The following is a 72089-nucleotide window of genomic DNA, read 5'->3' on the forward strand; positions in this document are numbered from 1 at the left end:
TTATGGCTCAGACATGTTGGAACTCAGTGATCTATGAGAATTGCCTGGATAGTGAAATGGAAAATGATTGCTTCTGATGAGAGTTTTGCTGTGAAGCGTGGAGTTATCTGATAGGTCCCGACAATTTGATAAACATCCATTTCCTTATCGTATTATGTGTGTTATGCAATGCACAGAAACATATTCTGAGTCTGCATGAACCTCTCTACTTCTCGTTTCACATGTGGCCAGGATGGTATTGTAGTGCAGGCTTGAAGGTATTCACTAGGGCTCAGATGTACAAAGGATGAAGTTGGTAAAAGTGTCACAAATTCTGCACAAACTATTACCGAATCTTTCCTTTTTTGCAATCCGACTTATGTATTAGTAGGTCGGTTCACAAAAAATCCTATTCTTAGTTGGTCTCAATTCGATCTACCTCGTGAATTTTAACAAGGTAGGTCGAAAATTGTGACCTACTATGAATCGTTGCCATCACAGAGATGGTAGTCTGCTGAGGTCAGCAGACTACCATGTCTATGATTTTTTTTTAAACAAAGCATTCATTTTGTTTAAAAATGCAGCCTGTTTTCCTTCAAGGAAAACAGATTGTGTTTTGAAAAAACATGAAAAGTTGGGTCTACCCTGTGTTTTGATAGGTGTTTGGAAGGGTGCCCATGTCTTTTCAAATGTGGGGACTTTGTCATGGAATATAGACGTCAATTTCTCCATATCATATATTGACCAAAGATTTGCCCACGACTTATTGATCGTGGGCCCTCCATGAGGCTTCCTGGCATGTGCCATAGTTAATCTAGAGACCAGCAACAAGTCGGTTATCAGTTTCTTTATCAAATTTGTAAGTGTATATTCAGTGTCCTCCCATTATCCCAAAAAGATGAGAGGATTAGATTTCAGAGTTATCACAAAAATGGTTTTGATCTTAAAAAGCACTTGTGTCCAACAATTCTGTTTTGACATACAGCACCATCACATATGGGCTTTATCACCCTTTTCAGTGCCACATTTCGAGCATCCTGGGGGGGAACAAAACATGGTGTATAACCCAGTCAGGGACAAATATCACCTTAGCAAGATTGTATGACTGTACTCTTTATGTTGACAGCATTTAAAGGAAGAGGCAGCCCTAGATCATGCATTTAACTATGTTTCTTCTTCAATCTCTGTGTTTACATCTAATTTCCAAGTTAGTCATATAGAATGGGTTTGTGATTTTCTGTACGGTAGTGAGGTTTTTGTATAAGATAGATATGCCTTTCTGTGGTGTTTCTGCTTCAAGGTACGGTAGTGAGGTTTTTGTATAAGATAGATATGCCTTTATGTGGTGTTTCTGCTTCAATGATTCTATAGGTGTTACATCTCTGATTCCTGCTTTCTTTTGTTTTTTGTGCCCTGCCTTATGGACCATTTGCGTATATTTATATGTGCCATCGTTTTTAATATTCTATTTTTGAAAGCAGAAAGGTAAGGAATAGATCGCTCCTTTTTCGAATAAATCGCACCGTGTAGCTTTGGTATTTGAGAACCATTTTCTAAAGGCTGCGCCCTCGAAACCTAGCAGGATATCTGAGTTATTGAGTATCGTGTCCTAGGCAAGGAGTAAGTGGTAACTCCACTCGTGTAACACCATACCGGTGGTACAATGCTATTCTAGAAGAACTAAGCAGATCAGCCTCGCTACAAAGCTTAATAGGTAACCAAGGCTAAACACACAATGGGTTGAAACTAAAGGAGTTCTCTACTTTAACCCAATTTTTGTTTGCATCTGGATTGGTAAATTCAATAAATAGTTTCATTTGGTGCCTTGTATATATCTTTTAACTGCAGGGAAGGCAAATCCTCCATCATATTTCACCCCAACACAAAGGTGCCGATCACGATCCGTTAAAAAAATTCCCCGTACGACTCATATCCGGTCTTTTTACCGTACGAATCGTACAAGTGCCGTACAAACTGCCAATCACGATTCGCATGGTAAAAAGTCCATACGAATCGCATTGGGAATTATTCCCCACACGTCCTCGGGTCGGAAAATGTGTCCGACACGTCCTCGGACGATTTACCGTACAAATGTGAAAAGTGAAGTCCGACCGAGGAATCACGATCCATCCCGTGCGTCCGATGTTACAACCGTATGGAAAAAACACCGTCCGCACTGAACTCCCATAGCAACCATGGAGACATGTGCCCGCATACGCGCACAACACTCCCCCCAGCCCCCTAACGCTCGAGACGTACCCCCCGTGTATGTACACCCCCACCCGTGTATGTACCCCCGTGTATGTGTCGTACCCCCCGTGTATGTACACCCGTGTACGTGTCGTACCCCCCGTGTATGTACACCCCTGTACGTGTCATACCCCCGTGTATGTACACCCCTGTACGTGTCGTACCCCCGTGTATGTACACCCCTGTACGTGTCCTACCCCCCCTGTATGTACACCCGTGTACGTGTCGTACCCCCCGTGTATGTACCCCCGTGTACGTGTCGTACCCCCGTGTATGTACACCCCTGTACGTGTCGTACCCCCATCCGTGTATGTACAACCCTGTACGTGTCGTACCCCCGTGTATGTACACCCCTGTACGTGTCGCACCCCCGTGTATGTACACCCCTGTACGTGTCGTACCCCCCGTGTATGTACACCCGTGTACGTGTCCTACACCCCCGTGTATGTACACCCCTGTACGTGTCGTACCCCCGTGTATGTACACCCCGTACGTGTCGTACCCCCGTGTATGTACACCCCTGTACGTGTCCTACCCCCATGTATGTACACCCCTGTACGTGTCGTACCCCCGTGTATGTACACCCCTGTACGTGTCGTACCCCCGTGTATGTACACCCGTGTACGTGTCGTACCCCCCGTGTATGTACACCCCTGTACGTGTCGTACCCCTCCGTGTATGTACACCCCTGTACGTGTCGTACCCCTCCGTGTATGTACACCCCTGTACGTGTCCTACCCCCGTGTACGTGTCGTACCCCCGTGTATGTACACCCCTGTACGTGTCGTACCCCCGTGTATGTACACCCGTGTACGCGTCGTACCCCCGTGTATGTACACCCCTGTACGTGTCGTACCCCCGTGTATGTACACCCCTGTACGTGTCCTACCCCCCGTGTACGTGTTCTACCCCCCTTGTATGTACACCCCTGTATGTGTCGTACCCCCGTGTATGTACACCCTTGTACGTGTCGTACCCCCGTGTATGTACACCCCTGTACGTGTCGTACCCCCACCCGTGTATGTACACCCCTGTACGTGTCGTACCCCCCGTGTATGTACACCCCTGTACGTGTCGTACCCCCCGTGTATGTACACCCCTGTATGTGTCCTACCCCCCGTGTACGTGTCCTACCCCCGTGTATGTACACCCCTGTACGTGTCGTACCCCCCGTGTATGTACACCCCTGTACGTGTTGTACCCCCACCCGTGTATGTACACCCCTGTACGTGTCATACCCCCGTGTATGTACACCCCTGTACGTGTCGTACCCCCGTGTATGTACACCCGTGTACGTGTCGTACCCCCGTGTATGTACACCCCTGTACGTGTCGTACCCCCGTGTATGTACACCCCTGTACGTGTCCTACCCCCGTGTACGTGTCCTACCCCCGTGTATGTACACCCCTGTACGTGTCGTACCCCCCGTGTATGTACACCCCTGTACGTGTCCTACCCCCGTGTATGTACACCCGTGTACGTGTCCTACCCCCCCGTGTATGTACACCCCTGTATGTGTCGTACCCCCCGTGTATGTACACCCCTGTACGTGTCGTACCCCTCCGTGTATGTACACCCCTGTACGTGTCGTACCCCCGTGTATGTACACCCCTGTACGTGTCGTACCCCCACCCGTGTATGTGCACCCGTGTACATTAGAGTCGTACACCCACCCGTGTATGTACACCCGTGTACGTCAGAGTCGTACCCCCACCACAACCTCCTAAGTACGGAGCGCACCCCAGGCCCCAACATCACAACCGCATGTACGAGTCGTACCAAGCCACACACAAGGACAGCACTGTACAACAAAATGGCCCATGTACACCCCGTACACACGCTAAAAACGCACGTACACAACCAGGACAAACCAAAACAACACAAGAATACACCATTCGAATGGCACAAAGCCACTAAACATGTCCAACAACCACTAAAACAACACATTCACTGACCTGCAACTGCCAAAAACAAACAGAGGCCCCAAACACCACCACTCCTTATAACACACCCACCCAAACTTCAAACACAGCCACACCCACCAATGGACCAATAAAAATGGCCCACACACACAAACCATGAGCCTTTGCAACAGACTCACTGCTGACAGACCCCACAGACAACCTACAGCACCAAACTAGAAGCTTAACTACACCTTACACTTGCACACCTTCACACAACCACCTTCACAAACACCCCCTCATCACATTCACACACACACCTGCACAACCACACCCACACACCCACAACCATCCACACCCACCCCCCCCACCATCCACACCCACACCCCTCACCATGCCCACTAACAAGAATCCAAAGTTCAGTAACCGAGAGTTGGAGGTCCTTGTTGATGAAATCCTCAGAGTCGAGCCACAGCTCTTTGGAACATTGGTCAGACAGACCAGCATTTCAGAAAAAACAGCCATGTGGCAGACCATCGTCGATGCTGTGAATGCTGTTGCGGACACCAGAAGGAACAAGCAGGAATGCCAAGCCAGGTGGTACGATCTGCGGAGGAGGGTCCGAGCCAAGATGACGGATGAACACAACCAGGCCAACGTCACTGGAGGAGGGCCGTCCCGCAGACCCGTACACTACCATCCCTGGGAGGAGAGGGTGATGGCCATACTGCCGGTGGAGGCAGTCGCAGGATTAGGAGGACTCCGAGACCCGGGTGAGTACATAAACAACGCACCTCACATGGGGGGAACGTCATCCACAACCAAACTCACAAACAGGCACGCAACCACTCCAAGCTATCGCATGACTCAACCACACTCCATGAACACGCACATGCCACTGGCGCCACCATGCCCCATGCACCCAGCTGTCAAGTCACAGGCCACAGAAGACACCAACACATGACACGGTAACCCAGATGGCGGGAGGGTGGGCCCAAAAAATCACATAGTGCAACTCAGAAGCAGACAACAATGCCCTCTGCCCATATGGCCTAGGTCACAGCCAGACAAACAGTGTGTCCCCACACAGGAAAGACTCGCCAGCAAATGGCGGACGCCTTGCATTAACACATGGGGGTGAAGGCACTGTTTTGCACATGACAGCAGCTAATGAACAGCCAACATTGTGAAAGAGTGGCAGCACACACCACCACAGCAGCAGCGCAGAGACACACACTACACCCAATGGGTGCCTGGAGATCAGAAACAAACTCACATCAACCAGCCAAGGGCCATTCAAAGATCTGCTAACAGTGTGTGCCCAGGAAGCTGGGCTGAGGTGACAGAGGGTGACACACAGAGGGAGGGAGAGGGGGACAGAGAGGGAGGGAGAGGGGGACAGAGAGGGAGGGAGACACAGGGAGACGGACAGAGGGAGGACGCTGACACACAGAGGGAGGGAGAGGGGGACAGAGAGGGAGGGAGAGGGGGACAGAGAGGGAGGGAGACACAGGGAGACGGACAGAGGGAGGAGGCTGACACACAGAGGGAGGGAGAGGGGGACAGAGAGGGAGGGAGACACAGGGAGAGCAAATCAGCCATGTGGTGTGTGGGAATGTCTGCTCGTCAGCAGGTGGACTGCGTGCATGTAGACAAGGGTGGCCAGTGCCAGCACCCCCCCTCTCCTCCATGGCAAAACACAGGGCCATGTCACAACCTGTGCACAAGCACAACGACAGCTACCTGCATTATATAAGTGTGTGTAACTACTTCATGTGCCCACGTACAGTGCAACACGGAAGGCGCCAATGCACGGCTCGCCACACCTGCCCACTCCACTGCTGACTGCAGTCACACTTGACGCAGCAAGTAAGACTGTGCCACACATAGTTAAAGGCGCCAAAGCTGTGCCCAAGGGACACACCCATGCACAAGTGCACTGTGAGTGGAATGCAAGACAGATCCAAATTCCCAGAGGAAATGTTCCAACTTTGAAACTGATGAAACATGGATGTTGCATGGACCAAAATTAACATTGTCTCTCTCACACACAGGTCAACCTCGTGGTTCACCCCCCAACACTGGGGGGGAAGACTCACAGGGCCCGGCTCTGCGGGAGGCCGATCCCACCGGCAGCGACGACTCTCACCACTCTGTGGACGACCCCGACCAACCTGGCCCCTCTGGTGTTCAACCACCTGCAGCACCTGCGTCAGGTACAACGGGGCCAACCACCACCCCCACTCCTGCCACATCCCAGGAGACACCCAGGATCCCTGCCCCACCACCACAAAGCAGCCAGGCTGGCCAGGAGGGACACGGTGTCCCGGGCACCCAGGAGGAGGCAGGCGACAACGCCAATGCCACCCCTCAGGGGTCCCGGAGACCCGATGTGCCCACAAGGGCAGGCCAGGTGCTAGTGGGCTGGGGTGGTGGGAGTGGAGAACGGCGGAGGCGCAAGCCTGACCAGTTGGCTGGGGATCCGGTATATTCCCATGTCCGAAACATCCTGGACACATACCGGCAGGACACCACGGGCCTGGCCCAGGTTGTGTCCGTCCTCGAGGGGATCAAGACCCAGCAGGCCCAGCAACATGCGGAGCTACATGCCTGTCTACTGCAACACCAACGGAGGATGGAGGACGGACAGGCTGAGCTTGTGACGGTGTACACGGGAATTCACGATACACTCCGTCGGATGGCCGACAACATGGGCAACCCTCCCTGTGCCAGAAGGCGTAGAACATCACCACCCACAGGGAGGGATCAGGAGGAGGAGGAGGAAACATCCGATGGAGCATCCCAAACATCGTCACGGCCTGCTTCTGAGGGTCCCCGCAGGAGGGCGGGTCGTCCACGGAAAAGACCGTGAGGGTCGGCGCTACAGCACCATCTCCCAGGACACCTGGCCTGGCACCTGGCCCACTGGAGCAACAGCAGCACAGCATCAAAAGACATTCTCTGCCACATGGCCTTGCTGGTCACTGTCTGACCAATGTTGACAAAGACTGTGGCATGGACTCTGAGGATTTCAAATGGCAAGGACACCAACTCCCCTACTGAACTTTGGATTCCAAACACCCGGAAAGCCCCTCATGTCATACCCCCCCCCCCCACTAAAATAAAAAGTCACACCATGAAGAGAAGATGCCTGCTGGTTGCATTATTACCTTACATGTGTCTTGTAAAGTCTAAACATGCCTGAGTTCTCTTTTGACTTCAACCATCTACACCCTGGGGCCTGAGTCTGGCACAGGACACACGGGTCACAGTGTATTAGGCAAGACAGACATGGAGCACCATACACACCCGTGATGGGCCCAACCAGCTGAGGGGGTGGCCGCACAACCGTGCTGACAGACATATTGAGTACAGGAACAGTCATGCGCAGAGGTCAGGGATCATGTCCAGTGTCCTGGGGGCACCCAGGTATGTGTAGACAGGTGGCAGAACCATGTCCTGCAAGCTTGAGTCCGGTGGATGCAGATAATGGGGGCCTGGCCAACGTTGGATGCATGGGGATGGCACATGTCACAATACCCACACAGTCATGGACATCATGCACAATACACAGTCTCATCCCACACACACACAGCTTGCATCTTGCTACTCGACACATAGACACATAGCCACTATCAGGGAAAACCATGCCAGACATGCTGGATGCACCGTGGCAACACACCAGCATTGACTGAGAAGAGGCACCTTGGAGGCATAGGGACACCTTTATTAGTCATGTTTTCGGGATTGCAGAGGCAACTTGAAGTACCCATGAACACTTCATGTGGAGTAACATGTGGGTCCAACACTGGCACCCCCCTTCTGCAGCACAAATGCGTGATAGCCATGGAACTGGCACACAAGTGTCGGCTAACAGCTAAACACCCACAGCTGCTCACGGAGAGCCTGCCATACACCATTGATGCGCTGATGTGGAAGTCCCACAGCATGTCAAGCCAATTCAAACCGTATGTGTCCGAGGGCAGTGTTACACACATTGATGCCATCATCACAATCCACTATCCCATCACTGATGACTGTCAACAAGTCTGACCATCTATTCAGGTGTACCCAGCTGCATGTCATGTGTACCATGGTGATGCAACATGGCTGCAGAGGAACCAAACATCGACAGGGGCAGTGTGCATACATCATGAACAACTGCCACACCCAATACACCCCTGATGCATCCCTTACCCTAAGGAGACTTCCAAACGTGTCCGTGCCTGTAACGCTGAGTCAGCACACGATGACGTGTCCATGAGGAATAGCAGTGCCACAACAATGCAAGCAGCAGACGGCATACGCAAGTACCTGGGGAATAGAGACATACAAGGAGTCAGCCACAAAAAGCACAGCCACTTGCATGTGCATTTACTCGACACATGTATGGATGACAACATGCTAGGTCACAATTATGACTGGGGAAATACAACCATCACTGGCACCATCACTCCAGTGACACACCCACACACACCTCTGACTCACGTGCCATACATGCAGGTGGAGACACACATCACAACACATGCCACACGGGGACCAATGCGTGCACACTCAGACACTGGTACTCACCACTAAGCAAAGAAGTCGCGTATGAGCCGAGTCCGGATGTCCTCTTGCGGCTCCACATCCTCCACATCACTTGCCCCATTGCCAAGCCCTTCGTCCTCCACGGGTGGATGGTCCTCATCATCTTCATCCAGGATGAGTGGCACAGCTTTCTCAACTGCCATGTTGTGCAGCATGCAGCAGACCATGAAGATTTTGCAGACCTTCGCCGGGGCATATGGGAGTGCGCCGCCGGTCTTGTGTAGGCACCTGAATCGGCTCTTCAGCAGGCCAAACGTCCTCTCTATCACTCGCCTTGTCCGGCCATGGGCGGTGTTGTAGCGGAGCTGGGCCGGCGTGATGGGGTTGCGGAGAGGTGTGATCAGCCATGGCATGTTGGGATAGCCAGCGTCCCCTACATGGGAAGCACATGGACATCGTTAGAACAGGAGAAGCGGTCGTGCTGGAAGTCTACGCAAAATACAGGACAGACAGACTGTACCCACCAACAACACATGCTCGTTCGTTGCGCAGCTGCGTCATCATTTCAGGCACCCTGCTACGCCTCATGATGTAGGCATCGTGTGCTGATCCTGGAAAACGAGCACAGACATGTGAAATCACCATGTTGGACAGACACACCACAAGGGCATTGATGGAGTGGTAGTGCTTGCGATTCCGGTACGCTACCTCCTGTGCCTGTGGTGGTACCAAAGCAACATGTGTCCCATCTATGGACCCAATGACATGGGGCATCCCTCCCAGGGCACAGAATCCACGCTTGACCCCAGTCAACATTTCAGGGGTAGGAAAATGTATGAAGTCATCCAGGTGAAACAACATGGCCTCTAAGAAATCATGCAGCACACGGCAGAACATGCTCTGGGACATGCCACCAACATGAGCTATGGTATTTTGAAAGGTACCCGTGGCTAGAAAATGTAGGGCTGCCATTACCTTCAGCTTGGGTGTCAGTGCCGTAGGATACCTGTGCAGCGGTTGCAGGTGTGGTGCCAGACTCGCCGTCAAATCCAGAATCAACCGTTGGGGGAAGCGGTAGCACCGGATACAATCATTCTCCCGCATGGCAGCCAAGTCCGGAATTGGACGGGGAAGAAGCGGCGCTCTGCAGTAATTTGGAAGTGACAAGGAAGAGTGAGTGCACCACAACAACAAATAATTTGTCCTGAGCACATGTTAATCTGTCTATACACATATGCGACATACGGAGTCAGGTATGTGCCACATGCCCTGGACACGTATGGCTGGCAGGTGACACTCCTACCAAGACCCAGCTACACACGGAGATTGAGAACCTCCACATGCCATGCCATGGGATTAGCTGTGTCCCAGTGCAAGTGAACAGCCAGACGCAAGACAGGAGTGACATACACCCACACATCAGCAGAAGTAGGATGTCGATTGCAGAGACTGGTAGCGGAACACTAGAGCCACAGGTCACATGACATTACACTAGGACAGCCCACACACCTTGCCATGAAGGTGCACATGTCATGACTCACCACACATTCATAGAGAGGATGCAGACATGTCCTTGTTACGCTACTCCATGTCCCATGCATACATACGCACCTCACATCCGATACCACATGTGGCACGGTGTGCGGAACAGTGTGCAATGTCAATCTACACACAGACACATGTTGGTTGCTGCAACAGCTGCAGCTTTTGAGGGTGCTCCAACATCAACCTAATGGGAAACCCCCACACATACATGACATAGTCACATCGTGCACCGTGGGTAGTGACAAGTCAGGTGTGGTAACCCCTGTACCGGGCATCAGGGGACACTTCCGTGTGTTGGTGTCCGTGCCATGCCAGTGTCGGTCATCCCAAGTGTGCAGTACGACATGTACACATGTCAAAGGAGTCAAGGGCATGCCTGGCACACATTGCACCGTGACACATTACATCTGTACACATCTCATCATACATCTGGTGCCTTCTCGACTCAGGAGTAATGTGCCACATCACAGCCTGTCACACCTGTGCCCCAAACATGCCCAGACAATGCCTTGATGTCCATCCATGGACAAGTATGTCCGCCCTATTCCTTCCTGTGTGCTGCCTGTCACCACTGTGATGTGTGAAAACCGCCGTACTGCTGCTAAGAGTGCCTGTGTACGTTCCCATATCACTATGGAAGTGCTGCCGTATGTGTACCCATAGTGATGGTGAGCGTACAGGCATGTGTACGGTCAGTAAGTACGCATACGCGAGAACACCCATAGTGGTACGGACCGTACACACGCCTGTACGTTCACTATCACCATGGGTGTCCTCGCGTATGCGTACTCGTACTGGTACGGCCCGTACACACCCCTGTACGTTCACTATCACTATGGGTGTCCTCGCGTATGCGTACTCGTAGTGATAGTGAACGTACAGGCGTGTGTACGGTCCGTACCACTATGGGTGTTCGCGCGTATGCGTACTCGTAGTGAACGTACAGGCGTGTGTACGGTCCGTACCACTATGGGTATTCTCGCGTATGCGTACTCGTAGTGATAGTGAACGTACAGGCGTGTGTACGGTCCGTACCACTATGGGTGTTCTCGCGTATGCGTACTCGTAGTGATAGTGAACGTACAGGCGTGTGTACGGTCCGTACCACTATGGGTGTTCTCGCGTATGCGTACTCGTAGTGATAGTGAACGTACAGGCGTGTGTACGGTCCGTACCACTATGGGTGTTCTCGCGTATGCGTACTCGTAGTGATAGTGAGCGTACAGGCGTGTGTAGGGGCCGTACCAGTACGAGTACGCATACGCGAGGACACCCATGGTGATAGTGAACGTACGCACGCGTGTACGGGCCGTTGCTATGCATTTGGGGTGCCCTAGGGGCCCGGAACGCACCATACCTGTGGGTGAAGCTCAATTTTACTTAGGGGACACATGAGGGACAAGTATTAAGGCCTACATGCATGCTGGTTGTCATGGAGACCAATTTTTAAGTTTGAATTTGTTCTGGAAGGTGCACAGCAGAAGTCAGTTGGAATGAATCTACTTTGTTGCAATGTGTTTGTGGGGTTGACATCATGCTTAAGAAAAAAACACAATAAGAACCCACTGACTGTGCTAGGTTTGAAGGGATTGGAGGAAACATAGGATGCAAATGTGAGTGACCAATCACTCTGTACTCCTGTGCATGAAACAGGCCAGCAAGGCAGATATAAGGCAGCCAGGTCCCATGAGGGAGCACTTGCCTGCACATATTTCGATTCTACCACACTGCTGCTGCTCCTGATTCCCTGGAACCATGTCAAGGTCTGTGGAGAGGTCACAGCCATTCACCCTGGAGGAGAACCTGGCATTGCTGGATGTGATCCTCCCACAGTACCCCCTGCTGTATGGGCGACCAGGGTATCAGGTGAGTGCAGAGCCACTAGCACAGACTGTGTCCCTTTTTTTGTGACTGTGACTTCTGCCATTGTGTCCAGGTGTGACACACATGCTATGTACTGTAGGGAGGGTGCCAGGGGGGGGGAAATGCCTGATGTCTCCCAGCAGTGCCCAGAGACAGGAGGGGTGTGTGCAGAGGCCTCCCAGCAGTGCCCAGCGACAGGAGGGGTGGGTGCCTATCACTCCCAGCAGTGCCCAGAGTCAGGAGGGGTGTGTGCAGAGTCCTCCCAGCAGTGCCCAGAGACAGGAGGGATGTGTGCAGAGTCCTCCCAGCAGTGGCCAGAGACAGGAGGGGTGTGTGCAGAGTCCTCCCAGCAGTGCCCAGAGACAGGAGGGGTGGGTGCCTATCACTCCCAGCAGTGCCCAGAGTCAGGAGGGGTGTGTGCAGAGTCCTCCCAGCAGTGCCCAGAGACAGGAGGGGTGGGTGCCTATCACTCCCCGCAGTGCCCAGAGACAGGAGGGGTGTGTGCAGAGTCCTCCCAGCAGTGCCCAGAGACAGGAGGGGCGGGTGCCTATCACTCCCAGCAGTGCCCAGAGACAGGAGGGGTGTGTGCAGAGTCCTCCCAGCAGTGCCCAGAGACAGGAGGGGTGGGTGTGATGCACAGTGTGAGCCTTGATAATTGATTGTGTCTTTGCCCTCATTCCACCTCTGTACTTTCACTGGCACGTACTGCTTTTGCCCTTCCCCAGAGGAGTATGTCCCTATGGCAAAGGTGCAATGCGTTGGCTGCATGACATGCCTTGTTGTAACCAGCTAATTTGTTCCCATATGTGTCTCTGTGACATGTTGCATGTGTATTGATGTAATGTCACTTGTTCATCCTCACAGGTAGGCGCTTCTGCCAAGGAGCAGATCTGGCTGACCGCCGTCAGTGCCGTGAGGAGTGCGGATGGTCGGAGGCGGAGCCTGTCCCAGGTGAGGAAACGCTGGCAGGATATCCGGTGCTGGACGCGGAGGATCGCACGGGTCCTGCTGGGGGACTCACCTGAGAGCCATAAGAACCGCGGGCGCCGCCGTCTCTCCCACATCCACAAGCGTGTGCTGGCGGTGGTATTTCCAGACTTGGACAGGCGCTTACAGGAGATGCAGCAGCAGGAAGGGGGTAGGTACATGTGTGTTTGTTGTGTTTCACCAGCATTTGTAACTGCACTGTTCCATGGATGCACTGCCAGGGTTTAATGGTGCTGTGCAGATCCTGTTACCCACAGTATTGCAGTGCTCTCCTGCCTCCCTTCCCCTCCTTGCAATGTGTTCCCTGGTCTGTGTGAAGTCACTCCGTCACAAGGTTATGTAGCCTGGCACCTTCTCCACGTGTACAATGCCTGCAGCATCATGTGTGGGGGTGGTGTGTAACATGTTTTGGGACCTTGCCTGTGCCCTGTCCAGTTCTGGTCTTGTGGGTTCTATGTCAGTTGGCACTAATGCTGAGTCCAGACATGGGAGTTAGTCTCTCAAGTGTGAGGCCTTACAGCACGCATGTCCTATGTGGTGGCCTGTGACATGATGTGCATGAGTGTGCGGCACGCATAGTGCGGGGATGGTAGCGTGTGTTGCCGTCATTCCCATTCAGGAGCATGGAGTTGTGTGGCCACTACTGTCCCCAGGGGCATATTTTCCTAGGTATCGTGTGTAATCTGAATATGTTGACAATCTCTGTGTCTACAGCATAGGTTGTGCTCTGTGCCATTGTCCCCTGGCCAAATGTATATTGACGTGAAATGTAGTACAAGTGTCCACTGTACAGACTGACCTGATTTTCCTTGTTCATACTCACGGTGGACATTGCCTGTGTGTCTTGTTACAATCATCTGATGATGCCCATTTGTACATGATTATTTGGACAGGCGCACCTTGGGTATTTTGTGTGCAACCTTGATTTGTTGCATCCCATGTGTATTTCACCCAGACTAAGGGATGTAAGTCAGCATTCCGTCCATCATTTGTTTGTTGTAACGCTTTTCGCCCTAAGTGGGATGGGTATTCCCAGACGTGGGACCCGTGCTCACTACGCCACTGGAGTCAAGCTATCCTGGCTGATGACGGCTGATAGCCAGAAACCGGTCCTAGGATGCTTGATTCCGGTCCAGGGAAGACATGGCTTGGCAGTTCGGGCTGGACTGTTCCCATGAGGCACAGGGTCAAGACTGATTTGCATATGGCCATGTCTAAACTGGGGTGGCGTAGTGGGCAAAAGAACGATGGATTTAACCCAGATCTCTTGACTGGGGGAGAATGTCTGCATTGTCAGCATTCCGTCCATCATTTGTTTGTTGTAGTGCTTCCTGTGTCTCCAAATAATAGTCTCATGTAGGGGGTGGGTGGTGCGGCCATGGCCTTCATGTCACAACCTGATATCTCCTTGCTAGGACTGGCCAGTGTGTGATGTTTGTCTGGACATGCACTCAAGGTGCAGTGTGCCAGTCATGGTGGGCATGTTTTCAGTTTAACCTATGCTGCATGTGCCTCTTGCTCCTGGATATGGTCCCTGCTCATCCCTATTTGCTGCCACGCTGTGTGGTGCAGATGCAGTGCTGGATTGTCCCCAGGGCCGTGCTCCTCAGTCAAAATTCCATTCCATCTCATTTGCTATTGTGTCATGCTCTCCATAGCTTTTCGGTGGCATGGTGGGTCGAACAACTGTGTCTTGCATGCCCTACATATGTACCTTGTTTTGTAGATGTAACTCTTCTTTTGTTTCAGGCTATGCACTGTGACCTATGTAGATTGGACTCATGTGACATATGTATACAGTTGTATGATTAATTTCTGTCTCTTCACCCTGCCCAAAGCATCGTCGGGGGACACGGAGGGAGACATGGGCACAGACGGAGCAGAGGGACCGAGCACCAGTGCCAGCGGTGACATCGGGGCTGGCACATCAAGTGGGACTGAGGCGGAGGAGAGTGAAGCCGGGGACCTGTCGACTGGCACAACAGAGTATGAAGCGGACGGGTCCGAGGATGATCTCTCCGAGTGGGCGGCGGCTGCACCAGCAGCTGACAGTGGCACTACATCTCGCCCCGCCCCCTCCATTGCCATCAGCCGCCTCCCACTTGCTCGTGTCCCTTCCCAACGTGCCCGGTCACCACATGTCTCCTTCCTGCCAGGCACCGCACCCCCTGCCCCTGTCTCCACTGCTGCCGCCAATGCCGAGTCTGTGGACATCCAGCAACAGTTGCAGGTTGGTCAGGCTGCGATCCTTAATGTCCTCCATGGCCACAGCCAGGTCCTCAACAACATGGAGGCATACTTGGAGGGCATTCATTCATCGCAGGCTGACCAACGCAGCTTGCTGAGGTCGATAGACTCGACACTGACTGCAGCAGTGGGTCTCCTGCAGCGCTACGTCCCACCCCCTACCCCTGCCCCATCCACACTTCCCACTCCCATGCCTGTCCCACGTACACCCAGACGTCAGCATGCGCCCACCACAACACACACAGGCACCACACCAGCAGGGAAGGTCCACCGCACACCTCCTGACACGCACACACAGGGTGAAGTAGGCACACCCACTGGGTCGGGGGGCAAACGTGTGACACGCAGCCAGAGTGGGAGTCCGCATTCCACCCAATCCACTCCCTCCAAATCCCCTCCCCTCAGCTCTCCTGGCCACATCTCCCCCAAAGACTCCTTCATGGCCTCTCTGTCCCTGAGCCCCACAGTGACGCCACCACCCAAGCGGTCAAGGAAGTCCTCGGTCAGGGTGGTTCATTCCCCCCCCTGTCTACACCCTCCCCCAGTGGCGCTGCGACCCATCCCTCTGACCCCCCCCCCCTCCTTGGGGCCTGTGGTTCCTTCGGGTGCAGGGGATTCCCTGGAGGACCTTGCTAAGGTTGCAGCGAGATCCTGGCCTCCGCCTTTGGCCCTGCCCCACCCCCTGTGGTGGAGTCCTCCATCCCTGCACCCACGACGCCTACCCTTCACCCTCCTGTCCCTGCGGTGCCTGTTTCTTCCCCCCCACATGATGCCTTCACCCCTGTGGAAGACGACGGAATGTAACTGTGCAGGCAAGCTAGGGGACACGCATCCCACTGTGTCCCCCATCCAGCTGCGACTTCTGGACTGCCCTATGGGCTTTGTAAATATTGAACTTTCTACGAACATACAATTTTTGATCATGCTGATTAAAGCCATTTTTGTTTCCTTTGAACACTACTGCTTTTCTGATATTGCTGTTGGTGGGGCTGCTACATGATTTGTGTTGGTTGTGTGGGAAATGTAGTAGTGTGCTGGTCATAGGTGGGACCCTGGGATCTGTGTGCCATCACACGGTGTTAGCTAGGTTTCTGTGTTCATGTAAGCAGTTGCTGCATGGTGAAATTGTCCAAAGGTGTATTCCTTCCTCTGTGTACCCTGCCATCTTCCCTGCAGGGTGTTCCCAATATTTAGCGCAGAGCTGTGTGTACATTAGCTGGGTGTGTGACGGACTCCTTCTACTTTGCACATGCATGCTGAGCGATGTCTCCACCTGCATCATTCGTGGCATTCTTGGTAGTCATTGTACTTGTGTATGTGGACTATTGACATGACTTCATGTGTACATGTATTCTTTTCTGCGCTATGCATGCGTATACTCCAAGCCTCGCACACATGTGGTACATGTACTGCAGGGTCTTTGTGCACCTGACTGAAATTTGTGGGCATGGTATCTGTGGCTACTCCACCCTTTACGTTTCATGGGCACTGCTGTGAGTGTTAGGCACACACCCCTCCTGTCTCTGGGTACTGCTGGGAGGCCTCTGCACACACCCCTCCTGTCTCTGGCCACTGCTGTGAGTGTTAGGCACGCACCGCTCCTGTCTCTGGGCACTGCTGGGAGGACTCTGCACACACCCCTCCTGTCTCTGGGCACTGCTGGGAGTGATAGGCACCCACCCCTCCTGTCTCTGGGCACTGCTGGGAGGACTCTGCACACACCCCTCCTGTCTCTGGGCACTGCTGGGAGTGATAGGCACCCACCCTTCCTGTCTCTGGGCACTGCTGGGAGTGATAGGCACCCACCCCTCCTGTCTCTGGGCACTGCTGGGAGTGATAGGCACCCACCCCTCCTGACTCTGGGCACTGCTGGGAGGACTCTGCACACACCCCTCCTGTCTCTGGGCACTGCTGGGAGGCCTCTGCACACACCCCTCCTGTCTCTGGGCACTGCTGGGAGGACTCTGCACACACCCCTCCTGTCTCTGGGCACTGCTGGGAGTGATAGGCACCCACCCCTCCTGTCTCTGGGCACTGCTGGGAGTGATAGGCCCCCACCCCTCCTGTCTCTGGGCACTGCTGGGAGTGATAGGCACCCACCCCTCCTGACTCTGGGCACTGCTGGGAGGCCTCTGCACACACCCCTCCTGTCTCTGGGCACTGCTGGGAGTGATAGGCACCCACCCCTCCTGCGTCTGGGCACTGCTGGGAGGACTCTGCACACACCCCTCCTGTCTCTGGGCACTGCTGGGAGGACTCTGCACACACCCCTCCTGTCTCTGGGCACTGCTGGGAGTGATAGGCACCCACCCCTCCTGACTCTGGGCCCTGCTGGGAGCGATTGGCACACACCCCTCCTATTTAACAATATGTACGCTTAGTCCATACACGTGTGTGGGTTCGCTCCATGGGGGTACGGGTCGTACTTACACTGTTGGGGTGGGGGGTACGCTCCATACGTCCGCGGGTGAGGGTACGGGTCGTACTTACACTGTTGGGGTGGGGGGTACGCTCCATACGTCCGTGGGTGAGGGTACGGGTCGTACTTACACTGTTGGGGTGGGGGGTACGCTCCATACGTCCACGGGTGAGGGTACGGGTCGTACTTACACTGTTGGGGTGGGGGGTACGCTCCATATGTCCGCGGGTGAGGGTACGGGTCGTACTTACACTGTTGGGGTGGAGGTACGCTCCATACGTACGCGGGTGGGGGTACGTGTCGTACTTACACTGTTGGGGTGGGGGGTGCGCTCCTTGCATACGTGGGTGGGGGTACGTGTCGTACTTACACTGTTGGGGTCGGGGGTACGCTCCTTGCATACGCGGGTGGGGGTACGTGTCGTACTTACACTGTTGGCATGGGGGGTGCGCTCCTTGCATACGCGGGTGGGGGTACGTGTCGTACTTACACTGTTGGGGTTGGGGGTACGCTCCATGCATACGCAGTGGGGGTACGGTCCGTACATATCCGTCCCCACGCTATGTGATTCTTGTGCGACCCGTACCCAGGCCTTTGCCACGTGAGTACGAGCCGTCCCGCCATTGTTGGGGTGACGTAGGTGTGGGCGTGGTACGACTCGTACCCATGCTCTTAACGCGTGGGTACGGGACGTACCTGTCTGGTTGTGTTGCCGGTTCGCGTCGTCAAGAACTTCCGTTGTGGCGGTCGCTGGCTTAGCTGGACACGCCCCCACCCCCTCGTAGTGACCAGGGCCTGAGGGTCAGGTATGTCCAGGGCATGTGTGCTGTGTGACTTTGGTGGGGGTTTTGTGGCCTGCCCTGGTCCTGCCACCCCCCCCCCTATCCCTCCTCCCTTTGTTGTTCTGAGCTTCTGCGGCGTCTGCGTCGGAACCTGTAGAGGAGGTCGACTGCTATGAGGGCCGGGATGACACGTAGGTTCGGGTCCATGTCTGTCCGTCGCGTACGGGTACTCCTTGTTCGCATCGTCCTGTCTGTCCGTCGCGTACCGGTACTCCTTGTTCGCGTCGTCCTGATTTCCCGGCAGTTTTTGGCAGCCGGAAAATATTGTCCGTGTGGGATGATGTCGGTGCGAATCGTAATTCCTGGTTCGTGAATGGCAGGCTGCGTGCGTCCCGACGTCACGTCGGCGCTTTCCCAGATCGCATTCGTACATTTATTTTCGTCGGTCGGGGTTTTGTACGATTCGTACGGAAATGGTGTTTCCGTGCGAATCGTAATTCCATGTTTGTATATTTTGACGACCGGGTACGCGTCGGATGGAGAATATGCTCCGTCCGACGGTTCGTACCCGGTTTTTACAGGATCGTGATCGGCACCAAAGTATTTTTGGCGATACAAGAGACTTTACCTTTCCAGGTGCGGCTAATAATTAATTCTAAATATCTTTCATGGTTTTCTTTGGAAAAATGAACGGGAGATTGCAAGGAATACAGCAACCTCAGAATATAGTTCATTTTAAATATGGTTGTATGACTGACCCATGATATCTCTAACTTGCCTCAACAGAACAAGTCCGTGAACAATTTGTCTAATAGTGGGGGGTATTGGTTTTGTACAAATTGGTTGATTTAAATGGTATCTTGATTCTTAAGTAGTCAATACAGTCGAAGGAGAGGGAGAGGGATAAACCTTGGGCTTGTATTAAGTCCATTAGTTGCTTCTACTTTTTGGAACGCCTAGGCTGGAGGCTATAGTGTAATTAGACTTGAATCCAGTAACCCTGGAGAAATTGTCAGGCTCCTGTATTAATGCTGGTAATGAGACCTCTGGGGTTGTCAAAACCCAAAAATGTCTTCCATGTAGAATGCCATTTTATGTGTCAGGGACCGAACTTGTACCCCTTAAATAACAGGATTGCTAGTTATTTACTGGACTAATGAGCAAAGATAAATGGGGATAGAGGACACCTTGGTCTTGTTCCTTTCGATAACTAGAAGGGACATTTTAACATTGTTTATTTTCGAAGTCGTAGTTGGAAGAACAGAATTTGTAATTACATGTGTTTTCAATTTAGTTCCGTAATCTGCAGTAATTTTGTGCAAAAAAGTTCCAGTTCGTTCTATTAAACGCCTTATTCGCATCAACTGCGAGATGGAGTATCTGAGAGTTGTGAGGTGTTACTATTTCGCTAAAGTTTAAAGCCAGGCTGACATTGTCCATAGGTTGTTGAATTTTAATAAAACAGGACTGGAGATGAAGGAGAACAGGAGGGGGAATGACAATCCCCAACAAATAGGGGATTTAGTGATTCGTCAAATAAATTGCTACATCTTTAAAGTATTTTTTCCTGCTGATAGTATGAAAGGAAACGAGCAGCAAAATAGTAATTTTCTCCTTTTTCCTGGTTGCAGCAAATATCTTTTATTTTCATCAAAAAAATGGATTCAAGACAGGACTTCTGATTTGATATGCTTTTTATCTCTAGAATTCCAAACACACTCAATGAGCCCTTTCTAAAATTATCTGTGAAAAACCTTTAGACATGGATTGCTACTTCAGCTTCTGGGATTTGAGTATTAAATCTTCTAAATCACAGATTGTTACATTATATGTGAATTTTGCCGTTGTCAATTTTGTCCATCATTGCTTGTTGTGACTTTTCTAATCTGGCCACCCTTTCAAACCGGGTGTCTTGTTCGCGGGCTTGCTCTGCTGCAGCAGTTTCAAGGTTATCCACTTTACTCTTCCTTTTCTGCAAGTGGTGGTCTAAGTCTGACAGTGTTTCCGCAAAGTCTGTGCGTTTTGCAGCCTTTTCCATTTTAAACTTCTACAAGAGTAATTACAAATCACACCTAGTCACTGGCCCGACATGTCTTTCTGGGTATTTGTAATTACCTCCATGGACACCGGTGTTTGTTGGGGTACTGTAAATCGATTTTTTGCCCCAGAAAGACTTCTTCCTTCCGTTGTTGTTGATTTTGTGGTTATGTTTTTGGCAGCAGGCATTGTGGCTTGTATTTTTATTTCTCTGATTCGGTGCCACTAACATAGGTGTTGGAGCAGATCTATTGAATAAAAGTCTAATGTTCTTTGTGTGTTTAAGTCAGCATAACAATGCTAAGAAAACATATCTTTTAGTCCTTTCTCATTTTCCATTGGCAGTTTAAAACAACATGGCTTTTAAAAATGCAATGGAACGTTTTCTGTGCGCTAACCTTTCTCTCTACAATGCCTCTCTTGTCATAAAATAGTCGAAATGAGGTCTATTTTGGAGTGCTGTGCTGAAAGTAAATGTAATTTCTTTTGTAGCTTCCTATGAAGCTGTGTTCTTAATGTATTCACTTTGCAACAAGTCAAGGACATTTCTTGTTCCTGTGGATGGCTCTGAAGGGTCACTGTATTTACTACGAGCAAAGATGTAATGTTGTTCTCTTGTTTTTAGGTTAAGGCTTAGTATCAATTATGTATCTAGAAGGCATCTCTCGCAGTGTTGCAGTTAATGTATCATGTGTTTGTTAAAATGTATTGGTTGTTCTCATTATTTCTTCATTTCACATCATGACAAAAGTGTGCCTTCACTGTTTGCAATCCTATAAAAAGTGCCTTTTCTGGGATGTGGGACAGACCTTTCTTTGCTTTCATATCGAGCAGTCTTTATGTCAGACTATTATTGGATTCTAGATGATGTATTCTAGAGGTAGACCTTAAGTTGAAACCTCTTGCTTGTTATGAGCTATATTGATGCTGATGTCACATGCTTAACTACCTTTTTGCTCTCTGTAATGATTTTCAATCTTGTCTTGTGTAGGTTTCCTTTATTTGTTTTGTGCTTTCGTATTTGAGATTCACAGTTCAATCGGCCCTTTGATAATTCATCAACTCAAAGCGTGGACAAAGCGTGGACATAGGTGATAAGGTAGTCTGTTTGTTGTAAACAGGGAGGTTTAACTGGAGAGTTTCAAACAAAACTGGAGATATTTTTTTAAAGAGGGGATTCAAGACAGCTTCAGAGTCAGACTTTTTCCAAAATGGGATTCCAAGCTTTGTGGTATTGGCATACACCTTTGATTTTTGAGTACTGAATAGCTCTGCAATTTCCTTAATGGGTCAGTGCACTCTCCCCGATCCATCCCCTCCTGCAAAGCATGTTCATTAGCAAGCTTTTCCAGGGGAGCTTCAGTCAGTGTGGACTTTACCCTTCTCATCAACATCCGCTCACACTGACTTGACTCTCCAGCTCACAGAGCACTGAACCTCGATCCTCCTCCTCGGGGTACCCCATGGCTGGTCTTCAACTTCCACTTTGCTGCCCACTGCAGGGTCTCCAAGCAATGGGGAGGGCCCTGACTCCTCACTCTTCTCTCTGCTTCTCTAGTACTTGGTCGACACCCTTTCTGGGCTCGCGACCACTCCTGCCATCAGCAATCAGGGCTTTTCAGTGCACGATGGGACCTGCAGACCGGTCACAAGTTGCTCCTTCACTTCTGAGATGGTTGATATACAAGGAGACAATGGCCACCATGTGTCCCTCTTGCCCTCCAATGTGTGCTTTCTCGCTCATTGATCTTCAGTGCTCTGCTTCTAATCTGATGGCATCACCACCCATTTGATGGTTTCCACAGCACTTTCAGCCGGAGTACTTCTGTTTCCAAAACCTGGTTCCTCTCAAATGTCCATTGCATGAGGCCGGGTGCCGGAGCTCAGCTGGACACATAGTACCCCAACCTGGTCACCCCCTCTTGGCTGGTGAGATTGACCAATCTTTTTGTAGGTTTGGTGGATATTAATTGCTACATTTGTTCAGAAATAAATTCTCTAATAGACTAACACAGAAATTGCAGCAAAATCAATGAACATGAGCAAGTAAAAGATCCAAGCAAACAATGGAAAACGTATGTTGCTAGCACCTAAAACTTCTTCATAGTTAAAGATCACATTGGCTTTCTGCAGTCAAAAATGGAAATATGAAGCAACGCACCTTTAAAACATGCTCCTGAATATTGCACTTTACACAGGGATGTGAGTAGGCAACCAAACACATTTGAAGTTTTGATACAACAGTGTATCAGCTAACAAAACATTTATCATTTTGAAATACAATATTGCCCTGTACAACATTGTAAATGGGCCATCAAGTGGCTTTTACATTTGGATCGAGTTTGTGAGTTGCACACAACATGAATGAACAAGGGAACACTTTTAGACCTGAGCAGAATGTGTCCTGTGTAGAAAGATAAATGATAAATGAAAAACGTTTATACTTGCTCTTCTGTCGTTGGTTGACATGCAAGCACAGCAACAGGTTTAGATTTAGACAAACACATCCCGTGCTCATAAACATGAATAGAAAGAAGCTTCAATTTGGCCAAAATGACTCATTTAGTATAGCAAATCGAGTTACTGGAAATAAAAACGCTTTCTATATATGGTTCTATATGGAACCATATATTAGACATCTACTGGATGTGTCTTTTAGCACCAAGACCGTGCCCAAAGACTGGAAACAGGCGGTGGTTCTACCTCTCAGGAAGAAATCTAACATCAGCTTTGAGAAACTAGAGAACCTCCGGCCGATCTCCCTTCTGCCCTATCTGGCCAAAGTGGCGGAAAAAACGGTAAACATGCAACTGATGGATTTCGTGGATGAGGCTCCCCTACTACACGATACCCAGTTTGGTTTCCGTCCCCGCCACTCAACGGAATCAGCACTTCTGATGGCTGTGGAGACCTTACGCCAGGGGGTGGATGAGGGTCATACTATGGCCCTCGTCCTATTGGACCTGAGTGCAGCATTCGACACTGTAGCTCATACCACCTTGCTACAGTGTCTGAATAGTGGAGGAATATCTGGAGCTGCACTCGCATGGATCCAGTCCTTCCTGACGGGGAGAAGTTTTCAGGTCCGCCAGGGCGAATGTTATTCCAGGGATATTGGATTGGGCCAGGGCGTACCCCAGGGATCGCCCCTGAGCCCCACCCTATTTAATCTTTGTCTCCCCAGTGGCCCCTATTGTTGTGGGCCATGGTCTGCATATTGTGCCCTACGCCGACGACACGCAGCTGGTTATCTCCCTCTCGCGAGCGCCCGGTCTTGCGGCGGACAGTTTCAGAGCCTGCATGCAAGACCTTGCAGCCTGGATTTCCGCCAACTGCCTTAAACTAAATGGCAGCAAGACCGAGGTGCTCGTAGTGGGGGGGAACCCATCTGTCTGGTCGTCGGCGTGGTGGCCCCCATGCTTAGGTCAGGCTCCAACACCCTGTCAAGAAGTTCGGAACCTTGGAGTCTGGTTAGATGCCGACCTGTCTTTTGGACCGCAGATAGGACGTGTGGCAGGTGTCTGCTTCAGCGTCCTGAAAAGTATACGGAAGGTTTTAGATTCCCACGTCAGCCCGCAGAACGCTGGTGCACGCCCTCGTCACATCGTGCCTGGACTATGGCAACTTGCTGTATTTGGGAGCAACCAACAAGGCTATAAATCGCCTTCAGGTGTTGCAGAACGCGGCAGCCCGCCTCATTCTAAAATTTCCCAAGAGAGTGGCCTCCAAAACTGCCCTTCGGACTCTTCACTGGTTGCCAGTGAGGAGCAGGGTTGAGTTTAAGGCCCTCTGTACCTGCCACCGCATCCTTACTGGGAAGGCGCCAACACCGCTCCAGAACCTGATCACCAGGTACGTACCCACACGCTCCCTTCGTTCCTCCCACGGAGGCCTTTTAAAGGTCCCGAGAATAAGGCGGGCTCGTATGGGAGGCAGATCTTTCCACTACCTGGTTGCTAAGAGCTGGAATGCTTTACCTTTGGACCTCCGCCTTGAGTCATCTGAACCCATTGACATAGTAGGTCCTGGCCCCAGACACAGCACAGGGGACGGAGCCAGCATTGTGTGAGGCAGACCCTGTCATATTCAGGCCCAGGTGCTACTCCTCCCACCACTCCAAATGCAGATGGGCCTATTCAGCCTAGCGCTGACTCACCCAGCTCCTCTGAAGCCACTGCACCTCCCCAGCCCCTGTCACTCCAGAGCCAGACATGCAATAAACATCAGGCAGGCACAAAGACACACAGCCCACAGAAATGCCAACTTCTAAAAGTGGCATTTCTAAAATAGTGATAATAAATTTGCACACACCATTATGCAGCATTTATTACCACTATTCCAAACATACCCAACTTGATCACGCTACTCCTCTCATATCAAGAATTACCACTGATACTCATATCAGGGAATCCCCAATGCATTCCTATGAGAGGGTAGCCTCACAGTAGTGAGAAACCAAAAGGGCTGTTTGTCACTACTAGGACATGCCACCCAGTTAAGGCACATGTCCTACCTTTTACTTACAGCGCATAGCCATAGGGCTAGCTAGGACCTAACTTAGGGGTGACTGATATGTAGTAAAAGGGTAGTCGCAGATGTGGCACCCACCTTATGTGACATGTCACTGCGGCAGTAAACTGCGCACGCAGGCCCTGCAATGGCAGAGGCCTGAGACAGGTTTGAAAGGCTACTTTGGTGGGTGGCGCAAGCAGCACTGCAAGCCCACCAGTAGCATTTAATTTACTGGCCCTGAGTATCTGAGATACCACTTTACAAGGGACTGATAGGTAAATTAAATAGGCCAAACAGGTGTAGACCAATCTTACCATGTTTTACCATAGAGAGCACATGCACTTTACACTGGACAGCGGTGATAAAGTGCCCAGAGTCCTAAAACCACCAATACCAGGTCAGAAAAAATACCAGGAGGATGGCAAAAAGTTCAGGGATGACCCTGAAAAAAGGGCCAAGTCCAACAACAGGGAATTGTTGGAGGGTGACTTCACAGGGAAAGAGGTAGCGAATGCCATACACAATATTAAGTCTGGAAAGGCAATGGGGCCAAACGGCCTTCCCATCGAATTCTATAAAATGAAAGCTACCTGTTTAGCACCTCATCTCCTAAAAATGTATGAGGAGAGCGCACAATATGGTAGGCTGCCTATGGACCAGTGTCTCACTTCCATAGTAGTGATCCATAAGGAAGGGAAGCCAGCAGAGCAATGTGACGCATAACACCCTTTTTTGCTCCTCAACTCTGAGGCTAAGATCCTAGCTAAGATGTTGGCTATCCAATTGATCCCTGTCATAACAGCATTAGTTCACCCTGACGGGATGGAATACGGCACTCAACCTACGTCAGCTCCACGTGGTACTCTGTAAGATTGACATAATCCAGTAGTAAATGGATGCCCGAAAGGCCTTCGAAACTGGTGAATGGCCTTATCTATTCACAGTCCTAGAAAGGCTAGGATCCGGCCCAAAATTCCTGACATGGATCCGACTGCTATAGGCAAGCCCACTAGCACAGGTTGTGGTGAATGGAAGCGTCTCCCGCTCCTTCCCCCTTCAAAGGGGTACGAGAGAAGGCTGCCCCCTCTCACCGCTAATTTTCTCACTAATCGTAGAACCTTTATTGACATGGGTGACCAATTAATACGAGGACTTCGATGGACTTCCAATTGGGAAGACAGGATATCTTGATATGCCGGATATAAAATCATCTGGTCCAAATCTGTTATTTACGTACTGCGGGGGGTGGCCCTGGTACTACCGGCAAATTGTGAAGTAGAGGTTGTAACTGAGGGTTTTAAATATCTCGGGATATATGTAACTACTGACCCAGAGCTCATTGATGCATGAAATTTGCCTACTCCACTGCTGCGAATTCAAGGAGACGTCAAACACTGACGATCACTCCCTCTCTCTCTGCTGGGACAAGATGCTCTATTTAAAATTATGGCACTCCCGAGATTTCTATATGTGCTACAGAATACACCATACCGAGTACAAGATTCCTACTTTCAAGCCATAGATAGTGAGATCAGAACCTACTTTGGGATGGGGAAACTTCCTAGGATCGTCACATGAGAGGATGGTATGATGGCAGTATAGCGCTACCTAATATTCAAGTTTATTACTGCGTAGTCCAGTTGGCAGTAGTCAATCAATGAGTACACCACCCGATGATAAAACCCGCATATCGGATGGATCGTTATTTACTTCGACAGGGTTGCCACATGCGAGCATAGTACACCAACCCCAGAAAACATCACATGGCGGGACCCACATACCACATAGACACTATAGCACCAGGTCTACAGGAGGTTCGGATGGCTCGCCAAGATAACACAGGCGACACCACTCTAGGACACTGAATTATTTGGAACACTGCGCAACAGTCCAGGCTTTAAGAGATGGGACTAGATAGGTATATCTACTGTGAAGGACCTACAGTCCGGAGGAGATGTCGTCCCATTTTAAATATGCATGAGTATACGAACTAGCAACCACAGAAATGTTTCGATACCTTCAAATCAGGCATACTTTAAGATTTATCCCTATACAAAAGAGGACTTCCAACCAACAGAAACCGACAATATCTCTGACGATGGATCATCTACGTCTAACCAGTCAGGCCGCTCCTCAGGTAGCAACTCAAATAATCACAGCTGGGGCCGTCGCTCCAACCCACAGGGCCTATTACCACCACCACTAGGGCCACCACCTTTCTACGGTTTTCCACCCCAATCATTCCCACAACACGGACCCATGTGGTACCCTCCATATAACCCACTACAACAGGGTTTTCAGCAACCATTCCTCCACAACCCTCCTCCTCCTTTTCAGAACAGAGGCAGGGGCAGAGGCAGAGGAAGAAGAAGAGGGCACAAGCAGGTCCACTGGCAAGATCCGGACAACCAACAGAGAACAACGAGAAGCATGGCACAACACCAACAAAAAAACTGATCGTCAACCTGTCTTCGAGACCTTTGAACTCCGATGAAACCACAGCCTTGGAACTAGGACTGGGGTTTGTCCCTACTCCACAGGAGGACAACTTCAGAACTAATGAGGAACTACACCAACTGTTTCGCAAAGTTAGACTGAGGGCCTTCTTTAAAAACAACCAAACACAGACTGAGGACGACACTGGCCTGAGACCCCCGTCGAAATTCACCCCCACTTCTGGTATGGTCCCACACGAGGTCCTAACTTTCGAGAAAGCTGTTCTCAAGGAGGTCAATCGATTAGAACCTCCAAATTCTTACAACAATTTCCCCAATAAACTACGGAGAGCGGTAACCACTCTTCAGAATGATGATTCCATCGTAATAAAACCGGCGGACAAAGGGGGCGCCACAGTGATCCTTGACATACAGGACTATGAGAAGGAGTGCCTGCGCCAACTTAACAACACTGAGTACTATGAGATTCTGGAGACCGATCCAACTTCAAGACTATTAAGTCAGATCAGAACCTTGGTTAATGAAGCAGCAACAGAAGGATGGATTACGTCTAAAGAAGCAGCCTTTCTGGTGAATCCATCTCCAAGGATGCCCTACTTCTATCTTCTACCTAAGATCCATAAGGGGGTGACCCTGTGCCCAGGCCGTCCGATCGTATCCGGGATAGGCTCCCTCCTGGAACCTTTAAGCCAGTTCAGCGACTTCTTTCTGCGTCCTTTGGTCCAGGCTACACCAGCTTACCTCAAAGACACCAGAGATGTGCTCAACCTCATCCGAACCATCAATGATGAAAACACCGAGGAAATCAACCTACTGCTCACACTGGACGTGGAAGCACTCTATACGAATATACCGCAAGAGGCAACCATTGAAGTGGTGAGCAACTTGTTACAAAATTCGGAACTCCCAACGTCGACACCGGCAAGCTTCATCTCGGCTCTCATTGCCCTTGCTCTCACGAACAACTATTTTATGTACAAAACGACCATCTACCACCAGGTACAAGGCACCAGCATGGGTAGCACCTTTGCGCCGAGCCTGGCTGGATTGTACATGTCAAACTTTGAGACCAACCACATCTTCACAGACTCCAATCCGTTTCACCGACACCTTGTCACCTGGAAACGGTACATAGACGATGTGCTGGTCCTTTGGAGAGGACAGGCATCCGAGACACTGGAATTCTTTGAGTGGATCAACAATCGGGACCCCCATTTACGCTTCACTATGACTTCCAGTGAAGAGAAAATTCCTTTCTTGGATTTATCTATCCAACTGGAAAATGGGATACTTCACACCAGTACGTACAAGAAAGAGACAGACTGCAACAGTCTCTTGAGTTTCAAGAGCCACCACCCAAAAGCTCTACGGGAAAATTTACCCTATGGCCAGTTTCTCAGGATCAGACGCAATTGCAGCAAACTACAGGATTTTGAAAGACAAGCCAACACCTTATCTGAAAACCTGACAGAGAGGCACTATCCAGTTAAGGTGATCAACCAAGCTAAAAAACGGGCTAGGAACAACACCCGTGAGGGCCTCCTGGAAACAAGACAGGCCGATACCAATAACGTAATCACCTGCGTCACGACCTTCACCCCTCTCTCTAACAAAATCAAAAGAATTATCAACCGTAATTGGAAAATCATAAATAGCGATGCACTAAACATCCCAGCACCTCGCTTTGCCTTTAAAAGAACCACAAATTTAAGAGACCAATTGATTAACACACGGCCACGTCAAAAACAAGTGAGGAAAGAGAACACTCTCTGGGACCTCCCAGCAGTGAAGGGGCATTACCCGTGCGGCTCATGTAGTGCCTGCACCTCAACACGACACACGAAAGTCTTGCAAATTGGTGAGCTAAAATGGGAACAACGGAGGCATACGAACTGTAATACCACTAACTGTGTATACTTGATCTCGTGCCCATGCGAACTCTACTATGTAGGTATGACCACCAGATCCATCAAAACGAGGATCAGTGAACACAAGAGTACCATTAGGCGAGCCCGCACAGCCACTAAGTTGACGAACCACTTTCTGGAAAAAGGGCATCCCTGTGAAGCGATCCAATGGACCATCTTGGAATCCAATACTAACTGGACTAGTGAGTCACTCTTTAGACGTGAACAACGCTGGGTGCACCGCCTGCACACAGACACTCAGGGGCTCAACGATGATATCCCATGGACCGAGCTGTAATACGGTCATATCTGTATGCATTTGTTATGTGCAGTCCATCTTACATCCGTCCCCCCGTCTAAGTACGCGCCTGTAGGAGCAGACAACGAGTGGTATACCAACCCTCGTCTAGACAGCTCTTAGGGGTACCTGCCGGTCCTTGTCTTAGTAGTACCGATTTAGTAGAGACACTGCTATATCCTAAACATCATCCGGGAGAGGATGGAAGTATCACACCGTTACTTCTTAGGGGCACGCGAGCGAGTTAGCACCTGCCCCCGCCCATACTCCGTCATACCCTCGAACTTGGCATCAAGCCGGGTAGCCCCGCCTGAGGCTAACAGTGATACACGTTTTTAGCCTAGGCACCCCCGCATGTATTGTCTTAGTCTACTATTCCGGTAATAACACACCAAAAGTACCTCACGGCCCGCATGCGCGTAGTACCACTGTTCCCATACACCACGCATGCGCATAAAAATCTGAACACGCATGCGCAAGAGAACACTGGAACCCTAGGTTGCACCACGCATGCGCAGCTCCGTTCTCACATGACCCATCGTCTCATTAACACCGGAAGTAGGCACCTCCTTCAATCACGGGTCCCACTCTTTAAATACCATGGGCCAGGCGAAGCCAGTTACCTCCGAGCAGGCGTCTGGACCGGGCAGGTTTCCAGTGCCGTCACCTGAGCAACCCGTGAGTATTCCTCGAGGCGATCTATCTACCCAGCTCACTACGTAAGTTACTATCCTGCTCCACATCTGAGAATGATGTAAGTAAACCTAACGCTCCACTTTGTTTCCTTTACCCACCTGGGTACTCCCTGCTGATACCTTTTCTTACCGACTTTCAGCCCTAGATGGTGTGGGCCTCCTACGCCGCTTTTTAACTCATGGAGTAATTCCAATTCTTGTTATAGGTAAGACCACTCTTTGTGCACTCTACTCGTGTTGAACCTATGAACTTAGTAATATTGTTAACTTAGCAATACACGTGTTTTTTTGACTGGCCCGGTGGACAACACGCCAGGTGAGCCCGCTGCACAGCCGAGTGGAGGTTTCTGGGCCCCGCGGGGCACAGCAGTTTACCCAGCGACCCTCCAGCTGGGTTCTGTGATTGCCACCGGGACCCGTAACCCATCTTTGACTGACATGGGACTACACCCACGCCTGCCCGCTTCTCCTTTAAACTTGAGAGTAGCCTGGGCCTCCAGATGTATGATACTATGACTGTCTCATTACAATGTGTGATTTCTCGAATTGCTGTTTACATATGCAGATCGACAATGCACGTCCGCATATGTATTTTAACTTCTCCATTTTTTATATATTTTATCCTTCTTTTTTTGGTCTAGGTCCATTGCAAAGGGGGCACAACAGACTCCTTTTTCACACACTAACTGTTTAGGAGACACTGCACTCCCCCCCCTGTTGCCGAGTGAGAGGGTGATATTTTACCCCCCCCACTACACATAGTCTGGGCACCTCTCCCCACACTTTTCACTTCTACTGGTCCTGATGAAACGCCATGGATCACTCTGACCACTAAAAAGCGCGAAACATGTCGACCATTTGACCTGTATTTCCAGTTACTACAGACACATTACGTCTTGACAAGTAAAATTTTTTTTACGATTTTTATTGTACCTAGGGTACCTTCTTATTAAAATAGCCTCCCAGGTAACCCTTAGGTACTTTTATCCTTGCACACACTACCCTCACCACTGACCCCGGTACTCCCCCTCCACATACCCGCATGCACCCATCGGCAGCTCTCTAAAAGATCTCCGCTAAAGAGACCCTTCGGGGGACCCGTAGGGCATTGCACCGCCGGCCCGACGAGGAGCACCGCCCGATGATGAAGCATGACATCCTTCGGGGTGTGTGAGGGCAACAAGAGACACTTGTGTTGTCTCCCCCCATCCTGAGTACCCCACCCTAGACCTCTAACCCATAGATCTATCTCTCTTTCTTTGTTTGCCTATTGTTGAGGTCTGGTCTTGGTTGACTCTCAACCATACCGACCCTGGAACAGTGCCTTCTAGTAATTACCATACTTTAAGAGCATCCATACCACGTGGCACAGTACTGCCAGAGGCAACCCCACTAGAAGAGAGATTATTAACTTAATAAATGGACAGTAGCGCGAGCTTCCTCACTAACCAAAAATTAATCAATAACTCTCCCGATCCCCTCCTAAGATTCCGTGAAAGCTGGCAAACCGACTTAGGAGTATCAAAGGACGAAGACTGACAAGAGGCCATGGCTTCGCTGAAGGAGTCAGCTATGTCTTCAAAACTCAGATTAATTCAATTAAAGGTATTCCATGGGTCATATCTGTCCTTCAGTGCCATACTGAGGATGGGAAGGGTGGCAGGCTCTAAATGTCGTAGAGAGTGCCAGCAAGAGGGATATTTATTTCATATAATATGGTACTGTCCTAAAATGAAAACTTATTGGAAATTTGTGATACAGTGAATACGAGAAGTGTGCGGGATAGACTTACAACCCCTGCCTATATGGTGCCTTCTTCATATATGAGATGCTATAGACCTCACTCACAAAGAGCAAATCTGGGTAACTATGGGGACAATGATCGTCAAACGTAACATAGCCCGGAAATGGGGAGTGTCAAATATACCAACACTAGCTGAATAGAAGAAGGACATGGACCGGTGCATGGTGGCTGAGAAAGCGGCTAAGAAATGATAACAAATTTGGAGAAAGTGTAACACCTAGAGGGGTAACATATGCACCCACCCCAGCCACTAGACCCGGGTGGGAGACCCCGAGAATGACCCTGCATGATGTACAAGAAAGCCCAACCTGACTTAAATTGTGTGCCTGGAAGTGAGATAAATGTATGGCTTTATACCAATGTTACTGTAAAGGTACCTGGTTGTTTCAAAACAATAATGGATGTATTTGTACTTGGCTGCTTAAAAATGATAACTGCGATATGCCCTACCATATAGTTAAACAAAACAAAGTTTTTAAAAAATGTTGACACATCTACAAAATACAGTGTTTTCCTTCAACTAGTACCCCAACCAATCTGCATTCCTCTCCGTTTCCACTGCCCCTTAAGCCCCTCTCATGCTCCCTACCCTCTAATAATGCATTTTAACATTAAATGCCAGGGTGATTGATGGAAAATCTGAAGCGCACATCCCCCAATCTTAATGACCAGACTACGCCCCTGCCATTGACACAATGGGGGCACAGTAACAGCTGATTGCCCTCAGCTGTCCCAAATCCGACTTCTCGCATGTCGCTTGATCATCGACTCCTTTATTCATTTGTATGTCCCAGTTGTTTAGTTCCCTGTAGAATTGTTTCCTGTGTATTTCTGCCAGCTAGTGGTAACACCTTCAGTGCGTTGCTGTAGACTGTTGTAACCTTAGCTCTGCTCCCCCCCTTTCAATAATCCACTGTTACCGGATCAAGGTACTTTGGGCCCTTTCTTGCTGTTGACCCGCTTTAGGTGGAAGTCATAAGACAGCATTAGTAGCAGGGCAGCCAGATGGCACCGTGAGGTGTCTAACGCGGCTGGATGCCATCGGTGCTTTTAATAATAGTGCCCTTTTACACAGCACACACACAAACCTGATCTTTAGTGCTTAAAAATAAATGTTACAAGAAACCTGCAGCAGGCGCTCGTTCTATAGCAATAGCTGATGGGCTTCCAGTACACCTATCGAACATTTACTAAATATCCTTTACCCGGGCCGTAGTCGAGGGGAGGGGCTACAGGGGAGGGGCTACAGGGGTCCGGCCCCTCTCAGGGGGTGTAACACAGGCCCCCGCATCCCTCGCGGTGCGGGGGGCCCCCAGCTGCAGGGGGCCCTCTCAGCACAGTACTCAGATCTGGGCGCTCCGGATAAAATACGGAGTGGGGCCCCTCCGTGTACATTGCAGGGGGGGGGGCATTAAACTTTTGTTATGCTGCAGGCCCCTCTTAATGTGACTGTGGCCCCCTTAAGCATGTTAGGTTTTCAATGAGTCTTTTCCCTGGTATCCCGAAGACATGCAGGCTGGTTTCAGCTCCCCTACCGCCCCCTACTTCCCCACCCCCACGCACAAGTTATCTAAAAATGCAATTAAAATGTGGAAACGGGCTTTGTATTTATCACAACCATCCACTGCAGCATTTTATAAGTATGCTTAGCTTTTCTGGATTCCTTGAGCTGATTCAACTAAGCATGTCTAACATGCGTGCTGGCGCAGAGAAAGTGAAATAGTTTTTCATACCCCTCTTGAGTGGGCCTCGGTGAATGTGGGGATCGGGCATACCAGCGTGTGGGCTGGACACAGTGTTCTGCTGTGTGCCTTGCGCCTTGTGCATAGCTACCAAGATTTCAGATTGCTATGTGTGACATTTTCATATTTTCAGTGTAATTATGAGTGACATTTCTCCAAATATGAGTGACACTTTTTCACAAATAAAATCAAGGAAACACAAATATCAGAAATAACACCCATCTGAGCAATGAGAATCTCTTAAGTTAGTTGCTGCAAAGCACCAGAAATGGAAGGGCAATAACGCAGTGCCCTTCACGACTAGGCCACCCTAACAGGATGTGTGAGGCCTCAACAAACTTTTACCCCGAAGCAAGTGGTCCACTGCCCAGTTGGCGTGCTGCTACGTGCCCAGCACCAGCGTAGCCAGCAGCCCAGATGAGTTGTCTTAATGAGCCAACACACTTGAAAGTCGCCAACTAACAGCTGGGGTGGCAGAGAGCACCGGTCCGGTAATTCATTTGAGGAAGAGGCTGAGAGGCGCCCACGCACACACACTAAAGGCGGCAGGTGAGGAGCCAGGGCGCCGTATGATTTAAAGTACCTTGCAGTAAACTGCGCTACAACATAAAGCAAATTTTACCTGCTCTGTGACTGAAACAAACTTACTTACATTGCGAGGCGAGGCCGCCCACCTCCTCACAGTGAGTCCTCAAGGCCACAGCGAACTACTAGACTCTCTCTGCCCAGCTCAGCAGCAGCTGCAGCACTGTATCGTCGCGGGGATCCAATTATCATACCGCACGGCTGTGAGAACAGTGCCAATTGCCAAACCAGAGTTGCAAAACTTTACCACCCGCTCTCGCCAACGCACTAGGCGGCAGCGGCGCAGCGGAAATAGCAATTGGGCACGGGCCGGCCTCTCCTGATACTTTATAGTCAAGCTCCGCTTCAGCCAGCCCTCAGAGCACCATGCTCATCACAGCATCACTCCAGCTACTAGTTTTACCATCATCATGGCAGCGCTACGGCTTGACAGCTGAGGCACAAGCCATGCCTACAGTGCGTGACTTTGCATTTCGGTGCGGTGACACAGATCACCACACTGAAATGCTTTAGTTTAACACCTGATGCGTGGTACTTGGCAGGACTGCTTGTGCTTGAAGCAAGGTGGAGAACAACCCGTTTTTTCGCAAGCCACTAGGAGGAGCAGAGGAGCAGACGTGCAGGTGTGAGCACAGGTGTGAGCGCTGAGCCGGGAGCCGGGAGTGCAGTGAGAACAACACCGCCCCAGCCTGTATTATCCAGGGGGGGGCGAGATCCACCACCAGGGACCCAGGAGGTCGTGGAGGTCGTGGAGGCCTGGGCCTGGGCCCATCTAGAAAAGCCTGAGAGGGTCGAGCGCAGGCGTCTGTGTTCCCCGTGCTAGTGGCGACCGCTTTCCCCAACCTCTCTCCGGGGGGTCCGAAGCTGAGGTGGAGGCGGCGGCGGCGAGAGGAGGCGAGAAGAGCCGGAAAGGAGAAGCGCTCACCTCGCTTAGCCTGTTCAGCCTCGAGGTACTTTTGCCATTTTGCTATCCTGCCACTTTTCCTTGGATGCACCCGCATTTGGGTGGCGGTCCCAGAGCAGGGGGCCATCCCAGCTGCACCGAGGTGCTACAACAACTACACAACGAAGGCGCCTGTGTAGGGAGTTGAAGTCTCTCTCACGGTGGGAAAGAGTGGGACCCGCAGGCTTGCGCTGGGTTGCATATTTGCGGCGACGCCTACATTGATTACATTGATGCAGAGAGATACCGAAGCGGCGACAGAGGTGGTGTAAGAGGGGGAAGCGGCGAGCCGAGGCAGCTCCCCTGAGCTTGAGGTTTTCCCCTGAGGCCGCGGTTCCATTACAGAGGAAAGGACTGCACCGCCAATTGCATGCAGAGTCAGGTTAGTAACTTCCATAGTAGAGGAAAATTCACTACCTTTCATTGTAATTGACTTCTATACGCTTCACCATTCCTAAAAGCAAGTCCTGACACGCCCAAGCCTGCAGCCGGTAGCACGCAGCTTGCAGCTCGCAGGGAAGGTGGAAAGGTGAAGTCAGAGGGGGTGTAGGCACCCCAATCATCCACCCACCTGCACTAGTACCGATTTTACATTAGTTTGAAATAATTATACACCATGAGATCGGGCAGAGTCAGAACAGAGCCAATCAAGCATAAAAGACGACAACAGAAACGCAGAAACATGAGTGAAGGATCAAGTGATCCATTTGATGAAGAACAAATAGATGGGTTTGACACGAGTGTCATTTCCCCCCCAAAAAAGACTCAAAAGATAACCCTGGGCGTCATAAACGCCAAGATAACAGACTATTTAATTTCTTCTACTCCTTCCCCACGGTCTTCAGCCAGCCCATTTTCGAAGATCAAGACTCCGTCGCAGCTGCAAGCTCCGACACCTAAGGCCACCATCGGTAAGAAAACAAAGCCACAGTCAGTTGGCGCGCCAACGATAGCCCTGCAGTCACAGAGCAACTCTACAAATGACATTAATCAAAGCTTATGGCCAATTAACAAATCTATGGCTCAAAAAATAACGGTCAAAGCGCAAATAAACTCAAGAGAGTTGCTAACCAATTCTAATGTTCAAAAGGAAATGTACATAGAAACATCGGTTCCACCAGAGGAAAAGTCTCCAAACTTGTCAGTTAAGCCGGGCACAATAAATCAGGGCTCACTTGGTACTTCCGCGGGGCCTGATTTAGGGGGCGCCCATCCATCATACAAAGGATTAACATCCACAGGAACGGCTATCAGTGATATGTGGAACAGGGGCATTATAGTTATAGACTCTAAAGAAAGGCCACAGGGAGAACAGCTAACTGGAAATGCACTTACAATCTCGGACAGCTGTAGGGCACAGGAAAGTCAAAAACTTGTTAAGGAGCCACTGATGAATGAGAAAATACCAAAAGTTCCTGCAGGATTGGGACCACATCTAACACCTAATTGCTCTGGCGAGACCAATTCAATAATAAGCAGTGAGGTCCCAGATAAAGCAACAATCAGTTTATCAGGAGAGGCTCACCCCCTTCTCACTGTCACTTCACTAAATATAGTAAATTCATCAAAAGTCCCAGAGCCTCCCAACTCAGAGCACAATCAACCATCAATTCCAGGATCAGGCCCGGGAAGTTCCTCACAAGATTTCTTTCAGAACATATCAGAGGAAACAGCTTGGCACAGTCCCCAAACCAGTGGTGATCAACAAGAGTTTGTTCCATCAGAACAGGCTCCATTATGGGCTCCATTCATAGGCATCATGGAAACTATCTCGACAACGCTACTCCAACATTCCGTAAAATTAGAACTACAGATAGACCTTTTGCAAATCCTGGCTTCTCACGTTGTAGGAATAGAAAGAAAAATAACTGAGTTTAACTCTCTCATTGAACGGGTGCAGAAAGATCCGCTCATAAAGTTCCACGAACGCCAGTGCCTTGAAACAATGATCCATCTGGCCGAGCTGCCAAACATTTTAACAGATATTTTGTCAGAGGTAAGAAAAAATACAAATAAGTCCTACACAACCGCTGAAGATCCAGGCGTAGGATTTGCTCTTATCCCCCGACATGCATTACCAGCGGGGACTCCTCAGCCAGCAAGGATATAAATGAGGAGCTAACAGCAGGAAGCCTGCAAAATACCATCGCTAATAATGGCGGGGTCTTTTCATTCAGCGAGGACACAATTCTGGATCCAACGGGAAAAAGTATCCCATTTACCATCACAAACATCGAGACAAAAATCTCCAAAAACATCCATATTCAACCAATTGGCACTGACGACTTAGTCAATCAAGGTAGCCAAGATTTAGGGATTCAAAATAATGAGAAATCAAAACAAACTAATTCGTTAACAAAACGCGAACGCAAACGTTTGAGGAAAGCCAGACAAAACAAGCAACAAGGAAATAAAAAGAACAACACTGTTCAAAACGCATCTGCAACAAGAGACCGCAGTGGACAACCTTTCAATGCAAAATCAAATAACAGAATTAAAAGAGAATGGGAAAAAGGTTAAAGAATTAATTATTAATGCACAGGAAGACGAAGGGGAAATCTGTCAGCTCCGTTCCCCACTAACCCTTGTACAATCAGCAACTCAAAATTAATTCAAAACCACCGATAAAGTTTTTCATCTGGTGCAAGAAAAAGAAGAAATGATATCGGTGGGTGGTCTTCCTTCGCAAAAGTCTCTAATATATCAAAAAACCATCACACATTATTTTACAAAGTCGGCAACGTCACAAAAAGTAAACTCGTTGGCCAAAGGGTCGCAACAAAGTCTCCCGATAGAGGGACTAGAGTGTTCTAGTCTTTCTCAACCAGTATTCGAGAAAGAGTCTGCACCTCTGACAAATATTCCATACCAAGGTCATCGAGTGAATAATACAAAAACCACCAAAATCAGGCAGATGGGGTCAAAAGAAGAGTTTGAGTGTACAAGTCTCTCACAACCATCATCCAAGAAAGAGCCTGTAACTCAGATAAATATTCTATACCAGGGTCACCTTGCGAATAATTTAAAAACTACCCAAATCAGGCAGGTGGGGTCAAAAGAAGAGGTAGAGGCCCCACATTTAGCCGAGGTACTTGCTCATGAACTTATCCCGCATTATAGCTCCAGGGGGAGTCACGACATTCTTAACCGGAGTGCTATTTTAAACTCACAAACTCAATTGAAACTTTGAAACATCTGAAGACCATACATATTGAAAGTATTGAATTCAAAACAATTCCAAATGGAAATGGAAGAGAGATGACAGTGGTAACATGGAAGGATCTCTTGAAGGCTAAAGATTTTTGGCAACATAGGGAAGAGTTCGCAAAATGGGGAATCGAGATAAGACCGGTTGAAACCGAAAGATACCCGGGCCCGTTATCCACGCTGGCCAATGAAAATTCAAAGTCTGACAGTGGAATACTCCGGGGAGCAGTTGGTGGCTCGGATAGTAGTAAGGGAAGATGGTCCAATTTACGGATCATCCATCAAGGCTGGTCAGGAGTTACCAACAATACGCGGAAAGTTCTACCCTCAATAATAAGCTCAGCGGATAACAACAGGGATGAAGCATGAATACCGAACCTGAAGGTATGCTCTTGGAATATAAATGGTCTTGGAGGAAAAACAAATGATCTTGAACTAATAGCTTTCCTCAAACATTTTGACATTATACTATTCCAAGAGACTTGGTCTATCTCCTCGGAACACATAAATGGCTTCAAAGAAATTCAACAATATGCCATCAAAAGAGATCGAAAGGGTAGGGCAGCGGGAGGTCTATCGATTTTTTTGAACACCAATATCCCATGGTCTCTTCAGTTAATTGAGTCAGGTCAAACATGGATCCAATGTATTAAAATCTCTCTCCCCCTTGACCCCAGTTCCGGACATCAGGATTCGCAAGAGTGTCGGTTACTGATCATATGTAATATCTATATACATCCGGCATCAAAGAGCAAATTAGAGAAAATTTTGACTCTTAAAGCACTTCTTAAATCCTTGCAAGCCACTTATCCACAGGCTGGTTTGGTGGTTTCCGGTGACCTGAACATGTTTCTACTACAAACAGATCCTGCCAATGAAAGCCAATGAAACAACTTGCACGGGAAATAAATCCCCCCAACAATAGTAGACCATCGTAAAAAAGACAAATATGGCAAAATGTGTGCACAGATGCTAGCCGAAATTGGACTGATTACGTTGAATGGTACATTTCCACAGGACCAGCCGGCATCCTCAACCAGAATTGACAAAAAGGCACAATCCATTTTGGATTATACCATGGTGGACTTTAAAGTACTACAAACAGTACTCGTCTATAGAATAATCCATAAACTGGAGAGTGATCACAGTGCGCAAGTAATAGAGATTGGATTACAACATTCAAGGGCCCCAGCAATCAAAGATCTGACCGTAAGCCCGATCCTTTACAATCTTAACCGGTTAGTTTGGAACGGAAAGAATATAGGTGAAATCATGGATCATGTGAAAACCATGTCGGCAGAAGACGACGAAAAAACTCCATTAGCATACCAGGATAACTGGGAAAAAATGATCGCAACTCTGACGGATAAATTTGGTCAACAAAATCAGACCAATAAAAGAAAATCCTCTAAGATACATAAAGTGCATGTGGGAGTAATAGGGAGCAAAAAAAGGATTTTCAATCAGGAAATTAGAAAATTAAAGGGAAAGACACAAAGTGGGGTGATGAGGTTAAGAGGCAAATACATACTCTGAGGCAAACATGCAAAAAAGAAGTATGGACCGCAAAGAAACAACATCAAACAGAAATCTGGCTACAATTATTAGAAGCCAGCAAATCCAATAACAACAGGAAATTTTGGGCAGAAATTAACAAAGCAGCCAATGGAGCAGGCCTCGATTTTAATGTAAATATACTACAGGAAGACTGGATTCACCATCTAGAGCAAACCCAAATGACTTATGTGCATGAAAGGAATCAATTTCCCTTTAACCATCTGTTGAATGAAAAGCATGAAGAAGATCAAATCTTTGTTGTAAACTGGATTACACAATGCCAAGTCCAAATGATCTTGAAAAAACTAAGGTCAAAAGGCGCGCCAGGTCCGAACGGCATGCCAAATGGGCTTTTTAAATACGACCAATCATTTCGGGCAGAATATCTTACTCCTTTGTACAACCATGCATTCCAATCAGGAAGTATTCCCTCTTCATGGAGAGGGAGCATTTTGCACCCAATTTTCAAAACAGGTGCGCGCTCAGACCCAGCGAATTACAGACTGATTGCGCTTACAGACGTAGAGGCCAAGGCATATGCATCTAATCTCCTGAAAGCATTGGAAGACTGGGTTAGTAGTAACAACATCCTCCCAATCACCCAGACAGGGTTCAGGCCTGGAACCAACACGTCATGTAACCTGATAGCGCTGAATCTTCTTGTAGATAAAGCAAAGGCCAAATCTACAAAACTGTACACTTGTTATGTCGATCTAAAAGCGGCATTCGACACAGTACCAAGGGAGATCCTATGGGAAAAGATGGCCAGCTGGGGCACACCTCCGAAGTTGCTAAGGACCATTATAAATTTGTACACTTCGACGTGGGTTAAGATAAAACTTGGCAACGGGGACAGAACAACACCAAAAATCCCCACCTACATTGGCCTTAAGCAGGGATGTGTATTGGCCCCCACCCTTTTCAATATTTTTACTGCGGACCTTGATAAGAGCATCTCAGAGATCCAAACAGACCCTCCAAATTTAGCCCAACACAAAATAAGGAGTATGCAGTATGCTGATGACATAGTCCTTTGCAGCCAGACCCCGTTGGGTCTCCAACGTGCTATAACAAGGCTGCACAAATACATCTGTACGCATGGGCTGCAATTCAACTATAAAAAAACGAAAGTGGTCTGTTTTGCGTCTCACCCAGGGCAGCAAACATCCAGATGGTACATCGCTGGACATAACATAGAGCAAAGTTCCACCTACAAGTATTTGGGAGTACTCGTTGACTCAAGATGGTCATTAAGAGAACACACCCTGCACAGAAAAGCCCAGGCAAACAAACTGCGGTTCGCCTTAAACATATTACAACCTAAATTAAAATGTCCATCTAATGAATATCTGCTGAAAGTGATTGCTGCCAAATTTTTACCCTCCCTCACGTATGGTTCCGACCTATACAGAGGTAAAGACGCTAATTTCCTGAACCTCCAACAGTCAGTGTTGTTTAAACATCTTTTTCAAATTCCCCAGTTGGCATCTCAGGCGCAGGTACGCCTTGAATTTGGGCTATTAAATCAGCACCAAGCCAGACAAGCCGCCACAATAAAAACGTGCTGGAAACTAAGAGCAGCTCAAGAAGACTCATTGATGGGTCACTGTTGGTCTGAAATTAATAATCAAACAAAAGGAAAAAAGGCTTCGATAACAACACTGGAAGAAGCATTGAAAAGTTTAGACATGCAAGAGACGTGGCTCTCTAAACATACCTTTGCGGCCTTTAAAAAAATTGCCAATGGAGCTGCAAAACAGAAATCTTGGATGGCTGATAAAGCAGCTCTGACAAAGAAAAAATATGGCTGGATGGTATTGGCCTCGTATGAGAGATGTGCCCCGCAACCGTATCTAGTCAATCACATAACATCATCCACGCAACAAATGTTACTACGACTACGGCTGGGGACCTACACCACAAAAGATCAGACCCCGGCATGGCTGCAAACATGGCCAACAGCACTTTGCAGGCTCTGTGGTCTCTCCGAAGAAACCTTGATTCATGTCCTGTGCATTTGTCCCCTTTTGAGTAAATTGAGACGGTATTATCTCTTACAGATATTCCGCCTTTTCCAAATTAGAACATGTCGGTCGGCAGTACTGTTAGTACTGAACAGTCAACAGCTGCAGACAGCTTGTAGGGCCACCAGATTTTTTCAGAAAGTGAGTCTCCTTCTGCTGAAAAACAAAAAAGAGGTGACCTATTGGGCAAAACCTAAAGCCTTCTTGGAATAAATGACTTTGAAGATAGTCAATGTAAGTTGGACTTTATTTCTCCAAATGTTTTCTTAAGTATTTATTTAAATGAAATAAGATCTTTTGAATTTTATTCTTTTGTAATGGTTTTAATTAACCATACATAATAAAATTGTACTTACTGCTTGTGCTTGAATTCCAAGCAGGCGTTGGCCCACGGTGAATGATACTTATTAGAAAGAACACTCCAAATGCACAAGCACTGCCTGAGCAACCAAGTTTTGGACAAGGAATGAGACACTGAGTTAGTTTCTCTTTACTGTTGAAAGGTGAAGCAGAGCTCTCTGTCGAATGGGATAAGAGGCCTGCGAGTTTGTAATGGTGGATGAGCCAGCCCATCAGGGCCGCTCGGTGCTGATGCTCCGTGTTGAACTCTCTTTCCAGTTTCTCGAGCGGCATCCCACCGCACTCTTTTCCCACCCAGAATGATGATTCCGCAACCGGAATGCAGGCAGATCACCTGAAGACCAATATCGCCCTTCTCCGATCTAGCATCACTGAGAAAGGAGCCGTGACGTCCCCGCCAATGAATACCCTAAGATTGCGCCTGGGGGACTGAGAGTACGCCTCGGGTGCCAAAAGAAGTGCAACGTGAGGCCGCCGACCTCTGTTTTACCCAGCAAACAACTCCCCCAACCCTCGACCCGCATCTCAATCTGAGGGACAGACAGCAGGACTGATGGGGCACTGAAAGTGAATGGCCACCGGAAGCATAGGTGAGCGCTCCGCCCGCACCGGTGAGACGTGGCACGCTATCACTGCATCCCAAGCGCCGCCACCCTGAGTGGGAATCAGGCCCCATTGAAATCAGGAGTACTGGAGGAATAGGTGGGGGTCCTGCGCCCCCACCCCTTTCTCCCCCTTTGAAACTGGGGAGGATCCCGGTGAGCACGTGGAAGCGGGTGCCTGACCCTAAGATGGCAGCCCGATGAGGGGCGGTTGAACCTGAGGCACTGCGAGCACAGGTGGAGCGGGCAAGGAAGGAGCAAATGTCCAATTGGTGAATGGTGGCTGGGACTGAATTCACATGCTGGGCAAGGCAGACGCCTGGGAGCCCTTCAGGGCATCGACATGAATCCCTAGGTGCCTGACATCAAGATGGCGGTCACCCAGGAGGAGTAATTCAGCACCAGGTATAAGAAGTAGCCCACACAGTCATAGTGGCTCTGCATGAAATTCAACCCTACCAGGCACTGCAGGAAGCACTCCGCACATATAGCGGGGCCTGGCCCTAAGTGGGTGTCCCTGTTGTTAGCTATTGGCAAATCAATCAATAATTTAGCCGTGGATCTTCATGTCTACACTTTCTTATAGCACCAAGCCGGAAATCAATCTGCACATACTGTACAGCCGAATTCCAGCTTGTCCCGCATTGTATCTCATTCAGGATGTTTTCAAGATGGCCGTCAGATGATCAGCGCCTGCTAGGGACTGCCTATTTTGCTTTTATTCCCCTGGAAGCTACTCCCTTCTTTGACCCATATATACACCTGGGGTTAGATTTAGACTGCGGTTCTCATCTCACTAACCCCCGCGTCTAATCTCGAAATCCTCAGCGGAACCTTTATTTTTATCCTGACCGTGGAGACCGAGCAATATGGCAGATGCCGGGTGGAGCTGCCTAGACAGCTATAGAGGAGATCGGCTTTGGTTCACCCCCTCGTCCATCACCTACCCAGCCAGACATTGGACACTGTTCTCCTCGTCTCTCCCCTGTGTCTCCCAATTTGTTTGTCTTACACTTTGCATTTGTCCCCCTGAAGTACTTTCCCCCTGCTGGTCTGCCTGACCCATTCTACATTCATTATCCCTTTTCTTTTCCCCCGTACCTTCTATGCCCATATGACATGTGGCTTGCTATACTATGCTTTATTTAATCATGTGACCATGTAACAATGTTTTTCATTTGTCACTGTCATTCTATGCTCTGGTAACACACGTTTACTGTGTAACACTGTTTTTTCCTTATAATTAATGTAACTGAGAAACTGATGTAATTTGTAACTCACTGGTCCACTTGTAAAGCGCTCTGATACCTCCGGGTCTAGCCAGCGCTATATAAAAATCTTCAAATAAATAAAATAAATAAATAATCACTGTGACATTTTTGAAAACTTTTGATTTTTCCTGTTTCATGACAAAAATTGTGTTTTCTGACAAGTCATTGTTCTTTTAAACAAAATACCCTTTTAATTGCTTGGTTTATCGTAGTCAGTTTCAACCTCACTCTGACATCTGATTAAGACCTCAAAGGTCATATGTTATTATCTCGGCGTGCCATGTCAACCTTCCCTCTGAGTTCGGTAAGCTGAGTTAAAGTGACACTCGTTTTGTACAGCACATCGAGGCGTCAAAATGGCAGCTGTACAAACATTAATTTTATTGTGAGAGAAAAACATCTTCATTAAAACTTGAATGCATGTGAGGGTGATGTGCCCTCTACCCATCCTTGTTTGGGTGACATATTGTTGGTAATTCTTAGTATTTAGTGTGTATCCTTGGCTTGGGATGGTAGCACATTCCTTGTGTGGCAGGAGTACATGTGGATGCTGGATGAACACATGCATTTATTAAAAATTAAAAGCTTGTCTATCAGGTCATCATTATTTTGTTTGAAGAAAGTGGTCAGCTTTGATGTTTTGTCACAAAATGAATACGTGTCTTTGTGTACACACAGACAAACACTCATATTTGTGAGATAATCAGTACTGCTGTCTGCAGCTCTACTTTCTTTTGCTTGACATTGACAGATTTTCTTACTATGCACTTTTCAAAGGAGAATTCCAGTTATAACATGTGACTTAGAGTCTATCTAGAAGAGGCAGAAAGGCAAAGTGTCAGAAAGTAAAAATGCAGAAGGGAAGAAGTTTGCCATGTGAAAGTCCTTTTACTGAACTGTCTGTATTACGTGTGGCATTTTAAATCTTAGAGAAATTGTGCTGAAAAAATCACCACTTTATCAACAATTCCTTAAAATATTTTGGAGTGAGTGAACCCGGAATATCACTTGGGTGGGTGAGCCTTCTTTGTCACACTATGAAAGTAGTGGAATATTTCAGGAATCCACCATCAGAACCTGTGGTGTTTTTGCCATGTATTTTGAGAATAGCGCTTTAAAAACTCAATTTGGCCTAATGTTTTCTAGCCTTTCTGGGTGGGAGGACATCTTCATGTACTCCAGTGGAAGTCAGGCTTGCTTGCTCATTCAGTCAGTCCAATTCAGGGTTGATATTTACCTCCAAACACTGTACAAAATCACCCGCCTCACTGATTAGAGGTGATAGCCCAAATACTCTGGACAGCATTGGAGTCACTTGCTCTGTGCAATGTACTGCTGGTTTAAGAATTTTTCCTGGCGATGGTGTTAGTTCCTAGTCTGGCCCTGACTCCAGCTGCTGGAGGCTGCCAACTGGCCAGGTCATGGTTCGATGGTACGCTTGTCAAGTCAGCTGGTGGCTCAGGTAGGCAGGAAGCTCCCTTTAGACAGGAAAGAAAACTGACAAGAGTGAGAGGTGGAAGCTGAGTGCAAAGCAAGTGCCTGCCTGGACATGCACCAACTCACCTCTACAGACAGAGTTATCATCTATCAACAGTAGAGAGGCTGCCCATGCTCCATGTCCATGCCCAAGATGGAGATCTGCACATACATTCACTGTTTGGGCATCATCAGCGTCCTTTCTGCTCCAGCAGCCACTGCAATTTGTTGAGCAGTGCAGGATGATGATGCTGTAGCTAATGTAGTAAGCTTTCAGTTGCACTGATACAGCATGCACTACCACCTACCAGTGTCTCATGACTCAATCTTGAAGCTTGTTTAAGCCTGTGTCATCCACCTGCAGGGATGCCAGTGTTACCCACTTGTGGGTCCATGTGCTGACAGGCACCATCATCCCTGACAAGAGTCTCTGTACTCTGCAGCGTTATTACACCATGTGCAGTCCACAGTGACAGACACAGGGGAATATATGACATTACAACGCAAACAATTACAACGCATGATTTTACAATGCAGTTGTTACATCACAAATACCATTACATCGCATGATTTTACAACGCATGCCATTACAACGCATTTTTTAAAACTACCATCACAACGCATTCCATTACAATGCATACCATGATAATGTATAATACTTTTAGGGTAAGTGTTGGATAGTGTAGGGGTAAAAATTACTATTCCCACTCCAGTGAGTGCAACGTAGGGTAAGCGTTGAATAGTGTAGGGGTACAAATGATTATTCCCACTCCAGTGAGTGCAACAGTAGGGAAAGTGTTGGATAGTGTAGGGGTAAAAATTACTATTCCCATGTACTCCAAAACCCATACCCACCCTAAAACAAAAAAATCTACATTACTTACCTTATAATGCGTTGTAATGGCATGCGTTGTAATGGTATGCGTTGTAATCTCATGCGTTGTAGTGATATGCGTTGTGATGGCATGCGTTGTAATGGAATGCGATGTAAAAGCAGTTGCTTTGTAACAGTTGCATTGTAAAGGTAGTGCGTTGTAATGACTGCGTTGTAATGTATGTTTCCCGACACAGGGTTACCATCTCTGCTTCTCAGCCATCCAGGCAAACAGCATAGCAGGAGATACCCAAGGGCCTAGTCAGGCAACTCACAGAGCCTGACCACCACCGCCAAACGAAGGGGATGCTGGAACCTAAGGTTGCCCTTCCTGCTTGCAGTTGAGTTCATACATCTGAGACTTGAGTTGGAATGACTGTCACTCTCCAATACATGCAGGCAGGACTGGAGACCACCATGTAGTTAGTGATGTGACCCAGTAACTGCTGCCCACAGCCAGACCAAGTAAAGCTGCAAGTAAATACCCATGAAGTAATTCCTCACTATTTTCCTACTACATTTGGCCTATTCTTGGTTCTCAGAATCTAGCTATGGTCTGTTTTATCCCCTATCCCTTCCTTGATGCTACATTTGATTTAACCTACTTGTAAGTTTTTCAAGGTAGCCAATGTACATAATTCTGCTGCTTGTGTGTGTCACAAAGAACTGCATTCTTGAACTGGTAGACACTTTAAAGACATCCACTGCTAGGCAGTGCCTAATTTATGCAGTGACATACAGCACTCATTTTTGGGCAGTAGGGCTTATGTTTAATTATCAGAATTTAACCAAGAAGAAATAAAAAAGTAGAAACAGAGCATAGAGCAGCATGAGAAACATGGGCAACACTGCCAAATTGACAGGCAAGGAATGAACAAGGACCTGCAAGAGTGAGACAGAGAAACAAAGGGTGTTGTGGTGGACGAATGAAGCATTAGGTGGAATCAACACAAAGCATTATTGGTATTTAGCATTCAGCAGCACTGGATGTGGGCTCCAAGGAACCAGCCTGTTCACTGCACTTATTTTGCTATAAAATTAAACACTTCTGATGGGGGAAGACTAAATGAGCTTGAAACCTTCTCACAGAATGTGTCTAATTTCATGTACAGAGACCCTGCTTTTAATACCATTTCAGGTTTTAGCGTTGTCCTTTAATATTGTGGGATGGCAGTGTTACCCTGTGCCTATGTTCTGCAAAACAGATCACTGATTAATAAAAAAAAATAGAGCTACCTGTCACTCCAGCACCTCCCAGCCACAGACCACTTTCTTATGGGCAAGAACAAACACTTGTGTTTTGGGATTTCTTCTTGAATACACAAAGGCAAAGAGGACACTGTTTGGCAATAGATAATACCCAGTGGAACATATAATGCACTCAGTGCTTCTGTAGAGTGCATATATTTCCTGATTGGCACATACATGATGTTATGTTGTTGACATTTGCGTAACACACAGTCTGCTGTTATTAAGGTCTTGCAGCACTTTCATTCATTCAGCTTGTCCTGCACACAATGCTGCTGTGGAACAGTGATGCTCATATATTTGAAGAATAAAGATAGAAAAGGTCAATTTTGTTCCATTTAGTAACATTTTTAATGGGGGATAATCTGAATACTCCCACCATCCCTTGAGGATATGGGCCTCATATTGGCAGCGCTGTCTTGCAAATTTATGAGCTCCTGTGCCTTGGGTATCATTGGATGGTACCTGCCATAAGGGTCTCTGAATTCTTTGATATTCAAGGCAGAACAGGACCCTAAACCACCTGCTGCTGCCTGTGGTAGGTCGGGTGCTCAACTTGCACTTTTTATACCCAATTAGTAAGAAAGGAAGTGAAACAGGGTAAGTAAAGTAAGAGAAAAGGGTAACAAATAATTTGAGAGGGTGAACATAAGGTGAAAAAAGAGTTAAGACTGAGTAAGAGAACCACAAGGAAAAACAAATGAAGGGAGATGGATATAGAGAAACAGGTATAAAGTAACATCAATTAAAAAACTTTCAGTGGGATGTCTATGCCAGTTTTTTCTAAATCAATCATATTGTATTGTATTGTATTTAAGCAGACAATACCTGTTTTAACCTTTCTTGAGCCACCTAAAGTTTTCCAAGATCTTTCATGAGTTTGAATCGCTAGCTGGGCTAACTCAGCCTTTTATCCTTTGCAGGTTTATGCACTGACTACAGTTAATTAAATAATAATAATGTGTGTAATTTACAATCATTTGAACGTGTAAAACTGTTGTACTATCTGCTATTTAAAAGACAAGTTATTAGTACAATTTAGTATTAGGAAGTTTAGGGCTGGAATCACCCTGCTTTGTAACGCTATGATACTGTAATGTAAAAGGGCACTGCGAGGCTCATTTTGTAAAACATTCTCAGGTGGAGAGCCTCCTTTTCCAGTAATACCCCTGGAGAACATTGAGCCAGCTTTCCCCTCCCACACTCTGTGCAATCTGGGGCAAGAGTATTTACACTACATACTATGAAAGCTCAGCAGTGTGAGAAAGTGAATTATTAATTGGGGTGCATGTTAGTTCACCACAAGTAATGAAGTCACTAACTTGTTAGGTCTAGTCAAAGGTTTCAGTAATGTAATCTTTAGCTCAGTCCCTTGTAGCTATGGTACAGAGCAGACAGGCTCAACTAAGAAAAAATGTGTAAAGCATCTGGAAGTACCAAAACAGTTTGAAAGTCGAAAACACAAAAAGATAAAACCCCCACTCCAATTTATAAAAATAGGAAAATGATAATAAGTAAAATAACAAAAATCCAATAACAGAAACAGAAACTGACCTAGCTCCTGAGGCGGAAGCCGGGAGTGCGGAAGCCGGGAGTGCGAACTGCGCTAATCCTATTCTTTTAAAAACCATTACTGTCACTTGAATTTGTGTGCTTTTTAACTCACCACGCCGCATAGCACTCCAGGGCACTTGATCATCACAGATCGGCACGGGTAGCGGGCATTAGCGCTGCCGCGTAGCCTCACCTGAACACTCCTCCCGACGCCAGCACCGCGAGGGCTCAGGCCAAGCCCCTTTTTAGGCCACGCCCACTGCTACGGGTATAAAACGCTGAATACAAGCGTCAAATACCAGAAACTGACCTAGCTCCTGAGGCGGAAGCCAGGAGTGCGAACTGCGCTAATCCTATTCTTTTAAAAACCATTACTGTCACTTGAATTTGTGTGCTTTTTAACTCACCACGCCGCATAGCACTCCAGGGCACTTGATCATCACGGATCGGCACGGGTAGCGGACATTAGCGCTGCCGCGTAGCCTCACCAACACTCCTCCCGACGCCAGCACCGCGAGGACTCAGGCCACGCCCCTTTTTAGGCCACGCCCATCCGACTCCTCCTCTCGTCAAACCGCATAAATCATGTGCCTCTGTCGGAAGCGCAGCGGACGAGCGCAGCGGGAGCGCCGTCTGAGCGCCGAAGGCGCGCCTAAGGCAAGCCGTCTGCGCCCGTCCGCGCCAGACCGAGCCCGGAGCCCAGGACCCCTGCCTCACCTACATCATTACCATTGAGATATACCCAAGAAACCCTGCACATGCTAAGGGACCCCTCATCCGCGCCTTGTCGCTGTACCATCTTCTTAGAGGAGGGACTTTCCCGCTGTTCAAACTGTCCATACAGGTTGACTCCACACTTCCCCCTTAAACCACGCCGGCTCAGGATGGCCCTGCTTAACTGCAGATCCCTCCCGAAGCACCAGGCAGAAATCAACATGCTCCTGCAAGACTCGGAAATCGAGGTCCTTTTTCTCACAGAAACCTGGATTACCTCAGACTCAGAGCCAGACATCATTCAATCACTCCCCTCTGGCTACCTTATAAAGCACCAGGACAGACCGTCCGGTATTGGAGGTGGGATAGCGATCATTTACCGAGACTACCTGTCCTGCCAGTTTAAGGATAGCCCCTTCCTGGACTGTGAAAATATCCATTTCTCTATCCATCGGCCCCCATCTACAACCCTCTCAGGGATATTAGTTTATCGTCCCCCAGGACAGCAACGACGATTCTGTGATTCTCTTATGGACACCACCTCCTCCCTCGCCTGTCTATCTCCGAACTTCACGGTCTTGGGAGACCTGAATCTCCACTTCGATGACCTCACTAATAAAACAGCTGCCGATCTCAAAGCAGATCTAGCCTCCCTGAATCTCCACCTACAAAGTAACCAGCCCACCCACACCAAGGGCCACTTGCTGGACCCCATATTTACTAACCTCACGAGATTAGTCGTGAATACCCCCCTCCCTGTCCCATGGTCAGACCATTTCTTAGTCCCCTTCAAGCTGCAATTCTCGGCTGAGGCACCAAAGAGACCTCCCCCCCAAGCATCTTCCCGCCCGTGGCAAAATCTGGATACAATCTCATGGGCACAAGTACTTACTTCCACCCTACCAGTACTGGACCCAGACCCCTCCAGAGCAGACGTCCAACTACACGATTGGATTAATCCATCCCTCGACGATACCCTGCCAGTTAAACCCCTCCCCAGCAAAAAGAGAACAGCTAAATCCCCGTGGTTCACCCAAGAATTACGTAATCTCAGGAAGAAGTGCAAAAAACTCGAGCGCCTTTGGAGAAAGGACTGGGCGACGAAAAGCAAAAACGAGTATAGGGCCGCCATCAAGCACTATAAAAACTGTATAAAAAAACACGCAGGCAACCTTCTTCGAGGAAAAAATATTAGCGGCAGTCAACTCTGGTAAAGAAACTTATCGCATCGTACGCCTACTCACGAAAACTCCAGACCCCTTACCCACACCCGACCCATCGGGCATTAGATGCAACCAGCTAGCCGAGTTCTTTTCATCAAAAATTGATAAAATTCTTATCTCACTTCCAGCCCCCAATTCCTTTCAAATCCCCACCATCCCCCCCTCTGCTTCGAGGCTCCACGCCTCCAAACTTTCCCACACATTACCACAGAGCTATTTCTGTCCACTCTACAAACCGTAAAAAGTGGTGCCCCATCAGACCCAGCTCCTATGAGCAAATTAAAACTGGTCGCCTCCACTGTTGCCCCTCCTCTGACCCACCTCATTAACGCCTCTTTCGCACTAGGCTCTGTTCCAGCCAACTGGAAGAAAGCCACAGTCAGGGCTCTTCTTAAAAAACCCCACCTCGATCCCACGGACCTAACCAACTTCAGACCCATCTCTCTTCTTCCGGCTATCAGCAAAGTGGCCGAACGAATTGTCAACCACCAACTTTCCAATTTCCTAGAATCCAATAAACTCCTGCGCCAATCTCAGACAGGGTTTAGACCTGGACAGGGAACTGACACCGCTCTGCTAGCCCTGGTCGAAGAGGCAAGAACCATCATAGACGCAGGAGGAACAGTGGCAGTGATCCTCCTCGACCTGAGTGCCGCCTTCGACACGGTGGATCATGCCATCCTCATCCACCGGCTAAGTTTGGTAGGAGTCTCCGGCTCCGCCCTGTCCTGAATCCAATCCTTCCTGGAAGGAAGAACCTTCCAAGTGTCGGACGGCACAGCCGTGTCCAAAGCCCTGCCACTACTGTGTGGGGTCCCCCAGGGCTCCTCCCTGAGCCCCACGCTTTTTAACGTCTACATGTCCCCTCTAGAGGACATTATTTCCCCATTCGGCATAAAAACAGTCATGTATGCCGATGACACCCAGCTGGTGGTCTCTATAAACCAGTTGAGCAAAAGCCTAGACAATCTGGCAAGGTGTCTCGAACGTCTCCCACTGGATGTGTGAATCTCGATTAAAATTAAACTGAGAAAAATCCGAGATACTTCTCCTGGGAAATCCACGCAAACTCCCTCCATCCCTTTCTTGGCCGCCATGCATGGGATCACCTCCTACCCCCAAACCCGAAGTCAAAAGCCTTGGCATCTGGCTGGATCAAGACCTCAACTTCAAAACTCAGGCCAGAAAAAACATGGGCACTTGCTTCTGCCTCATTCGAATGGCGCGAAAAATCCTCCATCTGATCCCCTTCCAATCAAGGAAACTGCTGTTGCAGGGGTTGGTGAACTCCAGACTGGACTACGGCAATGTCCTGTAACTGGGGGCACCGGCATCAGTCATTTACAGACTGCAATGCGCTCAGAACGCTGCTGCCAGACTCTTAACCGGAACCAAACCGAGATGGTCTGCTAAACCAGCACTCAAAAGTCTGCATTGGCTTCCGGTTAAAGAAAGGATCACCTTTAAGACCTTATGCATTTCACACAAAATAATGCAAGGCAGAGGCCCTCCGATTCTGAGATCTATCGTCAAACCCCATCACTCTAACAAACAACTCAGATCAGACTCCCTTTCCCTGGCCAGCGTTCCTAGATCGATCCGGGGGGCGCTTGTTTTCCTACAACGCCCCAAAACTGTGGAACGCTCTCCCACTTTCCATGTGGAGAGAATACAATCTTTTGGTCTTTCGTAGGCAACTAAAAACTTGGCTCTTCCCATAATCTTCCACTTCTTCTACCCCCCCTCTGGAACTATAGGTCAATCCAGCGCTGGGACGCCCTAGGGTAGCTACGCGCTTTACAAATCCCCCATTCAAATTCAAATTCAAACAGAGATATGAATGATCTAAGTGCCAAATGAGTGAAAAAGGGAAAAGAACCAATGTTCACGGTAGACGGGACCTAGGTGCAATTTGTGGCCAAGAGCACGAGGAAGAGCATGTCAGATATAACAAGCAGATTGTCCCTACTAGAGCCTGGAAAAGAGAAGATCAAAAAAGTTCCAATCTGAAGAAGAACGTTATCATTTTTCTGAGGAAAAACTCTCATCTGTGTGGGACAAACCTGAAACTCAATCTGATGCTGTGGAACTGCCAGAAGGATACCTTCCATGGTCGATATCCTTGAAGCTCTGGAGCAAAACTTATTAAAAAGTTCACAATCTTCTTTTGGTGCCCAAACAACCACAGACATATACCTCTAAGGCTCCCAGGACCTCAGGGGGAGCACTTAGAGACTCTCAGAGTACCAGTAAGAGGGCCTCATCAAAGTCTAGTCCAGGTCGGTTCCACTGGTCACTGGAATTCTTCACATGAATGTCCCCTTCAACCTTTTGTGTTTCTGGACCCACCCAGGGAATCAGCCCTATGATCCATGGAGACCTTACTGTCCTTGGATTTCAAGTGGAAGGAGGTCCAACCCTCTCTGGTCCTTCTCACAGATCACACATGCCAAGTGCAGCAAATGTGGTCCGTCTGGAATCCTTCCGCAAGTCCAGCAGTGTTCTGAGGAAGGCTGGGCGAAGGTCCAGCTTTGCAGGGTTTACCAGCCTGGGTGTGTGTGACACCCCAAGACATACATAGTTCCTCTCTGACCAATGGAGTAAAGCCTCCCAAGCCCCGGCCTACCTACTTTTGCAGTTGTTTCTGTCGGCTCTGAGACTGGGGTGTGAGTGGGGAGTTTACTATGGTAATCAAAGTGCCTACCCACATCTAACACTAAAATCCAGTTTGAGGCAGGCACTGTACCCACAACAAACCCAGAGACAGAAGTCTGGTAGGGCATAAGCTGAGTCCTTCAGCAACCAAACAAGGAATACACAGGAATTGTCTTGACATCCTGTTCTCTCCCTGTCCAGTGTGCCCAAAATATTGCATGTGGCTCAACAGACTTGTTAAGCGATATTTGACACTTTAGTGTCACCATGATGCCCACTGCACCCACCTGGCGTATTCAGTTGAGCTCAGAGGAGTCATCTATGCCAGTTCAGGTCAGCCTATTGCTTGTTTCTTGGAGGCATTTCACAACTATTTTGTACCTTTTCCCAGGCTTGAGCACAGGCTTTGGTTTATGCCAATTAGCCTTCTGACAGCTAAGGCAAGTAAAGGGAAACTTTCTAAAGGTTTCCTTGCCTATTTATTAAACAACTGACTTCACCATTGGATTTTTAATAACTATTAAAACGGTTGTTTAATTTTTTGTATGGCTTGTTCCATTCTAGAGATATCAGTATTAGTATTTTGATCTTTATTATGGTTTTCTACATAGTACAGCTAGACCTGCCACAGTGAAAATAGTTTTTGGGCCTTGTAACTTTTAGGACATGGTAACATTCATTTTCTGCATGCCCCACTTTTAAATACTATACACCCTTCCTTGTGAGCTACAACGCTTACATATTTAAAAGAGAGGTTTCTACTTTTCAAATTTTTTTATTTTATTAGGTCTCATTGCAGGTTTTACACTGCAGCAGTCTGGCAACTGCAGTATGCCTAAAACTATGCATAATATGGGCTGCAGTCTACAGGTGACATTCAACTTCCAACGCCGTAGGTGTATACCCAAATGTTATACTATGACTTCATAGATATAGAAAAGGTAAATAAACCAACCAGGGCGTAGCCAATTTCAACATGTGAGGTTCAGAGCACATACACTAGACACTGAATCGCAATGCCACAGTGTTCTGAGTAACCCACAATACGTTTCAGCAAACAATGGCGGTAACCATAAAAAACGGGCAATTTTTTCACAGACATTTCCAATTTTATAGCATTATGGATTGAAACATTTTCTGTTGTCATTACTATCCTTAACCCCTTCAGTGCCCACCCCTTTCCCCGCCCTGTGCCGGCCGTTGTATTAGCGGGCGGGGTTTATGACGAGCTGGTCTCGTCATGGGCACAGCGCGACCGCGGCCCATGACGAGACCAGCTCATCACGGGCATTGAAGAGGTTAAACTCCCTCCCTCTGTTAAATTGTTATTCCAACTATTTCGAAGATTGTTATATCGAGTGCACTGGGTTTGTTTATCAGTTTGGTATGCACTTCTTACAGGGAAAGAGGAATGAGGAAAGCTAAAGAGCGAAAACACACAAATAATAGTTCTGTCAGGTTTGTGGCTATTTTGTAGCAGGCCTTACGCCTTGCATTTTTATATTTGTGCAGCGGGTGGGCTATTGGGTACTGATGGGGCTCTAATTTATTGATAAGTAACACCTTTTTTCGGAATAATAGCGGTAGTTGCTGATCGCACAATAACTCACGATCCACCACTTTTTTATTAGCAAAAAAGGCCACTTTATTAAGACAGGTGCCAAATTATCATTTTCTCAAAACACCATTTTTCATTATCTGATAATCAAATCCCCAAATTTTCTTTGACATCTATAAAAACCTAACCCCCAAGGTAGACCCCAAGCAAAAACAACTAAATGACTCCTGTTGATAAATCCCCCTCATTCTCATTTCCCGTCCCCCTGACTGCGTCCCCCACCTCCCCCGTTGGAGGATGGGCAATCCCGCTCCAGTCTGCCCACCCCCCCATCAAAAACCCGCCAACCAGGAAAACCTAAAAGAGTTTTCCTGCCCCACCCAACCGAAAATTGTTAGCATCTTGCAGATGCGCACCAAATGCTCTCCTTCCAAATTTGAGCAATCATGTCCCTCAACTCCAGCAAATAAAAAGCTTGCCCCATGGTAGACAAATGTACCCCATCATCCCTGAAAAGATGCCCTTCAGTGCCCCGTATATGAGAATGAGAGAGAACCTGTATTCCCATTCCTTCACAAAACAATCTCATGGCTCTATTAAGCTTCCGGCGCGCTTTCTCTACAGCTGCGTGGCTTCGTACTCCTTTCCAGTGCATCCTCGTTATGAACTCAGTTCATTTCATTTCACAAGGTTTTATTTGAACAAGAAAAAACAAGTCCATAAAAGCACAACATTAAAAAGACAACAATATAAAACAGCATTCAGAAGCAGGAAATACATCAGTTAAAAGCAGTTAAAAAAGCATACTTTTCCTTGCATTAATTGATTCAAGGAGAAAGGTAGCCGTATAAAAACACACATCAGGGTGATGTAAATTAAAAAGCAAACTCATGCAGTCTCGTATTGACCTGACTCCAAATTTAGCAAACAGGGGTTTCAAATAAGCAGTCCGCAGGTGTTTATACAGCCGACAAAGCAAAAGAAAGTGCACAGTGCTTTGGGAGGTAGTGTTGTCACATAGACAGGGGCCAGCAGAATGTAGGTGCAGAGAGGGGAAGGCAACAAGGTTGTGGACTACTCCCATTCTAAGTCTAGTCAACACAAACCGATGTGCCTTCCAGGTTACTTGTGACAAATACGGTTGGAAACCCACAAATTCATTTAAATCGTAGTAAAACACATAAGATGAAAGGTCAGAGCTTTTTTGATACCTTCTAATGGAAAGCTGTTGTAAAAAACACTGCCTAAGGTCGATTTTAGACAGCTCAGTAGCCCCATATTGATCCGCAATGATGTTAATGTTAAAGATCTCCCGGAAATTATCCACAATATAATTTAACCATGGGATCTTCAAACAATGGTCCAAAGAAAGACAATCAGAAATAATAGCTCTGCACAAAAAGGTCTCTTCTTTTATCCAGATGGAGCGCCATAGGATCAATGGCCTAAGGAGAATCAAATCGGCAAGATGATGAATACCCAATTCGTTGTGCACTAAGGCGTTGGAAACAGAGCTTGGCAGGCACAAAAGTCTCTTCAGGAATAGATTTTCCTCAACCTGAAGAGCCCCAAATGCCAGCTCCGTACAGGGCAAGTGAAACACAACGGGACTGAAAGATTTTCAGCATGTCGTTGACCCGCCTATCTCCTAATTTCGTAGCCATTGTAAAAATTCCGTGGGCACTCCTTGCCATCTTAGCCCGGACATTCTTATGTTCATTGGCCCAAGTATTTTTATTTGAAAAAGTGACCCCCCAAATACGTGAAGTTGTCGACAGCCTGGACCTTTTGTCCCTCTATAAAAAAAGGGAACTGTTCCTTTCCTTTCCTGCGCCCACATACCATAACATAAGTTTTGGATTTATTTAACACTAACTTTCTGCTTTTAATAAATTGCAGAAAGCCATCCATCAGCTGTTGAAGGCCGTTTGGGGTGCGTGAAATTAAAACCGCGTCATCCGCGTAAAGTAACACAGGGACATAATCTTTGTTAATTTTGGGAGCATCCACTGCCAGAGATTTGAGAAAAGAGTCAATCTCATTAAGAAAAAGTGTAAAAAGCAGTGGGGCCAACACACATCCCTGACGAATTCCACGCCCAATCTTAAACTTAGTAGTGCATTCCCCTTTGGGACCGTAACGGACACAAGCTCGTAATTTAATGTAAAGACGTGCTAGAAAGAACACAATGCCCTCGGGAGCCCCCATTTCGATTAGCTTTGCCCAGAGAATACCATGGTCCACCAGGTCGAAGGCACTACTCAAATCCGCAAAGCAGAGATAAATAGTGCCGGTCTTTGCCAGGGTATATTTACCAATAAGCAGGTCTAAATTTAGACACTGCTCAATTGTACCACGACCCTTCCTGAACCCAAACTGGCTCTCTGCTAGAATACCATTTTCCTCCGCCCATTCTTCCAACCTCACTAAAAGCACTCTACTCATTACTTTTACGGAAGAATCCAACAAGGAAATTGGGCGATAGTTCTTAACGTCCCCACGATTTCCTTTCTTAAAAATTGGGATTAGAATGGATTCTTCCCAGGTGGGGGGCACCTCATTACGGACAGCTGCATTAAAAATATTAGTTAACAAAGGCCCCCATACTTCCGGGACCAATTTATAAACATCGATTGGTACCCCGTCTGGACCCTGTGCTTTTCCCCCTTTGCTAACCCTTATGCTATCTAAAACCTCTTGGACGGTGATATTCAGTGGCGTATGCGGCCACCTATCCCCTAAATCCCTAGATGCACTATCTGAATCGAAGATTTTGGAAAAATGAGAAACCCACTCTTCCTTCAAAACATTGGAAGTTAATTCCGGGATTTTATCGTCTTTGAGGAATGAGGAATTAACAGTTTTCCAAAACAGGGAACAGTCATTCAATTCAGCAGCCATGGTCAAGTTATCCCATGCCTCCTGCTGGAGTTCCGATTTCCTACGTTTAAGGGTTTCTTTATATCTGGCTCTTAGGTCTACAACCAAACCCTTATCTCTTGGTGTTACAGATAAAGCTGATTTCAGTTCCTTTAAGGCCAGAGTGCAGGCTGAATTAAACCACCCCCGCGCACGATCCTCCTTATACTTGCATGTACTGGTAAGCTTAGAGTCGATGACCGCATTAATGCCAATAAAATACTCAATAGAGCTGTTGGTGCCTTGATTATCTTCTAAAATCGCTATGATACCTGCTAGGCAGCTAGTGATGATTGAGTCTGACGTAATATCGGCCTTATCCCCCTTCCATCTGAGTCTGGTACCATTAGGGCGCACAGCCTCAATGCTGTTAACAATACAGGCCGGAATACGGGTCCCATTCTTTTCCCATAACATAGCCTCTACTACCAGGCAGTTATGGTCACTAAGCTGGATATCTATTACCTTAGGTGCCGTAGTCCGTGCCTCAAGACTCGAGGAGATACAAATAAAATCAATAACTGGATTTGCTCCCCGGCCTGTAAAGGTTGGGCGGATCTCCTCCTGTTCATTTTTCTCATTAGCCATGATATACATATTATGTGAGGCAAGGAGACTGTTTAAGGCATCTCCGTAGTAATTATGTTGGAAATGAAGGATCCCATCCCCATGACAGTCCACCAACCCACATACATTAACATCTGAGAGTGAACAGGTGGTGGCGTTAAAATCCCCTGCCATGAACAGATCAAAGATTTCATTGGAATCCTTAAGAATGTCATCCAGTGCCCTTGATAGTGCTCTAACCGCCTGATCCCTGGTATCATTGAAAAGATTATTATAAAAATTTATTAAAAGAATGTTCCTACCTCCTGTTTTGTACAGCCATAAAATCTGGGAGTGAGCCCCAACTTGTACATATTTTTTGACCAACAGAGGAGTTTGGACTGAAATCAAGATCAAAAGGCCCCCTTAGCTCTTCCCGATACTGAACCGGTAGCGGGCAACTGGTATGAGACGAAACCATTATATCCTTTAAAGTCCCTACACCAGGTTTCCTGTAAACAGATAATATCAAAGAGAGCTAAAAATTCCGGCCAACCCAAACAATCAGATTTGGATCTGATACCCGCGATGTTCCAACTGGCAATATAACAGCCGGGGAAACCATGGGCACCTGACCCCATAAGGAAACGATTACTACCCTGTTGGAAAACAGCAGAATTTGAGGTCTCCGTAACTAACTCTGGGCAACCTGCTGGATCTCCCTCCTTGCCCAAAGGCATACAGTCTACGGTTAACCCAGAAATATTAACCATTGGCCCTGGAATACAGACACTTTGACCCGTACCTGACAGGACTTCACTCTCTGAAATTTCTGGGGGTACCGTACCCAACTCCATTCGTAATTCCGAGCAACCTATAGGGTAGCCCTCCTTGCCCATAGGTATACAGTCTACAGTTATCCCTGGGGTGTTACCCAACTCCAGTCAGTCGTTTTGTTCCAACCCACTCAAGCATTGGAAACGGTTAACAGTGTTCACCTGGAAACGGTTTGCCGAGCTATGCACAACTTCTCCCCTCATTCTTTCCCCTCCACAATTCCTACGAAAATGGCTAGTGTGTTGACTGTAGAAAAAGCCCAAAGGACGGAGTTAAATGCCCTGGTCATTTCTGGGGCGAGAGGTGGCTTGAATCAGAGCTGTCGTGGCAAGATGAGGGTTACTAAAATTGATAATAACGCAATCTCCAGGGATGTTTTTTGGGGACGTTCCAATCCAGTTGGTTCTGGTGGTGGCCAAAATTTGGTCCGCCATAGCCACTGGGAAGCCACACTCCTGATTAAGCCATGCCACAGTTTTATTTTTAAGGGAGTCATGTGATTCCATAGGGCGATAAAGCCCATCCTCCTTAATAGGTGTGACGTTAGTCAGGACTGCTACATATGGTGCGCAGTCCGGTGGGAGGTTTGGTTGGGAGAGGCCACGATTATTAAACTTTCCCCTTCCAGAACTCCTCAACGCATTCCCCGGGGCACAAGTAGTAGGGTTTAAAGAGGTATCATTAGAGCAAAAAGGTGTTACTGGAGTGACTTTGATAGTGTCCCCTGTGAATGGTAGTTTTGATTTGCCAGTAACGCCCGTACCGCCCTGCCACTCGATAATTGTAATGGGACTACTAATTGGCTGTGTAGAGATGCTAGAGCCTGCACAAGCCAGTCCAGCACTGGATGTGTCTTTGTTGGGTTGCGCAGGCTTACTAGTCCTACCCCCAGCCCCATCAACCACGGCAGCTGGTTGAGGACTGTTTAAATTTAAACCGGATTGCACCAGTACACCCAATCTGAACACTTCCCTAGAAACAGCCTCGAGTTTATCCAAGAGTGGAAGGACAATTTTGTCTAACTTGGCATCAATCATACCAATAAGCAGCTCAAGCTGATCCGGGACCAGTTTCAAATGAGTGGAGTTAACATCATTATGTAGACAATTTAGCTCAGTAGGGCCCCCATTTGAAACAGAAACAATATTCTTTTTACTTTTGCGACCCCCTTTTTTAGACAGAACAGGTCTATTTAGATGTGTCCCTGACCTTAACACTCTGTGAGGTTTAGGGGCCACGGAGCGCGGGATGTCAGAGTCGTTAAGGGACTTGTTGATATCGGACACCTTGTAGGGGTCCTCATCAACAGGGAGAACCTGTAGTGGCTCTATTTCGTTGAGGCCCTCCCTCATTGGAGAATCTGTAGAGACCGCTACATAACTATCATTAGTGGTAGGGATCAACAAGGGGGTAGACAAAGGGACAGGGGTCTCAGCAGAGACTAATTGATTCATAGAGTCAGGGACACTGCCACTGCCAAGGCCCAGGGATAGTCTTCGTTCCTTATTAATCTTGTCTACTACTTTAACTAAGTAGTTATCGAGTGTAGAGACAATAGGGCGAGAAGTCCCAACTGACTTGGACATATTGCCTTAAACAAAGATAAAAATAACCAGCACGAAATACTGCCAGATAAGGATACCACGTAATATGAAATGACTCTAAAAGCAAGACAAAGCACAAATGTTAAATATACACTATGCAAAAACCAATATCATACCCCTAAGTTGACAGCTAATATGTAGGGGTACTATTGTATTTTAGCCCAGGAATAAGCCAGTGTTCTTCAAACCGCAGAGTGTTAGCGTCCAGAAACACTCCAAAGTTGTAAAATGAGTGACAAGCAGGGCCTGATTAACACAGTCACTAAACGGCCAAAACCAGATCTTTAAACATATGTATGATTGGCAAAAGTCCCAACAGTTGCGACACAGTACCCTACAGTTGCGTCCACTGGGATGATGGCAAGGGTTGCAGGTGTAAAGGGGATGGCCCGACCCGGCCTCCTCTGGCCCCGGACGGCCACAGACGGCCCGCCCTCTGCCCGGGCTCAGCCCGGCGGCACCCGCGCGCGTCCCGCGACGCAGAAGGAGCCAATACTTTTAAAGCGCCTCCGGGCGCGCTGGTGTCCGGAAGTGGGCTGTACGTCAGGGGCTCTCGGGAGCTTTAGTTCCCCCAGCTGCGGCCGATGGCGTGGACCGGGCGGGAGAAGCACACAGCGTTAGCACCCCGTCTAGGATGGCCTGCTCAGGGCCCGGGACCCGGGTAATTTGGTATGTAGTGGCGGCTTGTGGCGTCAGGCTTCAGCAAGTATCCCCCGCTTCACCGAGGGAGCCAATACTTTTAAAGCGCCTCCGGGCGCGCTGGTGTCCGGAACTGGGCTGTACGGCAGGGGCTCACGGGAGCTGTAGTTCCCCCAGCTGCGGCCAATGGCGTGGACCGGGCGGGAGAAGCACACAGCGTTAGCACCCCGTCTAGGATGGCCTGCTCAGGGCCCGGGACCCGGGTAATTTGGTATGTAGTGGTGGCTTGTGGCGTCAGGCTTCAGCAAGTATCCCCCGCTCCACCGAGGGAGCCAATACTTTTAAAGCGCCTCCGGGCGCGCTGGTGTCCGGAAGTGGGCTGTACGGCAGGGGCTCACGGGAGCTGTAGTTCCCCCAGCTGCGGCCGATGGCGTGGACCGGGCGGGAGAAGCACACAGCGTTAGCACCCCATCTAGGATGGCCTGCTCAGGGCCCGGGACCTGGGTAATTTGGTATGTAGTGGCGGCTTGTGGCGTCAGGCTTCAGCAAGTATCCCCCGCTCCACCGAGGGTGCCAATACTTTTAAAGCGCCTCCGGGTGCGCTGGTGTCCAGAAGTGGGCTGTACGGCAGGGGCTCACGGGAGCTGTAGTTCCCCCAGCTGCGGCCAATGGCGTGGACCGGGCGGGAGAAGCACACAGCGTTAGCACCCCGTCTAGGATGGCCTGCTCAGGGCCCGGGACCCGGATAATTTGGTATGTAGTGGCGGCTTTGGCGTCAGGCTTCAGCAAGTATCCCCCGCTCCACCGAGGGAGCCAATACTTTTAAAGCGCCTCCGGGCGCGCTGGTGTCCGGAAGTGGGCTGTACGGCAGGGGCTCACGGGAGCTGTAGTTCCCCCAGCTGCGGCCGATGGCATGGACCGGGCGGGAGAAGCACACAGCGTTAGCACCCCGTCTAGGATGGCCTGCTCAGGGCCCGGGACCCGGGTAATTTGGTATGTAGTGGCGGCTTGTGGCGTCAGGCTTCAGCAAGTATCTCAGTCCAAACCACCTTGGTGCCTGTCCAATTAGACTTGATGTTTGTTAAATCCTGCTTCATCAATTTTATTAGTGTCAGCCCGGACAAGGCCACAAGATCATTCTCACCCAAATGAAGAATCAGCAAGTCTGGCAGGCCCTTGTTGGAACACATCATGGCCAGCAAAGCAATTAACTCCCCCCAACGCATTCCCCCTTTTCCCTTCCAAACCACTTCATGTCTAGCACTTTGGAGTTCAAGCGATCTCCCACAAATCTGTTGCTCAGCGTAAACAGCGGCCCACTTTACGAAGGAGTGTCCTATTATCCAAGTTGACCTTTTCACATTTACCAGCCCCGAAGTCTTACCTAGGCAGAAAAACAAACGTTAACAAAAGGAAACACAACAGCACTAAAAATCTTATTTCCTAACATATTTCTCGCAACATTTGGATTTCCATCTCCCAATCCGAAGTATGTCCGCCCATGCCCATCCCAATCTAGCTGCCTCTGTTGCAGCCCCAATACGAAACGAATGAGTTCCAAACAGTAAAGGGTTCTCCCCCACCAGGGCTAGCACTTTCCTCATCACTGCCAACAATTGTGCAACTGAAATCTGCCTCCCTGAGGCATGACAAAATATGGCCCCAGGAGAAAAGAAACTAGACGCCTTGAAACCCTCCCATTCCCTCACTGGGCAGCATTGGCCCACCCCACACCTATTTAGGAAAACCCATTTACCCCTGCCCAACTGATCCGTTTTAGAGACCCGCAACCAAATCCGCAACCAGTGCTCTTCCAGAAAAACCTCCTCGCTGTGAATCCCCACCCTATGCCGCAAACCCAGCAGCTCGGATGCCCTAAATGCCCCAAAAACCATACAAAACATAGCCTAAACAGGCCGCATTCAACCTCATTATAACAGCAAAGGGGCAGCTGGCCAAGCATTCTTTGTAACAAATCAAACGTCACCGGCCGGCGTAACTGCTTGTTCCCAGCCTTCAATCTACTTAAACCTTTGAGAACTCTCTTCACAAGTACCCCCCCTACTGGGTCCCTCCCCCACCTCAATTGCCCGTAAAAAGAAATCCCAGCCAATTTACCGGAAATTGTATTGTGGGAAAAACCTTTATCTATCCGGTGTAAAACAAAACCCAAGACTAACTGTTCATCATCCATCCTTCCCCTGTCAGCACACGTGTTACCATAACAGAGGAATTCGCTCCATGCTTGCCGATAGCTCCGTCTCGTAGAGTCCGCTACAGAGTGCTCTACCAAGTCGACAATTCTTAGTCCCCCCACTCCCAGACACACAGTGAGACCTGAGTCTTGTGAAGTGCGGCCCCAGGAGCCAGCCTGCGAAATTTCTCCCACTGAAAACGAGACAGAGAGTCCGCTATACAATTCTTGACACCTGCAATATGACGTGCCTTGAAAACAATGTTAAGCTGTAAACATTTTAACATGAAAGCACGCAGCAAACGTAAAACTCTCAAATCCCTGGCCTTCTGGTGATTGATCACCTCTACCACTGCTAGATTGTCAACATTAAACAACACTGAACGATTCTGAAACTCCTCACTCCATACATACAATGCCACTAGTAGAGGAAAGAATTCTAAAAAGGCGATACTGCGCCCTTGCCTTAACCAACTTTCTGGCCAACTCTCGGCGCACCAACGCCCTTCCCAAAAAACTCCAAATCCTTTTGCTCCAGCCGCATCCGAGTAAACCTGAACTTGCCAGACCATGTCTTCGTCTGCAAAAAACAAAGACACTCCGTTGAAGTCCTCCAAGAAAAGCAGCCAAACCCTCAAATCCGCCCTAGTGGCTGCAGACATACGTACCCTGTGGTGCGGAAGAAAAACCCCAGAAATGGCCAACCCCAACCTCCTGTAGAAAGTTCTCCCAGCCCGCACCACCCTACATGCAAAATTGAGGCATCCCAACAACTTCTGCACTTTCCTGAGCTCCAATTTGCGCTCTTCGATCACTGATGTCAAAAAGAAAGAAATCTCCTGCACCTTAGCCTCCGGTAGCCGTGCTACCATGTTCACTGTGTCAATTGCGATACCCAAGAAAACCATGGTAGTGCTGGGACCCTCCGTTTTATCCTGGGCCAACGGCACACCGAGCTCCTGCGCCATACTCTGAAAAGCAGACAAAGCCGCATGACACTGCCCCGAGTTCTGAGCTCCAATGAACAAAAAGTCGTCCAAATAATGGCATAGCAGGGGATGACCAGTGATGTGAATAAAACGCCACTGTAGAAAAGTGCTAAAGGTTTCAAATAATGCACACGAGATAGAACACCCCATGGGCAGCATCTTATCTACATAAAACTCCCCCTGAAAATGCATGCCTAAAAGCTCAAAATCACAAGGATGTATGGGGAGTAAATGAAAAGCAGACTGTATGTCACTTTTAGCCAATTGCGCGTTCCGCCCTGCAGAACGTACCAAACCCAGGGTGTCATCCACTGAAGCGTAAGACACACAAGAGTCCGCAGGCGATATGAAATCGTTAATGGATGTACCCTCAGGCCACGACAGATGGTGTATCAGGCGGAACTCCCCAGCTTTCTTTTTGGGCACCACCCCCAGTGGAGAGACAATCATATTGCGCAAGGGCCATTGACGGAAAGGACCAGCCACTCTCCCCGCTTCTACCTCGGACTGCAACTTCTGTTGGACCACCTGTGGGAATTCCTTAGCAGATTTCAGGTTATCCGACCACCTACCCTGACATGGGCCCTGGTAGCTTATCCGGAAACCCTCCTTGAAACCCCACCATAATCTGTTAGCGGCTGCAGAGTCCGGGTACCCCTTCAACCATTGTCCCAAAACCTCCAGCCTAATTGGGGTAGGAGCCTTTTGATACAAACTGGAAAGCCTGTCCTCTACCCCGCTGTCCCCTTCCCTGCTCCACAAACCGTTGTCCACCAAAACATTGTGTGAGGGGATGCCTGCCACCGCATTGCGAGCACTCGTGTTTGTACCTGCAAAACTGCCGGCTGCAGAATCCCCTGTTGAAATTCCAACAGGCCCCAAACATGACTGTCTGACCCCTGCCACCCAAACCCGGCGGGACGAGAGGGAAAGGGCCGATAAGATACTGGTAACCCACTTGCCGTGTGCGTGGTGGCGGGGGGCTGAGAGGACGCCATCCATTGTAACCACAACTCTGAATCCACATCTCCCCATGGCCTATCAGTGGAAACACTCAAACGGGCTAGAAATTCCTCGTCATAGGACAACCATGCATACCCCCCCAAAATAACTCTGCGCTTTCCGTATAATATCCATATACTTAAACAATGCTACCGCTCTGTCCTGGTATTTTTCACAGTAGATACTAGCATAAATAAGAAATGCCGAAGTCCAGTTTTCAATTGTTTTGGGGACCCTAGGGCGCCTGGCCAACTCCAATTCTTCCTCCTTAGACTCCTCCTTGGCCTGAATATCCCGATGCAACAACTTAAAAACATCCACAAATTCATGTTTCCAAATTCTGCTTTTGGTCCTCTCAGATAAATGTGATCCTAAAGGCATACCGATCCCCATGTACGGCAATTTTTTGTGGATATTCTTATCTTCCTCTACTGACTGTGTCACCTCCTTACCCTTCTTGGTGACCGGTGCATTGCCAACATTATCAATGCCCCCCACTCTTGCAGCATCGTGCACATTACCCGGGCGCACATCCCCAGCATGAGCCTTACCCCCAACCAACTCTTCCCCCACACCAATGGACCTTGTTGCGTTGTGCGGTTTACCCCCTTTTTGCCAAACCGACCACCATCCTGCCGTACCTGTTGGCAACGGAGCCGCTCTGAGCTGTACATCCTGATGTTCCTCCTGTATTTGGGAGACTGTGGCACGGTCCCGCAGCTTTGCTTGGTCCGCTTGAGACGTCTGCAAAAGACTAAGCACACTGTGTTGCCCCGACACACCCCTCTTACCCCTCACTGATGTTACATACTGTTTCCGTCCATCCCCACCATCTCCCTCACGCAGTTCCCCTTCTTCCAAGTCATCGTTGTCATTATCCAATACCACATCATCGCCATTGTCACCACACCATGCCCCACTTCCCCTTCTCAGGTCCAGAACTCCCCTTCCGCCAGAAAAAACAAATTCCCAACAACATTCATCGTAGCAGCTGAGGTGCCTGTGGTAGAAGGGAAATCCGCTCCAGATCTCCCTCCCTCTACATGCCCCCCAGACAGAGCCGTAGCGTGCTCTTTCTGTAGTGTGCGCCTGCCAGCCGTCTGCCGTGTGGACAAAACTTGCAGTGTGGTCTTCAAGCCGCTCTGACTAGTCTCTTCTGGAAATCCTAAGGCACCCCCGGGGACCCCTAACACACCACCCCGCAGCATGCCAGGCGTGCCACCCCTGCTCACCCAGACCCACTGGCCCTCCGTGGGCTCTTGCTCCATCTCCCTGGCTGTACCCTGCAGGCGTCCACAATGCTGCCCCATTCCTACCGGTTGGCTGGATAAATGACCCGCACTCTGCTGTCCACCAACCCCTGGTGATCCCAACTGATCTGCAACCGGTGTCTGGGGGGGCCAAACCGCCAACCGCGCCTCTTCTGCATCACCCAGGGATCCTGCTTGCTGAGAAAATCCTGCTTCCCAGGGAGTTAGACCTGTCAAAAAGGCGCCCCTAACACTCTTATGAGGCACCAAACCAGATGGCCCAGCCTGAGTGGGCTCCACAGGCAAAGTGGGGGGGCAGAAACATGATACCGGCGTGGCAGGGCTAAGCACATACTGGCGCCCATTCAAAGTCAGGAATTGAGCACCCCCCTGCCACGCTATACCGGTCTGCTCTATGTCAAGCGACTGGACCGATTCCAAGTAGGCACCCTGAAAACCGATACCCTCTACACTCTTCGCCCGCTTAGCGTGCCTACCGCTCAACACTTTAGAGGCTGCCCGGCTCCCAACGCCGCTCCCCCGCCTCCCAGCTGAGCTCAAGGACCACCCTCTCCTGCCTCCCCTCGCAGCGCGCCGCCCGCCTATAATGCTACGGGCGGCCGCACATACCTGGGACTCCGTAGCCGGCTCTCCGGGTGACACGGCCGGTCCCACTGTAACCTCAGCCCGACCTCCATGGCCGCCTCCTGGCCCGACGCGGTGCACACGCCGCCTTCTTCGTGCTGCGGCGACAGACACGCCGCCAGCGCGACGCCTCCCGCAGCCTTCCTGGGCCGACGCTCCAGCCCCAACCACGCCTGCTCTGGGACGCCCGGTCTCAGCAAGTTGTCCCGACCCGCCACACAGAGCACGCGTACAGCAGTGCGCACCTCCTCCTGGGACGCCATCGAGCTTTGTAATGTTCGATATGCCAATGTGTATGACATACGTCTATTCCAACTCCCATGCAAAATTGACTTCACATTCTGGTTAATTTTACTCCAGTGTACTAGCTCAATGTGCTACATGCACAACACAGGACATTCCGGTTCCGACAGATTCCATGAGGGAATCTTGTACCCCAAATGCAAGATGGATGTCTTTACTGTAAGTGCAGTTTTGACTAACATGGTTTAAAATGTAATATTTGTCTCCCACTTTCACCTCTTGGGAGAACAGCATAAAACAATAATTTCGGCTTATCACGCACATCACCATTTTTACTGCATTTTTTCGCACCTACCCCCCCAAAAGTATACACTCCTGGCTACGGCCCTGTGCCTTACATGTGCGCATATCTTCGCCGGAAGGATAGGGTTAACATTAAACAGCAGGCTATTACGACAAGAAACAGTTTCACCTTTCCTGTTCCAAGCACAGGTGCCAGGTTTCTGCTATTGATCGTGTGGTTGTGATTAATGCAGCTGGTGAAGCGAGGGGTTTTCAGAATCCTGACACAAAGGGCGCCGCTGGAACAACTTCGCCTTAAGGCAATACACGGAGACGGGAATCTGAAGTGAGAGGAGCTCCCTTCGCCGGAGTGGTGAAGGTCACCCCGACAGCCGCTCACAGGAGCCAAGGTGCCAGTCTGATGGCGCAGCGGCCAGAGCTGCCGACTCGGGACCTGAGGATTTGAGTTGGCGCGACACCCTGTGATTCTGGGCAGCTCACCTAATCTCCCGCTGCCCATGGGCAGCGCCGGGATACCCTCAGGGATGATAAACTGGGCTGCTGTATAAATCTACAAATTAACTAAAAGAGGACCAAGCCACCCAGCCATTGGCCCGCTCTGCTCCCATCGACCCAGAAGCTCATTTTTTTCAGCAACGTTTTTGAATATCCAGTTACATTTTAGTTTTATGTTTCTTATATTGCAATGTGGCTATTTTTATTGTCTTGTTCGCTGGTTAACGCTTACTATGTAAAAGCGATTAAAAATAACTCAAATTACCAGGGTTCTATATTTAACGTTGATTATGCGGGTGGGCGGGGCGGGGGGAGGGGTTCGGGGGGGAGTAGGCGAGTGTGAGAGAGAAAGAGAGAGATTAAATCATACTAAAATGGGTAAAAGATCAGAACCAGACAAGAAAAAATAAAACAACCTAAAAACATTTTAACATAAATCCCAGCAGAGTTAAACACCACGGACTCTTATGTTACCATTACCAAGTCAAATACAATACACGTGATTCGACTTTTCACATTGTATTTTGCACCTTCGCTAGAAAAAGACTTTTAACCCCATCCATTTGATTAGAAAGGACAATGTGGGAGGCATAGGTGTAGATAAAGAAGGAGAAAGGGCGAGTCAAGGGGTATAAGGCAGGAAGAAAACGAGCCAGACGCGGGAGGCAAACACAGAGAAATTCAACTTTGGCCCGATTACTGTCGGGCCAGTTTATTTTAAATGTATGAGAGGAAAATGGCGTATAAATAACATGCCGCACTTTGAGGGCAGCAATTGGGTGTTATCACACCTGGTAAGTTTTGAACCCGCAGCGTCAGAATATACCGGGTGCAATAAATGTCGCTCCCCTTTCCAATCCGCATATATAGACCCCAATGGCCAGCAGTTCTTTGTGCACCTGGTGTGTTTCCCCCCTTCTAGCTTGCGTGCTTCACTCTGGTCTGGGACGAGTGAGTTCTATCTAGGGTGACCAACTTGCATTGGTGCAAATTCAGGACGGTGAGTGTAAAAATTCAGGACAAAGGGTCAAAATTCAGGACACAAATTCAGGACAGGAGGTCAAAATTCAGGACAAAACTTCAAGACAATAGGTAAGTTTTACAGACACATCAGAGGAGGTCGCACAATAGTATATACGTAAGCCCAGCCACATCCAAACATATTCAACCATTTGCAAACCTATCCATCATGTATCCTTCCATCTATCATTTCACTCATCCATCTTTCACTCATCTATCCATTATCCATCCATCCACCCTTCTACCCATCTATCCATTCACTCATCCATCCAGCCATTTACCCTTTCACCCATCCAGCCATCCTTTCACTTACTCATCCATCCACCCAGTCACTCATCCTTCCACCCATCCACCCTTTCAGTCATCCATCCACCCTACCTTTCTCTCTCCATCGACCCTTTCACTTAGCCATCCTTCCTTCCATCCATCCACCTACCCATCCATCTACTCATCCACTCATGAATCCATCCATTGACCCTATCACTCATCCATCCTTTCTCTCATCCATTTATCCTTTCACTCCTTCACTCATCTATTAGACCTTTTGTCCATCTACCCTCGCTTTCACTCACTCATCCATCCTTACATCCACCCTTTCACTCATCCATCCATCCATTCACCCTTGCACTTATCAATTCATCAATCCATCCATCCTTTCACTCATACATCCATCCTTTTACCCATCCAGCTACCCTTCCACCCATACTTCCAGCTACTTACCTTTTCTCTCATCCATCCTTCCACTCACTCATCAATTCATCCATCCTCTCTCATTATCCATATATTCAATCTTTCATTCATCCATTCACCGTTTCACTAATTCATACAGCCATCCACCCATCCCTTCACTTACTCACTCACCCACCTTTTCATATTAATTTTGAGCTGAGCCTTTTTGAGAAGAGGCCCATCAAGAACTTCACCCTCGCTGCAGGAGCCATTCCAGGACTGGGATAGAAGCCACCCAGGGCGGAGACAGGATCCACCACAGGGTGGACAGGAGCCATCACAGGCGGGGGTGGGGACAGGAGCCACCACTTGGGGGGACAGTAGCCATCACTGTGGGGGGGGGGGCAGGAGCCATCACAGGAGGGGGAACAGGATCCACCAGAGTGGACACAGGGGTGGGCATGCAGTATTCTAGTATCATCTTGGTCTCTTCCAGGGTGTAGTAGGGCTCCTCACCCCCTCCTGGACAAGACAACGAGAAGACAGGCTCTCTTTCCAAAATGTTAGTTTTGACATCCCCCACTGTGATGTACAGTACTTAAAGGAGATACTCCATAAGAACTGATTTAACTGATTGTCCTCCATACTTTGTTAATCAGTGTGGGTGCGATTGTGCCATTTCTTTATTTTATTACATTATAGACTGCATGTTTGAAGAACGGAGGTTTGCTTACAATTTAGTGACAGTAATTAAGCTCTGTGAAGAGACCCACATGCTGCCTCGGGGTAACCAGGGCCGGTTCTAGGATGTTTTGGACCCTGGGCAGAAAGGGAATGTGTGAGGCCCCTCTAAATTGCAGAGACATGACGCATTCAGGGCTGTTTGCATCTGAATAGATGCCCCTGCTCCTGAAGCTGCAGCCCCTCCC

Source organism: Triturus cristatus, chromosome 3_2 (genome assembly GCF_964204655.1).
Source record: "Triturus cristatus chromosome 3_2, aTriCri1.1, whole genome shotgun sequence".
Classification (NCBI taxonomy): Eukaryota; Metazoa; Chordata; class Amphibia; order Caudata; family Salamandridae; genus Triturus; species Triturus cristatus.